Source organism: Neomonachus schauinslandi, chromosome 1 (assembly GCF_002201575.2).
Source record: "Neomonachus schauinslandi chromosome 1, ASM220157v2, whole genome shotgun sequence".
Taxonomy (NCBI): Eukaryota; Metazoa; Chordata; class Mammalia; order Carnivora; family Phocidae; genus Neomonachus; species Neomonachus schauinslandi.
This window is the reverse complement of record NC_058403.1, coordinates 82928868-83000956: the sequence shown is the minus strand read 5'-3', so window position 1 is coordinate 83000956 and position 72089 is coordinate 82928868. Positions and strand designations below refer to the sequence as shown.

At 42.0% G+C, this 72089-nt stretch overlaps 1 protein-coding gene and 1 long non-coding RNA gene across 3 annotated transcripts; both read left to right on the top strand.

Moving 5' to 3' along the window:
* Window positions 1–27174: 27174 nt before the first annotated feature.
* Window positions 27175–50487, top strand: LOC110582584. Of its 2 annotated transcripts, none has more exons than XR_002480455.1 (3): window positions 27175–27264; window positions 40356–40641; window positions 46950–47057. It is a non-coding gene; the product is annotated as an uncharacterized LOC110582584 (long non-coding RNA). The 2 variants fall into 2 exon arrangements; XR_002480456.1 differs by lacking the exons at window positions 27175–27264; window positions 46950–47057 and adding exons at window positions 31268–31280; window positions 50345–50487.
* A 2557-nt stretch (window positions 50488–53044) lies between these two features.
* On the top strand, window positions 53045–54020 carry SOX2 (SRY-box transcription factor 2). The gene is given in 2 exon segments (XM_021692555.1): window positions 53045–53818; window positions 53820–54020. Coding segments are annotated over 2 exon segments (969 nt in total). The 5' UTR covers window positions 53045–53050.
* Window positions 54021–72089: the final 18069 nt, after the last annotated feature.

Below are 72089 nucleotides of genomic sequence, written 5' to 3'. Positions count from 1 at the left end.
CATTAACATATATGAAATTTTGTTCCAGAAAATAAGCAGAATTCAGGATTGAACCTCAGAATTATATTCTTGCTCTAAAACTGTGGGAAACCAAAGTTTTAAAATCTTACCAGAATTTGTAATCTAATTAGGAAGTCAAAAACCTTTGCACACAAAAATACGGAGTCCATGTGTTAACCTGTAGGGTGGGGATTTCTATGCAGTAGTGGTTCAGGGCAAGGCATGCTCCGAAGGAGATTGAAACAGCCCCACAAGGCCTTCTGAAGGGAAGAGACAAGACTTGCTGGGGAGAGGAGGAGAACAAGTATCGGGGTGGCGGGGGGGAGGGGGGAGTTTGTGCTCATAATCAACAAAAGCTAGTGACATTAATTCAAGAAACATTTCGCCAAGCCCTGAGTCAGAAGGCTGTAGGATGAATAGGTAGAAATGACCCGTCCTCAAGGGCCTTCAGTTTAGTTCTGTGGTGGGAAAAGAAAGGCTACTGGTCTGGTTGGAATAGAAGCTTTGCTGAAGGGGTGATTTAGGGCAGGGGACCATATGTATGTGTGTCTGTGTGTGTGTTGGGGGAGGGACATACAGTTTGTAAGTTCTTGTGCACATAGATGGATAAAGACCAGTGAGAACTCTGAAGGCAAACTTGATCATTTCACAGTGTATCCTATGATCTGAGCAAACACACACGCGCACACACACAAACACATGTGCACAATCTCTGCACATGCATATTTAATGCCTACTGACCACAGAGTGCCCTAGGACACGACACAGGTGCCCTTGGATGAAAGATTCGCTATAGAATACTTCATTACACTGTGTCTGTATTTTAGCCAGAGCTGCCTTTCTAAGACTTTATTGCTAAAAATACAACCCACATGAGCACCCTCCTTTAGTGTGAACCAATAAGCTTGAAAAAAGATGGCTTTGGTTTGTGTATCATTTAGTTGAAGGATTTTTGTATGGAAAAAGTAGATGTGAAGGTCAAGCAGGCATCCTGGACCTTGACTTAAAGCAAAAAAAAAAAAAAGTGTGTTTTACTCAGAAAACCATTATATATTCATTATATTAAATGTATAATGTACCGAAAAATATGAGGAAAAAATCATCCATAGTGGACCACAGCTAACATTTAATGTAATTCCTTTTAATTGTGTATACTCAAGTGATTATTTCCTTAAAGCTGAGCATGCTGTTTATTAGCAGATACCTTCAGGTGCTCACTCGGACCACAAAGCCCAAGCGACTAGTTTAACTAACCAAGTTTTCTGGCCTGCTGACCTACGGTTTGAGTTTATGTTCAGGGTAATATAGATTTCAGGTTTTGAGCTACAAGGAATCTCAGGGATTAACTTCACTGCCCTTAGAACAGTGGTTCTCAAAGTGTGAACCTCAGACCAGAAGCTTCGGTTTCACCTGTGAGCTGGTTAGAAATACAAAATCATAGGCCCACTCCCACCTGCTGCATATGAATCTCTGAGGAAAGGGCCCAGGAATGGATGCTTTAACATGCTCTCCAGATCACTCCCATGTACATTCAAGTTTGAGAACCAGTGCTGGAAATACACAGCTAGCTAGTAGTAGTCACAAATCCTCAGCAAGACCTAGGGAAAACATGTTTGACGGTGCCTCATGTGACTCACACTCTGACCAGCACAGACTAGGTGCTGAAAACTGCTTGTTGACTGAAAGAACTGTCTCCTAAATTCTCCCAAATCTCTAACCCTTTTCCCATACTCTTTTGAACAGATACCGCCTAAATTTGCCCTTGAAGCAAACATTTCTTTTATTTCCCTGAAATTCCCTTTTTTCCCTACAAAAAAACTAAGTACCACAGAGTTTTCTTGTTAACTTTCCTTGAGCTAGGACCTTACTACCAAAGTGGGAGCAGCAGACCAGCAGCACGGGCATCAACTATCATCTTGTTAGAAATGTAAGAACGGCAGGCCCCACCCCAGACCTACCAGTAGCGTAACAAGATCCCCAGGTGATACATTTACACATTGACTTTTGAGAAGCAATATTCTAGGGAGCCAGTGGCTACTCTTAATACTGTTTAGGTGAGTTTTGTAATAAGTACATTTCAGTATTAACTCTGTATGACACTCATTTACTCATTCATTCAGCAAGTGTTTCTTAAGCACCTACTGTGTGCAGGATAGGTATGAAAATACAAAGATGAAGCCGTGGTCTCAGATTCCTTGAGGAAATCTCAATAGCTACAATACCAAGCAGGATATGTTAAGAGTTTGTTCAGTTTTCTGAGGTCTCCCTTCTTTTTTTTTTTTTAAGATTTGTTTATTATAGAGAGCACACACACATGAATGGGGTGCTGGGGAGAGGGGCAGAGGAAGAGGGAGAGGGAAAGAAACTCCGTGAGCGTGGAGCCTGACATGGGGCTCGACCCCACTACCCCAAGATCATGACCTGAGCCAAAATCAAGAGTCAGACGTTCAACCGACTAGACCACCCAGGTGCCCTACTGATATCCCGCCTCTGAAGACATTGCAGAATACAGTAGAAAGACCCCCCCTTTGAAAACAGAGGTCTCAGTTCAAATCCAGCCAGGTGATCTTGGGAACGTTACTGAGACTCCCTGAAGTTATTTTCCTCATCTACAAAAGAACATAATCCCTGTGTTTCAGGGTTGTTCAAAGGAGTGCATGTGCAGCTCCTACCACAATGTCTGGCACACAGTGAGCACTCAACAGTGGTATTATTGTTGCTGTTCTTGTTTCCAAGATTCCCTGTGACCTGTACCCTATCTCCCTTGACTCAGGAACACAGCAGGAGCTATTTGAATATGGCCACCTTGGGAGTGGCTGGATCTGGCTAACAAGATCAAGATCTTCATCATCATCCTGTAACACTTTCTTCATATTTCAGTCTTAATGGCACATGAAACCCGAAAATTATGTGCATTTCTGTTAAAGTCACTTATTGATCTACACAAAACAAGTAAGATAACATCAGGTTAATTTATGCTTATACAATAGTAGAGATCTGGTTATTTTGAAATAGTTTGAATCTGGGCTAAGTAAGTGAGTTTTCATTAGGATGATTGGTATCGTGCACACATGGTTTCCATTCCTCTCATCCCATCTAAAACAATTTGAACCTGAGCTCATCTCCTGTCTGGTAATGCTAGAAGCCATCAGGCCACAGAACTTGGAATAAATCTTTACTCTCCTCTCCTCCCTTCCTCCCCATCCTTTCCCCCCTCCTTCTTCTTCTCTCCCTCTCTTTTTCTCTCTCTCAAAGCTACTGTATTTTTCATTCACTTTCCTTAAGAACAAGGCTTGGCTTGATGTCTTACAGAAATTATAAAGCAGTCAAAATACTGGTTCAAATGGTGGTGGTCTAGTGCCTATCTCATCGTCCTTTAGAGGTCTCATAATCTGTACGGGAAAGATGATAGTATTTTTTAAATGTTAAAGACTAATAAAATAGTGTTGTACCTCTAAAGAAAATAAAACAAATCGGGGTGCCTCGGTGGCTCAGTTGGTTAAGCATCTGCCTTCGGCTCAGGTCATGATCCTGGAGTCCTGGGATTGAGCCCCACATTGGGTTCCCTGCTCAGTGGGGAATCTGCTTCTCCCTCTGCCCCTCCCCCCACTCATGTTCTCTTTCTTGCTCACACACTCTCTCTCTCAAATAAATAAATAAAACCTTAAGAAAAAGAAAGAAAGAAAAGAAAGCAAATGTCTCATGGCCCAAAAGATTCTAAGGAGCAAGAGGGAAAGAAAAAAATCTTGACAATTACTCTTAAATACCAAGGTCTTAAAACAGTGTCTCATCCTCCAATAGACAGACCACACAGAGGGAGCCCACATAATCAGAATTGGCATTAAGTTACCTTATCACTTCTAACTCTTTTAACAATTAAAAGGGGCATTTTAATAAGTATTAATTATATACAATTATAATAATCATTAATCCAAGATGGTCCTAGGAAACAGGGATGTATAGTCATCCCTATCTAAAGACAAGCAAGGATAAGATTTGGAGCAGAGGTAGTGGTAGGTAAGGAGATATGGACAAATGTTATTTTCCTGCGTTTAACAATGCGTTTAACAATGTTTGATGAGATAAGCATATTTATAAAATCTGTTCACTGGGTTACAGCTTGATAGGATTTTGACAAACTGCTTCAAAACCTATCTCATCTCACTAATTCGGCAAACTCAGCTATATGGAACATAGCCTGGAACTGAGTCTCTGAGTGGCAAAGCACATCCATTCATGTGCCTGAGAAGACACAAAAGAGAAGCCTCTTAAACCTTCCCTCAAAGCTGACTGAATCTTCCTTGAAATGCAACTCATTAACACATTTAGTTAACTAATGCTAGCCATAGTCCATAGAAATAAAAAGTTGTATATCAGAAAATATAATGGGCCTAGCACACCTCTAAGCAGCAGAGGACCTGATAGCCTCATTATGAAAGGATAGACAGAAGAATCACAAAGCATAGTGCCTGTGGCCTATAAACCTGTAGCTCCCGAAGATGCACTGTTCAATAACTGATGTTCATCATTATGATCTTAAGTCATCAAGAAGAAAGTTGTAATTTAAGTAGAGAAACAGTGTCATGACATAGAACATTGACAATGAAGTCAGAAAGACCAAGGGTACAGTCTTGACTCTGCCATTCACTAGCTTGGTGATCTTGGGTACATTATTTCATCCCTCTAAACATCACTAGCATTAGCACCATCTGCAAAATAGGAAGAATGCCTCCCTAAGGATGAAATAATGATGAATAGTAATCATGTTTTTAAAAGGTCCAGCACTGTGCCTGCCATGTGGGAGCTGCTTGATCAGTGGAAGTTATTCATAATAATAACAATAAGTTCTATATGTTCTATTTAAGAAAAATATCATCCTGAATGGCAGGAGGGTGCTGAGTCACTTTAGGGCAGCAGATGTCATGACTTGCTAGGCATAAAAATCAAATAGCTTGGCATGGTCACAGAGCAAGAAGAAGAGTATGAGTAATAGATCCTCATGGACTGGCAGACCAGAAAGTTGTTGGGGGCTGGATAGGGGATGATATCTCAGGGGCTGGGTTCAGGCAGTAATAGACTACCCCAGATAACAAGGTCCTCTTTCCAGAGTTGGGGCTTAGAATCCTGTGGCAGCCCATTTAACCAACATGCATAAAATTAATAAGAAATTAAAATAAGGGGTGCCTGGCTGGCTCAGTCAGTAGAGCATGAGATTCTTGATCTCAGGGTCATGAGTTTGAGCCCCATGTTGGGCATGGAGCCTATTTAAAAAAAAAATTAAAACAAAAGGTTCTTTTCATAAAAGATTAGGCTTGAAGTTCTCAGAGTAAAAAATGTTTATAAATGAATTGCACTGCCTTGAGAAGTAGTCAGTTTTCCATCAACAAAAGAGTATTCAAATATAATTTAAAAGCCTCTTGATATGGGCATTGTTGAATAGATTTAAGCGTTGACTGGAAAACTGAATTAAATCGCCTTATGATGTTCCTTTCTAAAACTAAAACAATATTTCACTTATGTGGAGTAATTTAGAGATTCATAAAAATGCTAGGTAAATGAGATGCTATTGTAAATAGTTTGTTTTTTTCTGAATATAAAGTGAATGTAAGTTAATTGAAGAAATTCGTAAGGTATCAAAAAATATATACAAGAGAAAATACATAATCATGATCTCCTCTTCCAGAGATAACCACCATAAACATTTTCTTTCAGTCTTTCTTCCATAGATTTTTTTTCCAAAGTTGAGAATATATTGCACATATAATTTTTATCCTACATTTTTTGCTATGTTATATCATAATCATTTTTGTGTCATCAAAAAATGTTTTAGGCAGGGGTGCTGAGTGGCTCAGTTGGTTGAGTGTCCAACTCTTGATTTTGGCTCAGGTCATGATCTCAGGGTCATGGCATTGAGCCCTGCGTGGGGCTCCATCCTTGGCGGGGAGTCTGCTTGAGATTTCCTCTCCCTCTCCCTCTGCCCCTCCCACCCCAAATAAATAAATAAATCTTTTTAAAAATGTTTTAGGCAGCATTTTAAGGTTGCAAAATATTACATCATCTCAATACATCACATTTGGGCTCCAAAATCATACACCTAGGTAGGAATCCTGCTTTGCCATTTACCAGCTGTGTGAATTTGAGCAATTTACTAACACCTCTGTGCCCGTTTCCTCATCTGTAAAATGTGAACGCTATTAGGGCACCTGGGTGGTTCATTTGGTTAAGTGTCTACCTTCAGCTCCAGTCATGATCTCAGGGTCCTGGGATCGAGCCCCACAGTGGGGGTGCGGGGGGGGGGGTCCCTGCTCAGCGGGGAGTCTGCTTCTCCCTCTCCCTCTCCCTCTGCCCCTCCCCCCTGCCCATGCTCTCTCTCTTGCTCTGTCTCTCTCAAATAAATAAATAAAATCTTTTTTTAATGTGAATACTATCTACCATGTAATGTAAATGTAGTAGTACTACCTACCATTGTTTTATCATAAGAAATAAATGAGTTAATACATGTGAAATACTTAAAAGTATGTCTGGTACATAGTTAAGTTTTCAATAAATCTTAAGTATTATTGTTGCTACCCATTTTCCTAATAAGAGCCATTTAGATGGCTTTCAGTATTTCACGATTATAAATAATTCTGTGATAAACATCTTTATAGTGAGTTTTTAAAGATCTGCTACAGTCTAAACTCTTCAGCCATTTTTTTTTAATTTGTATCAGCTGTTCACTTTAGCTAGAAAGCAATGGATGAACAGACTATTTACCTGGAACCACTGGCTTTGCCAATATATTTTTTTAAAAGAAACCAATACCTATTTCTATTGTTTTCTTTGTTATTTGTGATACAATACATAAAGTTACTGACACTTAGTACATTCACAGTGTTGTACAATTTACCAATATGTTTTCAGGCCACTTATCCCAAGATAGTCAAATATAATGCCCAGAGTGGAAGAAAGAAAAAGTAAATTTTATTACTCTTCAAATGTCTCTCATGAAAGAGGAAAAATAACTTCCTCATTCTCAAATTTCCTTAGGAAACCACTGGGTCCAGTCAGCAAATTATAACCATGTTAAATCTTTTCTGGAATGTACATACATACTTATTAACACTTCAGTCGCATTTATCTCTGGAGTCAGGAAGAGGACAGTCTAGAGGGGATGAACACCTAAGGAGTCCTGTTATAGTTCAGGCATTGTGGAAGATGGTTAATGTAAATTACCCTCTAGAATCCTTATAAAGATGACAAATTATAACTATCATCCTCCATAATACAGATGAGGAAACTGAGGTTTGGAGCTGTGAAGTAATTTAGTCTACATTTACACAGCTAAAAAGTAGCAGAAAGGGGAGCCTGGCTGGCTCAGTCAGTTAAAGTGTTGGACTCTTGGTTTTGGCTCAGGTCATGATCTCAGGGTCCTGGGATCCTGCGTCAGGCTCCACACTCAGCATGGAGTCTGCTTGAGAGTCTCTCTCCCTCTCCCTCTGCCCCTCCCCCCCCACTCTCTCTCTCTCTCTCTCTGTCTCTCAGTTAAATAAATAAAATCTTAAAAAAAAAAAAGTAGGGACGCCTGGGTGGCTCAGTTGGTTAAGTGTCTGCCTTCAGCTTGGGTCATGATCCCAGGATCCTGGGATTGAGTCCCACATTGGGCTCCCTGCTCAGCGGGGAGCCTGCTTTTCCCTCTGCCTGCTGCTCCCCCTGCTCATGCTTGCTCTCTCTCTCTCTGACAAATAAATAAATAAAAACTTAAAAAATAAAAAAAGTATCAGGGGCGCCTGGGTGGCTCAGTCAGTTAAGCGTCTGCCTTCGGCTCAGGTCATGGTCCCAGGGTCCTGGGATTGAGCCCCGCATCGGGCTCCCTGCTCAGCGGACAGCCTGCTTCTCCCTCTCCCACTCCCCCTGCTTGTGTTCCCTCTCTCATTGTGTCTCTCTCTGTCAAATAAATAAATAAGATCTTTAAAAAAAAAGTATCAGAGGGGCGCCTGGCTGCCTCAGTCAGTAGAGCATGTGACTCTTGATCTTGGGGTTGTAAGTTCAAGCCCTACATTGGGTGTAGAGATTACTTAAAAAAAAAAAAAAGGTAGCAGAGATGGGATTCAAACTCAGATAGATCTACCTGATTTCCCAAGTTCTATGCTCTTTCCATGACACCATACTGCTGTATTGATATAAGTATGTAATAATATCCTAAGAGAAAGAGATTCTCTGAAAGTTACAACAGATTCCAATAACCATCTTGGTAGAAAATGGCAAGTCTACAAACCAGGGAATCCAGTTTTTGCAGCTTTTCATAATGGTTGATACCGTTCTCCTAATATTTCATCCTCCTCTATTGCTGTCAGTTTATTGCCTGGATATCTCAACATCCCTGAAAGGGTTATTCTGAATGGATTAGGCACTAGCACTCTCTGTTTTATGCCAAAATACACACAGTCTTGTTGACCCAACAAGAAACTGCTTGTAAAGCAGCTTTACATAAACCGAAATCACAGATCTCAAAAGCTTTCTCCCTTCTTCTATCACAGTTATTTTTTTCATATTTGACAACAAACATACACAGACTATCAAGAAGACAAGGAAAAAAAATGTTTTTCATAGGAAGAGTCACTGGAATTCAATGATAGAAATTCACTATCAGTGCAAAGTGGAAAGTAGAGTCTTGTGCTCATAATCTCATTCTATCCAGAGCCTTGTTTTTTATTTCCTCGTGTTCTAGAGCTTTCCATGATGCTTAATGTCTCATTTGCAACACAGGAATAATTAAAAACCAGTGTCTCTGAAGCACATAAAATCATATTCAGAGGGCAATTTGATTTGAGAAGTGTTAGAGGGTCATCCGTGGAGGCAGGTATGGAGCCCCTAGTCCTGTGCTGAGCACCTTTGAAGTGAAGTGCTATTCCTGAATAGGAGTTGGCTGCCTTATGAACATGGTTCCCTCATCCACCCAGCTCTGAATGCATTCGTATATTGGGGCTGCTGAGCTCAGCTTCCGTGGACTCTAGTGCAGTTAAGCTGCAGGAATGTCCTGTAATTCACCATTCACTGAATGTATTACATATTAAATAGGTGGTCTATTCCTGACATCCTACTTCTCTGTTCCTAACATTTTTTATATAGTGGTCCCTTTCTGCTTCACCTGCTCTTACTTTTCTTGTACATCTCACTCCCATTCTACTCTCTGAGGTGGTATATGGTTTTCCTGAGATACTACTAACTTGCAAGGATAAAAGAAAACCAGCTAGTGAATTACTGTAAACTTTGGGGGGAAAAAAATTCCTTCCTGGATGACCACAATGGATAACCCTACTATTTAGTCTAAACAGAAATGATCAATTTTACCTTAACCTTCAACTTTGAAGTGAGGGCGGAGTTCCCACTCCTATATCATATTACATGCTTTTGGGGTCAGCAGGTGTCCACAGAGCACAATACTCTTTTTCAGAGTGACATTCATCTGCCCAGACAAAATTAACCCCATTAGCAGGAACAAGTTCACAAACAATAACTCTGCAGATTCACAATGAAAATCTAAAAATTTCCAGGGCATTTTAACCCCCAAATTGTAAAGAATTAAGTTTTTCTTTCCCTCCTCCCAACCCCCAGAGTGATAGTAAAGTTCTGTGGAATTTGAATGTTCCACAGGTTATAATAGTAAAAAGGCCATGGGATGTCACATCAGTCTGTCAGTAGATAAAAAGGAAGTATACACAAGAAAAAAAGTATCAAAGAGACATTTTATAGTTTATCAATATATGAATACTAGCAACTAATTATTGTAACCAAAAAAGCAAAGCCTCGGGGATGATTATCATACAGAAAGCCTCTATGGATTGCCTTGAATGATATTATGACAGGCTGGTGACTTCCAGATATTTGTGCTGGTAGGACACTCAATGCTTCTTAAATCACTTCACTAACATGGTTGCCTATTCCACTTATGGATTGTAGGATTCAGTTTTCTAGGGTGTGACTATAAAATATAAAAAATCTGCTTGTAGAATAGTTTGCATCAAGCAAATTGTTAAGAAAAAACAATTGAGACCTATCCTTTAGACAGTTTGGTAAATATCAAAATTATAAAACCATATACCTTTAAAATAACAATTCTACAGCTAGGAATTTATTCTAATGAAATACATGTGTACAGGATGACACATACACAACATTATTTGTGGCACCATTGTTGTAATAAATTGGAAAATATATTGGAAAATATTGGAAATGACTTAAATGCTCATTATTGAGGAATTGTTTAAATAAACTATAGTAGATCCATGCAACAGAATATGGAGCCATATAAAAACAAGAAGCTCTATGTAAATTGATATAGAAAGCTCTACAAGAGCTAAATTTAAATTAGCTGTTAAATTTTTTAAAAATATTTTATTTATTTATTTATTTGACAGAGAGAGAGCATAAGCAGGGGAAGTGGCAGAGCGAAGGAGAGGGAGAAGCAGGCTCCCCACTGAGCAGGACCCTGGGATCATGACCTAAGCTGAAGTCAGACACTCAACTGATTGAGCCACCCAGGTGCCCCTTAGCTGTTAAATTTTAAAAGCATAAATTATTTTTGGAAAACTACACAAGAAATTAATAATATCAACTGCAAGGACAGGAATGAGGTGGCCAGGGGTTAAGGATGAGAGAAGAAACTTTCTTTGTTTTGAATTTTGAACTATAGGAAACAATCTGGTCATTTAGCTCAGAATAACTGATGTGGACAAGGCCTCAAAAAGTAAAACATTGCAATTCATGTGTCTTTCAAAGTGTCATGCAACAGAAAAACTGCTGTAAATATTCCTCTTATAAATGCTCTCAGACTCCAAGATTTTAAAAAAAGTGAAAAAATAAATAAGCAAATTAACAATAAAAATGCCTTATATAGTTTATAATATATGTATATTCACAAACACGGTGCAAGGCAATTTAATTTTTTGCTGTCACATAGTTACAATTATACCATGTAGGCATCATTACTTATTTTATCAATTAGGAGAGCAATAATCATTCTTTATTCTCTTAAACACATTAGGAGTACCAACAAGGTACCAAATACCCGTTTGGATTCTGGAAATTCAGTGTCGAATAAGACAGACATGGTCTCTGACCTCCTGGGCAGTTCTGGTCCTTTAGCGATTAAGGACAGCAAAAGTTCCTTTTTTAGAATGATACATGAAACAGTCAATAGCTGCTTTCCCAGCTCAGTAAAACAGTAAACATTCAAATGTGAAATGAAAACAGCTGGAGCAGCTGGATACAATTTAACTTTACATGAAAAAAAAAATCCTCAGACTTATTCTCTGCACACACATGAGTAACTCCTGTTTAGTAGACTGAGTGTGTAAGGATAGCGTAGGACGAGACCCCGTCTTCCTCAGGTTTCCACCTCCTTCAGAGAAGTGCCAACTTTTCCTCAGCCCAAAAAGAGGAGGACCCAGGAGGAGTGCTTTTAACAAGGCTCCATCATTTATGGTTGGATTAAATGATCGTTTGCTGGATATAAGCTGTCTGTGCGATACGTGTTCTATTTATAGAGAGTCTAGGAATATGTTGCTTAAAACTCGTGAGAAAATGATTGCACAGTCCCTATTAAGATCATTAGCATACTTGCTCCTTTTATTTTAGTTTAGATATACAACCATAAATCTCTCCAAACTAGCAAAGCATACTTGAGTGAAAGGTGACGTAGGGGATGGTCTTCAAAAAATGCAGCAACAGTGGAGGGAGAACAGGGAAAATGTGGTGAGTAACTTCATCCTCCAGTGCCTCCTTGGCACACAGAGACATTATCCTTTAGAAATAAGATGCTGTCCCCCCCGAGACAACCAGAGTCAGGGGAGGAGAGTCGTCCCCAAATGAGGGAATGAATGGAAGGCATGGAGGGCAAATTGGTGTATGTTCCGTTCAAGCCTGAGTAAACCGCAGGAAGGAGACATCAGTGAGGCCACTGGCTGGGGGATGCCAGATGGCAAAGATGGAGAAACAGCAAAGTCACAAATAGGACATCAAGAACATGTCGAATAGCTCAACTGGTCTCATCACCGATCATTTGTTAAGTGGATTTCTGTCTTTGCTTCCGTGATTTTTGAAAACAATCCTTTTTTTTTTTTTTTAAGATTTTACTTATTTATTTGTCAGAGAGAGAGAGCACAAGCAGGGGGAGTGGCAGGCAGAGGGAGAAGCAGGCTCCCCACTGAGCAAGGAGCCTGATGCAGCTGGATCCCCGGACCCTGGGATCATGACCTGAGCCAAAGGCAGGGGCTTAACCGACTGAGCCACCCAGGCGTCCCTTTGAAAACAATTCTTATACATACGCATGCAGGTATGCACGAGTTTCACAAGCAATAAGCCTTTGGGAAAACAAAGTATAGTTTGCAAATGCAAGTTCCTCTGCTGAATGAGAGAGATCATTTTCTAAGTATTTTTTGAGAACCTTTAATTATACATAGGAAAGGAAACAGCCTCTATTATATCACTGCATTTCTTTTGGCTACCAGAATAGTGGCTATGATTTGAAGCAACTGTATGTCACTAACTTTATGCTCTAAAGAATTCCAATCTGCCTCATAGTTTGCAAGACCACACACTTTCAAATGTCTAGCACACACAATAGAAATAATTAGTGAGTGCTGTACCGCATGCGTTGCAACAGGGGAGGAGACGCATAAGTATATTAACATGAGATGAACTAGTGAGAGCAAACTTACTGTTGAAAATTCTAACATACCACAGAAATGGTTCAGTTGTCTGCCTATCACATATATATTAGACACCAAAATTTGTTATTTATCAAGACCATCTGGGCTTTTGTATATTTGAGGATTAAATCATCAAGATGCCAATGCAACTCTTACGGCAATAACCCATGAAGTGGTTTATGGGGAAATTAAGTCAAGAGAAATAACAAAACAGATCTTATATTTAATCATACTTCAAAAAGCTAATCTGACAAAATGGTAAATTTTCATGAATCTCATTCCTATATATTCCCCACCAAATTTTAGCTCTTTGGCCAAATAACTTCTAAGAACCAATAACAAGCTGCTTGTTTTTGATAAGTATAAGCAATCTGAAAGTAGGCCTGATGTAACACAGTGCCAAGTGTCAATAGCATCTTTGAAAATAATTTTTATAAACAGGAAAGGTGATACAGATTGTCTTTGAAATCGCTTTCCAACTCTATTACTTGGTGATTTTAAGGAGCTAATAATGATCGTAGGCCCATAAATACGTAACTACAAGTGAAATTCTTTGCATAAAGGAAAAGATCACTGAAGCTTTAGAATTACTAAGGGATTTAGGACCATCGTAAACCACAAGTTCCTAGTCTTCTAGTTATCATGTAAATTCCAGTAGTAGCAGCTGTTGGCCAATACAAAATCTTTTTAAATAAATACTTCTGAGTATCACCATCCATACTGTGGTTGCTAGAGCAGTTGATAGCAAATAAGGTTATGTTGCCTGGATTAAAAGAGGCCTTCAAAAAACTCTGAATTGATTAGCTATTCCTAAAATTCATCTTCTTGGTGTTCTGCACAATTCTCCACTGCTGCTTTCCCAGCAGCTACCTTCTCTTTCTTCTTTCATGTTCTTCATTCACCAAATATTTATAGAGCACCTAGTAGGCCCTGGGACCAGAGCAGCAAATAAGACAGGCGAAGAGTTCATAGTACACGTTTAATTACCCTTGGGCCTTCATTCATCACCTGCTGCTCCCACCATTCTTCATTCATCAAGGTCGCAAAAGTGATTTTCTCCTCTCTTTAATCCTAGATTAAGTTGACTCAACATAAAATCCCATTTCTTAAAGCGAAGCCTGTAAAATAATTTCAATGTCACGGCAAGTGTGACCTTTCAGTCTGTTAGCTTCTTCCTTAGCCCACCCATCCCAGGCCAAGGTCACTTTTCATGCTTTTTTAACTCCCTTTCAAATTCACCCCATGTTCTTTGTTGACAAATTGAATAGATTTATGCGTTAATATTTGTATATATAGTAGACCATATTTAATTGTTAATCTAAAGTGAATTTCTCCATGTCTTGATGAAGAGTTAAGTATTAGTAAATTGAATGTTTTGGGGCACTAATTCCCAAATTTTTGCTTTTTATGTGGATGTTTTAATATTGTATGAAATACAGTTCCTACATTTCTGGATTTAAAAACTAATAAAAACTCCAAAAACTTAGATTACAGAAAGTTGCCACCAAAAGGATGTTAAAAACAAACTATTATTGGGATGCCTGCGTGGATCAGCTGTTAAGCGTCTGCCTTTGGCTCAGGTCATGATCCCAGGGCCCTGGGATCGAGCCCCACGTTGGGCTCCCTGCTCAGCAGGAAGCCTACTTCTCCCTCTGCCTGCCGTTCCCCCTGCTCGTGCTCAGTCTCTCTCTCTCACAAATAAATAAAATCTTTAAATGAAAAAAAAACCTATTATCTATCACCACTGTTATGTAATAAAAGAATAAACATTTTTAACAATTAAAAGTAGGACATGACATAATCTTAGTGTAAAGGATAGTCCCATTTAAAACTGAACCAGTTAAGGGCGCCTGGGTGGCTCAGTCGTTAAGCGTCTGCCTTTGGCTCAGGTCATGATCCCAGGGTGCTGGGATCGAGTCCCACATCGGGCTCCCTGCTCGGCGGGAAGCCTGCTTCTCCCTCTCCCACTCCCCCTGCTTGTGTTCCTGCTCTCGCTGTCTCTCTCTCTGTCAAATAAATAAATAAAAATCTTAAAAAAAATAAACTGAACCAATTAAATGATGAAAAATGCACTGTGTTGCCTTAATATTTCTATTTTACCACAGATGTGTGAAAGATTAATCATGAATCACTACTAGGGAACCACTCACATAGATAATGCCAAGTTTAGACATACCAATTATTTCAGGAATTGCATCTGAAAGATACTTGTGAAAATTTTGCTGCCTTTATCTAAAATTTTAGATTAACTACATTATTAGGCTTCGCTGGCCAAAATAGCCCCAAATTCTTAAGACACGTCAAAAAATCCTACCTGTGCTTCTAGGTGAGATTTTACTAAAGCTATTTTAGAAATAAGGGAATCTATCCTAGTCTTAAAAAGTAACTTCCAAGAGCTTCCAGCACTTGTCAGGATAAAGCATTTGGGGATTTCTCAGCTGTATTGAAGAACTTTGAAGATCTGTTGCAGTTGTATCTCAGGCCTCAAGTTGGGTCCGTAGTGGAGTAAAAGATCTGTTACCTGTTCAACTGTTTGATTTGCATAGCATTCTCAAAAATGAATTCCAGATGTAGAAATCACAAGTTTCCGTAAACATTTTCATGCAGGCAGACAATATAACTTTTCTGTTAATAATGAAAAAAAAAACCTTTGACAGACTACTCCATAGCTGTGTTCTGGCTCCTCCCGTGTGTGAATGGGAGGCAGGCACTGCAAGGGAATTCTCATTCCAACCATATGTGAAAATAGAGCCGTGATGCCTCCACGTTTGAAATGATGCCATTCCCAGAAATCTCTATGCAATACAGTAAAGATAAAAATGGATATCCCCCCATTAGAACTATTTCTGATTTTTCTTCTAAACATAAAGTTTTATCTCCTACTTTTCCAAAAATAACATTTAACTTAAAATAAAAATGAAGTAATTTGATTTCATCGTTGGAATAAATTTAAGAGATATTGGTCTTAATTTTGTTAGTTATTAAAGTTAAGAGTCTTTAGGATAATAATTTTTTCTTAGAAAAATAAGGAATAATTTAATCACGGAGGTGTTATATCAAAAATGAATGCTTACAATTATGCCACTTATAAATATGCATTTTTTTCATCAATGCAAGCTTTTTAAAAAGTGGCAGAAAGGGCGCCTGGGTGGCTCAGTTGGTTAGGCGACTGCCTTCGGCTCAGGTCATGATCCTGGAGTCTCGGGATCGAGTCCCGCATCGGGCTCCCTGCTCAGTGGGGAGTCTGCTTCTCCTTCTGACCCTCCCCCCTCTCATGTGCTCTCTCTCTCTCATTCTCTCTCTCAAATAAATAAATAAAATCTTTAATAAAAAAAAGTGGCAGATGGATTATTTTGTATCAACATATATATATATGCCCATAAAGACATGTGATAGCGTAAAATGCTTCATCAAACTGAATTGCATCTTTGCTCTGTTTTCCAATTATTTGTCAGAAATTTGACACTATGTAAATGTATTCTGAACTTCTGTTGTTTATAGTAGGGGGAAAAAAAACCCAAAACATAGTAGGGGAGGAGCGCCTGACTGGCTCATTCCATAGAGTGTGTGACTCTTGAGTTCGGGGTTGTAGTTTCAATCCCCACGTTGGGTGTAGAGATTACTTAAAAATAAAATCTTTGAACAAACAAAAAACATAGTAGGGAAAAATTTATGGCAATTATAGTATACGACAAAAAGTTTATAATAATTTGTATTATGTATGACAATTCATGAGAGTTTACCTGAGAAAACAGGAGGCTTACTCTTATTCTAGATACATTCTTATTCTTGTTATATATTACATTATATTATATTACAGTGTATTGTATTACATTATAGTACAGTAAATATATATTTTGATTTACTGGATTCTAAGTTCTTATGGGATATTTCCTGACCAAATAATTGGTCAGACCTAGGAAAAGTATGCACATTCAGGAATTAGTGGATCAATTATAAAATCTCAAACTCTGGGACTTGTCCCCGAACTCAGCAATCCAGCTTCTATCTGCATGTATACAAAGTTTTAAATAAAATTTTCCATTTCCAGTCAGTTTATTTGGCATAATATAGACCCTGCTATATTGTTTGTGAAAGAAAATGGGCATAATTCAGAACCACCAGGATGCACGCAGACATCTGTCCATTCACACGAAGTACTTCTTCCTTCACACACGTTTTTATTCAGATCTAGGTAGTGGGACATGAGTGCGATCTCATGTTTACGAAAGTGAAAAGAACTAGGAAGGAAAGAAGGGTAGGAAAGAAGATTAATGTCTCCAGGTGGAAAGACAGTAGAACTAGAAGTGAATTGTATCTTTTGTGTGCACCATTACCAGAAAATCTACCTAATAGCAATACCATGTCATTACCCATTTGTTTCATTCATCCAATCAATATGCATTAGGTGACTGCTGAAAATAAGATACCATTAGGTACATAATTTCAATTTCACTTCAGCAGAAAACAGAAGGATTCCTTTTCTTCCCATTTTCTATCTAGTAGCCAGAGAGGAGAAATTTAGTACTTGCCAGGTGGTATAGAGAAATTTTTTTAATCCTTGAAAAACTGGGTAATATATTCAGATTTTTTCAAAATAAAATATATAAAGATAGATTTGCGGTGAAAAGTCTCCATCCCTATTCCTGTCTCTGATATGCCTCATTACCATTAACTCCTTCAACATTCAACCACTATTATTAGTTCCATACTAATGTTAGTTATTTCTAAACTTTTATAAATAAAACCCATACCAAAAAAAAAAAAACCACACAAAACAAAAACTTTGTTTAAATGTAATTTCACATAAATGCATGTGCAAGTCCATCTATAGGAAAAACTCCCCAGAAGAGGAATTGCTGGGGCAAAAGGTCATTTGCAATCTCGAGAGATACTTCTAAATTGTCCTCCACAGGGGATATAACAATTTATACTCTTATAAGCAGTGTACAATAATATCCTTTGCCCTATAGTCTTGCCAATATATTATCAAATTTAAAGATTTTGTTTATTTGATAAGTGGGAAATGGTATTTCATTGTAGCTGTAATTTGCACTTCTAAAGAGTAAAGTTGAGCATCTTTTCATGTTAAAGAGCCATTCATATTTCCTTTTCTGTGAAGTATCTTTTTATATGTCCCATCCACTATTCTCTTATATCCAGGAGTTCTTCATACATTAAGGAGGTTATTCCTTTGTTTGACATATGTCACAAATATTTGTCTCTTGACTTCATGAAATGATTTTTGTCATGCAGAGGTGCTTTTTTTTTTAAGGGGGGGCAATGTTTTTTATTGTATAATTTCTGAAATCATTGCTAGCAATACTTTCTCCACTGTAACACTCAAAGGTTAAAAATAAGTTCTGACGTGGAGATCTCTAAAACTGCCAATACAGTGGGACTAGGGAATATAACCCAAATCTCTCTCTCTATCATTCCTCCCTCCCGTCTTCCTCAGGCAACTTCTGGGGCCTCCTCCCAAGTACTGTTCTGCATCCCTGGGAGGAGAAGTCAAACTATGCTAATTCAGGAACCCTTCTTCAGATGTAAGGAATCTGAGAAAGGGTGTGTGAAATCGAGAATTCTCACAACACCTGCCACCCTTGCACATATCAAGACAACCACACAAAACCCTTCTAGCATTGTCATTCACCATTGGTGCATGGAAGAGCGCCAGTTTCATTTAAGAATGTCCTTGATGAATCAGTAGAAATTATTAGTTTTATTAAATCTCAACCCTCGAGTACAAGTCTTTTTAATATTCCATGTTAGCAAAAAGTGCATGAAGCACTTTTCCTGCCTACTGAATAGAGGACCACGGGTATGTCATCATACTTTGAGTCGCCATTGAGTTGCAGGCTGAACCATCAGCACCTTGTTTCACAAACACCATTTTTATTTGAAAGAACAATTGGCAAACAAACCATGGTTTATTCGGACATGAATATTTGGTATTTTCTCAAAAATAAGCAAAGGGAGGGGCGCCTGGGTGGCTCAGTCGTTAAGCGTCTGCCTTCGGCTCAGGTCATGATCCCAGGGTCCTGGGATCGAGCCCCGCATCGGGCTCCCTGCTCAGCGGGAAGCCTGCTTCTCCCCCTCCCGCTCCCCCTGCTTGTGTTCCCTCTCTCGCTGTGTCTCTCTCTGTTAAATAAATAAATAAATAAATCTTAAAAAAAATTTTCTTAAATAAGCAAAGGGAATCTGTAACCTCAAGGGCAAAAAAAAAAAAATGACAGTATCTTTGCCAATGATAAGATTTGTGTTTCAAGTGAAAATTAAAATTTTGGAAATCTTGTATCCACCACTGTGAGCTTCACAGCTTCCAAACGCTTAAGGACTTTTCTGATGACATCAGTGTTATAATTAATGAGTGTAATTTTTTTAATATTGCATAATGATATGCATCACTCAATGAACCAATATTTTCCAAGTGACCAGAACATGAAATTACAAAATCATACATGGGTAAAAGTTTCATCAAAGTACAAGACATGCCAATGGATTTTAATACAACAAACTACAAAAAGTTCATTGATAATAGTTTCAGATTTCACATTGAAAATAGCCTTTAAGAAACTACCACTTGTCGAGCTTTGGTGCAGTATCAAAGAAAAATATCCACGATTATCTGAAAAGGCTGTTATAATACTCCTCACTTTTCCAACTACATGTCTGTGTGAAGCTGGATTTTCTAGATATACTTCAATCAAAACAACATTTCACAAGAGATGAATGCAGAAGCAAATATGAGAATCCAGCTGTCTTCTATTAAGTCAGACATTAAAGAGATTTTTACACATGTAGAATGATGCCACTCTTCTCACTAAATGTTTGTGTTACAAAATATAATTATTTTTCATCTTTAAATATTATGTTAACATTTTATGGTTTTATGATTATTTTTAAATTATTAAATACCTGAAGTTTTTATTTCTAATATGGTAAGGAAAAAAAGTTCTTTGGAATCCTTAATAATTTTAAGAGTATAAAGGATTCCCGAAACCAAAATGTTTGAAAGCCAGTGAAATAGAGTTTGTCTCTCAGATCACTGAAACTTCAGATCAGTTATGAGGCCATGTAAACACCTGGATGTTAGGTAGACACATCACTATAATTTTACCTCCCTGGCTGTGATACCGTGAGTCTCTCTTAGGAAAGAATAGAAGTAGAGGAGACATAGTACAGAAGTGCATAGTACAAGAAAAAATGTTGCATTTTTTATTACAAGATGATACATGGCAAACATAGCCATTGTAGCAAAAGGTGGAAAGCCACCTAAACGTTGGTTTGTTGTTATTGTTGTTATTAGTTTTTGAACCTTAGGTGCACAGACAGCAGGTTGACTTAATTGTGGTCTCAGTTTCTCAGAATGTTGTTATCATTGGTCCATGCAAGATCCCCTTTCTTTGCTTTATTTCACTCTTTCTTTTTCATTCTCAGTTCCCTCCTCTGAACACTCACTTATTTTAAAGAGATTGATATGTATCTTTAAATGTGTGAAGCATTATAAAACAGGTATGGTGGTTTTGTGTAGAATTTATACGTTGTATTTAAATAAATAGTCTTTGTGCTATAATTCTCATTCCTATTTTTTCTTTCATGATTATGTTTTTTAAATTTCTCCATGACCAGTTAGTTCATTGGCTTCTTACTGCTGCATAGCATTTCATAGTATGCATCCACTCTGTTTTTATTTATTGATTAAATTTACTTATCGGACACCTCAGATGCATCTCTCTACCTCCATTAAGGATAGATACTATCACATCCAGAAACATGTCCCCACTCAAAGTTTTGCTAGTTCTCTGGAAAAATACCTTCCTGAGTGCGATTGTTATGCATATGATTGTTTTCCTGAATGACTGTACAATTTATGCCCCAACCTGCAGTGCAAAAAATCTCCACTATCCCACATCCTCTCCGATATTCAGTACTATCCATCTTCCAACTGCTGCCATTCAAATACTTGTAAAGTGATATTTCCTGGTGGCTTTACTTTGAAGTTTACCTCTTTATAATGAACTTTAGCAACTCTTTATATATGTTTTTATTCATTTAGACCTCTTCTGTGCACTACCTGTTTACCCTCTTATGAATTTTATGAATTATTCTCTTTGGTTTCCTACCTTTTTCTTGTTGACTTAAGGAGTTCTTGCATATTTGGGATATTATCCCTGGCTGGTTTTAAATACTGCAAATATCCTTTCCCAGACTGTTTGTTAACTTCATCTGCAGTACATTACATTAAAGAAAGTCCTTAATTTGGGGATAGCTTTTTTTTTTTTTGACTTACCATTGGTGCTTTTGAGATTTTGTTTAAAAAGCCTCTCCCTACCCCTTGGTCACAAGGACTTTATTTCACATTTTCTTCTATTTATAAATTTATCTCTTTCATTTAGGTCTTTAAGCTGTCTGGGGCCAACCTCTGTGTAAGTTGGAGGGCTATATTTTTCTCCATATAATGAGACAGTAATCCTAATACCTACTAAACAATTTGTCCTTTTTAAATTGTCTTGTGATACAAACCTTTATCATATAATAAGTCCTTACATATACTTAGATCTATTTCTGAGCTCTCAATTCTGCTTCATTGGTCTCTTTATATATTGCTGGGGCAACAGCATCATCATCATCCTTTACAGTATGTCTTAATATCTGATGACTGAGAGTGACCGCTATATAGTTGGATCATCTTTCTATGCACTTTTTTAGAAATGTGGGGGCCTTTAGCCATTATATAAATTTTAAATTTTGTTATGTTCCTCAAAAATCAGTAAGAATTTTGATTAGAAACTTATTTACTTTGCATGTATAGTTGGAGAGGACTGATAACTTTACTAGGTTAAATCATACCAACCATGAAAACAGTATCTCTCTCCTTTGGCTCAAATCTTATTTATGCCCTTTTCTATTTTTCTATTAAAGGAAAACAAAAACATAAACCTTTATACTTCTTAAAATATTGTATTTTTATTATGAGAATAATTTGTCTAAAAGAAGTGCTTTTTTAAGTTGATTTGTCTATTTCCATTACCCTTGCTCAGTTTTTGTTAGCACTCATAGTTATGTTTATTCAGTTGGATTTTCTATGTAGATAATCATATCATCTGCTAATAATGATTTTTATCTCTTCCAATCCTAATATGCCTTATGCCTTTATTTTATCTTGCAAGATAGATAAGGACCTCCAATGGTTATGTTTAAGTTGTAAACCTCCTTTTCTTGTTTTTTTTGTTTCAACGGAATTGCTTCTAATTCATTCCAGGGAATCTATCATAAGTTTTTCATAAATAGTTCAGGAAGTTCTTTGATGTTTCCAATATTCTGTAAATTGTATCATAAATAAGTATTAATATTTTATTCTGCAACTTTTATCACAAATAAGATGCTTCTTGTGTCCATGAAATCATCATAGGGTATTTCTTCTTTGGTCTGGTGTTAAAGTGAAAGACACTGATACATTTTTTTGATGTTGAACTATCCTTTCATTCTTGGGATAAATACTACTTGATCGGTATGTAATATTTTTTAATAAACTGTTGTGTTTGGTTAGCTAATATATTATTTAAAATTATTGCACCCATATCCACAAGTGACATAGGTTTATGCTTTACTTATTATCTTCCTTATCCTTTATCTTGATTTTATATCAAGATTATACAAGCTTTATAAAATTAGCTGGGCAACCGGACAGCTTCTCTTCTGTTCTTTTTTTTGTTTGTTTCATTTTCTGGAGCAATTTATATAAAATAAATACTATTTATCCCTTGAAAGTTTTGTAAAATCTCACTAGAAAATCATCTAAGCTAGGGGCTTTTTTGGGAGGCACGTTATTAATTATTTTTCTTTAATCATTATTTATACACTGAATTACTTTATAAATAAATTTGATATTATGTGAATTCATAAACCAGGCAGAAAGTTACACACACACCTTTAAGAAACCAGAGAGGTAATACACAATTATGTTTTTAAATTCACACAATACAGGGCGCCTGGGTGGCTCAGTAGGTTAAGTGTCTGCCTTCGGCTCAGGTCATGATCCCAGGGTTCTGGGATCAAGTCCCACGTCAGGCTCCCTGCTCTGCAGGGAGTCTCCTTCTCCCTCTGCCCCTCCTCCCACATGTTCTCTCAATACCTCTCTCTCTCTCTCAAATAAAATAAATAAAATCTTTAAAAGAAAAAATTCACACAATACAATTTGTGCCAAATATCTTCCATTTGCTCATCCAGACCCTTGCCCACCCTGCTGTGCCTCAGGAGGCTGCCCTGTCTAGCCGTATTCTTTGGACATCTAGCTCCTGATGGGGTTAGGCCAATCTGCAGCGAGAAATCCAAGAGTGGGAGCGCCTGGCTGGCTCAGTCAGTGGAGCATGTGACTCTTGATCTCAGGGTCATGAGTTTAAGCCCCACGTTGGGTGTGGAGATTACCTTAAAAAAAAAAAATCAAGAGTGGAAGATGGTGTAGCTGGGATATTTATTCCCCTCGTCTCTTTGCTAGAGGTCCCCTTAGGCTTGTTGCTTCCTTGACCAAAGTCATATCTTCTCTCAAGGTTGTCCTCCTTTTATTATTCTTTCCCTCTGAATTCCAGAAATTGCTCCCTCTTATCTATGTGGCCTAGGGACATTAACAACCCCAGCTGTTGCTAGTCCTGGGATACTACACTAGTCTTTGTGCTTTCCCAACACCTTTTCCACATGTTTGGAAATAGTCTCTTTATTAAACACTTCTTGATTACCCTAATTTGAAAGTGCCATCTGTTTCCTCCTGGGATCCTGACTGATATACCTTTACATACTTATATAGAGAAAATCTACCCGCCCCCACTCCTCTGGATTAACGATTACTAATAGTTTAGTGTATCTCCTTCTAAACACAGAACACACAAGTGAGATATATAACACCAAAAACATGCAGATAAAATGAAAATAATATTTTTTAAATGAGAACTTTTTTTGAAAAAGTGAACATTTCTGGTTACTAGTGACCTCACCTCATTTTTCAAACTCCACCTTTCTCAGTCCCTATAACCTTTCCCTTAATCTTTTTGATGCCTCTACCTCTATCTCCCCTTATGGGCTCATCTTGTTAAATTTAAGTAAGCAGGTTCTGTGCATAGCTCTCCTCTCTCACCACCCTCTCTCTCTCTCTTTTTGAGGCCTTATTCCCTTGTGAAGTTGCAATTATCAGTACAGTGCAAATGATACCAAAATCTCTGTCTCTAGCTCTGACCTCTCTCCCAAGTTCCTCCATTTCATGACTCACCGATGGCTGTCCCCAACCTGAACATACTAAGAGCAATTCAAATACAAAAAGTTAAAAACCAAATGCATGTCTTTCCCACTAACCCTGTTCCTCCATCTGATTTTCCTCTTTCTATCTAATACCACCAATCTCCTTATCTTCCCTGCTTAAAATTTTGGTGCCATACTCGATTCCCTTTGATTGCTTTCCATCTCACTCCTACTTAGGACAAATTTTAGCAGTTCCTATAGCTACAGTATTCATCTAGTATGCACTGCTTCTTTTAGTTACCAACAGCCAAAATCTAATAAGTGATACTCCTATCCTGGTGTCTCATTTCATCCTCCCAACTCAGCTCGCCCACATACCTCATCACCCAACAGATTGGTAGTCTAATCTTTGGGAAAAAAACACATCATTTCTATTTTCTGAATTTGAAGGTAACTGCCCAGGGGCGCCTGGGTGGCTCAGTTGGTTAAGCAACAGACCCTTGATCTTGGCTCAGGTCTTGATCTCAGGGTTGTGGATTCAAGCCCCACATTGGGTTCCATGCTGGGTGTGGAGCCTGCTTAAAAAAATAAAATAAAATAAAATAAAAAATAACTGCGCAGATTCCCTGAATTTAAGTCTAAACTTCATGGTTTGTATCCAAATGCCTCTACTATATGACCTTACCCTACTCAAGCCTTCATTCCAATACTTCTGTCATGCTCCAGTTATGGAGCCCGAGCATGTGTTATTTTCTCTGCTTATAAAGTCTTCCTCACATCTCTGCTACTTTAAATTCTTCAAGGTCCAGTTCAAACCCTACTTCCCTAATGTGCCTCCCTTGAGACATTAATCATAGTCAGCTTTACATTATATTTTATGTGTGCTGTCATCTTGTTCACCAGATTAAAAGTTCCCTGGGAGGCAGGGACTTTTTCTTACTCATTTTTGTTTCCCTCACAGCATCTATGCAACCCCTTTCACAAAACTGGTTGTCAATAAATACACATTGAATAAATTAATCAGTGAAAAGCAAATCAGAAAGAAAGAACCAAGTTTTCTTTCCCTTAGTGAAGATTTAGAAACCATTTGCTTTTTGGGTTTGTTTTTATAGGTTTTTTTTTTCTTTTTAAATGCATGCACACCTATATTCTGTAACAGTTTTTTTTAAATTTTAGGCTTATAAAAATGATTATAAATCCTGCAAACTACATACAGGAGATGTAGTCCAGTACAAGGTATGATGGATCACAGCATGACCCATAACTGTGCTATGATCTCTAATCAAAAGTGTTACTTTGGCACTTTCATTAGAGAAAGAGTAAAATACAAACTCTCATTCTATTGGGTCTTTACTGAGGTACTCCTTGTGGTTACTTCCTTTTTTTTTTTTTTTTAAGAGTTTATTTATTTATTTGACAGAGAGAGACACAGCGAGAGAGGGAACACAAGCAGGGGGAATGGGAGAGGGAGAAGCAGGCTTCCCGCTGAGCGGGGAGCCCAATGCGGGGCTTGATCCCAGGACCCTGGGATCATGACCTGAGCCGAAGGCAGACACTTAACGACTGAGCCACTCAGGTGCTCCCAGTTTTACATTTAATTCCCTCTTTTGTTTACTTTGTTGTTCTTTTTAATTTTTTTTAAGATTATTTATTTATTTATTTATTTGAGAGAGAAAGAGAGAGCATGAGAGGGGGGAGGGTCAGAGGGAGAAGCAGATTCCCCACCCAGCAGGGAGCCCGATGTGGGACTCGATCTGGGACTCGATCTGGGACTCCAGGATCATTCCCTGACCCGAAGGCAGACGTTTAACAACTGAGCCACCCAGGTGCCCCTGGTTACTTCCTTTTTAGCAACACTAATGTCTAAATCTGTTTGAGTGGAATTATCTTAATTGTATTTTTGTAGAAAATCATGCAAACAAAAAATAAATATGGTGCATCTGGCTGTTAGAAGTCAAATGTATTGAGTGACCAGCTTATCTTCAAGGCTAAACTATGAAGTATTGTAGTGTATAAAATAAAAACAACTTGTGGTTTCAAAAGGGGAGTGATGCAGGTGGCTGATTAGATCTGTTTACTACTTCGGTGTGAACGTTTTCCTTCCTTCATTTCTTCCTTCCATCCTTCCTTCTAAATGTAACCGATGTGCCCCATTATGGTAGGCACTGGGGCTATCGAGTAGGGTAACAACATGAACCTTTCTTTAAAGGAGAGACAGAATTACAAACAAATCATGGGAAGATAATTTAAATGTAAAGTTTGTGCCAGGCATAGCAGTAGCATAAAAATGATTGTTACAAATAGTTTTATCCTTGAGAGCCTTTGCTAATCTAGTTTTCTGTACCTTACTATAAAATATCACCCACCGGACAAAACCAGGAAAAAAAGAACATATTATAAGACTTCAGTATTTGAATAATTTATAATGGCTGCATTGCTTAAAAACCTCAATTCATTTTGGCAACATGACGAGATCACTGGTCTCAAAGTTGAAGAAAAAGCAGACAGCATTGAAGGGCCTGAAAAGAGCATACAATTGTTAAGTATTTAAAAGTGGGCACTCGTCGTTATTATTTTACATAGTCAGGAGGGAAATGCATGTTTACTTCAGTTTTGAACAGCATAGTTACCTACCTTAGATTTCTCATTTCTGCACCAAAAAGTCATTTTAATTTCAAGCAAAGCCACAAAGCATTATTTCTCAAAATACATATGTAGTTGATTGTTTATTTACTTGGCTTTCTCCTCACTAGACCATGAGCCTCTTCGACGACAAGGACTATTTCCTATTCATCTTTACATCTACTGCCTAAGCACAATTCCTGGCACAGAGCAGACAGTATTTGTTAGATGAAAAATGTAACTACAGTCCGTTAAAACTTTACCAGCTCTCAATATTCAAGCTTTCTAATGCTCACCATTTGCATCTTTTCTTAACCTTGTTCGACTAATAAAAACGAGGTGGGTGGGGAGAGGATTTTCAAACAGCCTAGTGTATAGTATATCCATGTTTCAACATAGCAAAGCCTCAAGACTCTAGGGAAGTTTAATTATCAAAAAAAAGAAAGAAAGAAAGAAAGAAACCTTTATTTATATTTCAACTCAGAATTGCACACTTCCTGAAAATGTTCCTCTTGTTGGAGGTCTGTGGACTGCCGTGAGCAAATAGAAACTGCAGACATGGCCCTAAACTCCACTTAAAATGACTGTATTTATTATTTTTATTTTTATCCTCATTCTTGCCATTGTTGCTGTGAATGGCTTGGAACATGCAAAATATGCTAAGCAAGAAACACAGCCCATACCTGAAGAGTTAGCAGTTGAAAGGCACAAAGAGGTACAATGGATTTAAAAGCCTCTTGAAGAACAGCCTTTTGCTGCAGAGATGCCAGGCCAGACAGTATGTGGCAGGAAAAGAGTTGGGGAAACTGCTTTAAAAACCTATTAACTAGGAATGTGAAAAAGCAGGGAACAATTGGGAAAGGAAGGAGGTGCTCACTGCTTAAAAGGCTTTTAAACGTGACCATATTTTTGTTGGCTTTTTGCCTGCAACCTAAAATGAGGATGGTGTACTGAACGGCTAGCTGGCTGTTGAAGGTGGAATGAATGGGAGCCAGGCTAGGAAGTCAAGGCTGAATTTTGAGATGTCACTCTGGCCTGCTGCATGCAGCTGTTGAGACAACTCTCAGCAATGATTAGTGAAGTCAACACAAAATTCAGTCAGCCTGCTCAATCACCCTTTCATTCTGGTGTTTTTCTTGATCCCATAAATATTTGCCTATGTGGTCTTTGCTGCAGCTATTAAGGAGTTAATAAATTAGCCAGCCAACAGGCAGGAATCAAGAAAAGCCACAGAACTTAGAATTGAACAGCTGACAGCAGATTCTGCAGGTGCAAGATGAGAATCAGCTCTGCATTTTCTCTGTAGCACAATTTTCTCTGTCTGGGCTGTGGCCTGATTTTCTGGTCCCTTCAGGACAAGCTGAGTTATAAGAGAAAATTCCAGAGGGTCTTGCTCTATGATCCTCTGAACTCTAACCTTCTTTAAAAGGGAAGCAATCTCCTTCTGTGTTTAGACCGATAATATTACATATTGGCGGTGGCCTTGTAAGATTTTAGTTTCATGTTAGGAAAGAAAAATACTCTAGATGCCATCCTACTTGAATAAGAAATGGCGGATTACACTGCACAGCACAATGAATCAGCCTCCTACAATTGGGTGTCAAGGGGCGAGCCCGCATACGTGTGTGTGTGTCTCTGTGTGTGTGTGTGAGTGTGTGTCTCAGGCAAGTGGATCACTACTTGCCTTGAATATGTAAGTACCACAGCAGATAGTAAGGTCCTAACAGAGTAGGGGAAAGAAGAGAAATGAAGTGCAGTAAAGTGTATATTTCCAATAAACTAGTTTATCACATTATTCTATCACTCCATTTGCTGATAATGGACATTCAAGACTAAACTCCACATTGTGGCAGTTCTCCCAAATCCTTTTGACTCATAGGGATAAAAATACTAATTATGTGATACTTGAAAGTGTTCACTATGATCTTGTGATGAACAAAATAGTCCAGTGTTTCTTCTCTAAAGGGCTTTGGGTTCCTGCAAGTGGGATAGTGACTGAGTTGATTGTTAACAGGAAAATTAATTAGATTTTTCTTTACATTGGTGACTGTGACCTACACATCCAAGCCCTTTTGACCAAACTCTTTTATGATATATATATTTGGAATAAGGATAGAAAAACTCAGATCCGAGACATTTTTTCTAGATAGACTCTGAGAAAGACAGATAAATGCCTTCAGTTATTGACAGTCAAAATGGAAGTTAGTGCCTACTATTAAATCTCATTTTGGATCTTTTTTTTCTCTAAGACCTGCTTTACATCCCTAAAATCCTATGCTTCCAATTTCTTTTTCTAAAATAGAAGATCCTATGATTTAGAACATAAAAGATTAGCTACCTTCAGAAACACTGGCCTTAAGAGAGCACTGCAAAAGTTTCCCCAATCCAGAAATATCTTTTCAGACTTTGGGGGCGGGGGGTCTATAATTCTACCATTAGAGATTTGAATATTTAGAGTAAGTCTTTGTCCCTTAATGACAAATTCACTTTCAAAACACAGTAACATTGGGTTGCCTGGGTGGCTCAGTCATTGGGCGTCTGCCTTCGGCTCAGGTCATGATCCCAGGGTCCTGGGATCGAGCCCCACATCGGGCTCCCCGCTCCAAGGGAAGCCTGCTTCTTCCTCTCCCACTCCCCCTGCTTGTGTTCCCTCTCTCACTGTGTCTCTCTCTGTCAAATAAATAAATAAAATCTTTTTAAAAAAATGTTTAAAGAAAAACAAAAACACGGTAACATTAAATAAACATAAAGATCCAAAAATATGTGTACAACAAATATAATGTTTAAGTATTTATGAGCCAAAGATTAGAAAGGAATATAGAAAATTTAAGTTATTTATTATGGTGTTAGAGTAGTAGTATTATAAATTACATTTTTCTTTTAAATTTCCCTTTCACGTGCTTGTAACAAACATCAATAAGGAAAACGAAATATCAGTTTTAAGGACTAATACAGCTTGACCACTGTATCTCTCTAGCTAGGAACTTAAAAAGTAAATACATACAATTTTAAAATAAAAAATATAAATACTCTCAGTGAGCACACACTAGATTTAGGAAGAAAAACATAACACTCAGCAAATATTCATTTACAAGTTAATGTATATTTATCATGAGGAAGGCACTTTGTTGGGCGATACAGGGGATACAAAATGACCAAGATGTGTGCCCCACCTCCCTTCAAAGAGCTTTTGGCATAGAGCTGGTAACTTTTATGAAAGAACACATTATTATTATCAGTCATTAGTACATTACGGTGAATCCATTTATTAGCCATTTGTTTCAGATTTTGAAAAGCAAAAAATGGAGCAATCCTGGGACACTACCTAGGGAACATCAGCCTGGATTAAGATACTTAATGAAGGAAGATGAGGGCAGTGGGCAAAGCGGGGAGAGGCCCGAGCACAATAGAGGGACGAAGATGAGAGCATGCTAACTGCAAACTGTGTCTCTTCCAGGGGGTTGATCAGAGCTAGCTCGGCCTTCTAGGAAATGATTTTCAACATAGGAAATGGACCCTAACAAAGTATTATTCCTATCAATCAAGGTGTGCAGGTAATCAAAGAGGGATATTTATACACAAATCTGCCTTTATATTCACAATATAAACTTTGAAATAGTATGTCTCTCCTTATAAATCACCACTGTAGTGAAGACTGTTAGTCTCATCACTTTTGAAGCTGATATTGCAGATATCCTTGTGCTATTATTCTGTTCCAAACATTTAAATCCAGATGGAAAAACTAATGCCCCTAAGGAGTCAAATTCATCATTAAAAATATTTTTCAAGGTGTTTGGGAAGTGGATTACTTTCTCTTTTTTTCCCCCCTTTTCTAGATGTCAAAATACATTGCTTTCCCCTCACTGGTAAGGAAATATGGCATTGAGAAATCTCAAATGAACCCACTTTAACAGACTTCAGAACCATAGTACTGAGCTATTATTTTTAAATGTTTCTCTTTCCAAGACCCATTTCTTAACAGCTGATCACTCTCATTAGGAAGTACTAACACTCACAGGCCCTAAATTGTTATTTGGTCCCTAATACTCCATTTGGTAATCAATATCCTCTGTTGCTCCTCCCTGTAGTCCCCACAGCCTTATTCTCTGTCACTGTCTATCACGTTTTTCTCTTTCTTTAGTCCCTTTCATTTTTAATCCTTCCTTTTGGGCCAACTTGTCTGCCTTTTATATCCATTTTATATCCATATTTACTTCCTCCTTCTCTTTCTCATCCAACTCTTTCTAAACCTTTAGATTATGAATACTGACATTTGTGACTCAATTTTTTTTTTTTTTTTTTTGCCATGGTGACCTCCCGGTAATAAAATCTCCCTTCTCCGCAAGATTGTCCTAAGAAAGTATAATTTTAAGCATCCACAACTATTGCCCAAATAGAGATTCACTTCATTTGATTCTTCATGTGCTAAATCAAATGTGTTCAAGAATATGATTTCCTGGGACACCTGGGTGGCTCAGTCAGTTAAGCATCTGCCTTTGGCTCAGGTTGTGGTCTCGGGGTCCTGGGTTCGAGTCCCACATCAGGCTCCTTGCTCGGGAGCCTGCTTCTCCCTCTGCCTGCCCACCTACCCCCTGCTTGTGCGCTCTCTCTCGCTCTCTCTCTCTCTGACAAGTAAAAAAAAATCTTTAAAAAAAAAAGAATATGATTTCCTACTCCTATTCTCATGCAGTATTTTTGTGTGCATCCCCTTTATTATACCTTTCTGTTGCAGTGTGGAACTTTAGCTTTCTGTGGTCTAGTCTAAACTGTATAAGGGACAGTGATAATGACCTTCTGACCCTACAGTTCTTCCTGGGTATGGGTAGAATTGATAGCAGTTTTTCAATTTCTCCCTTGTCTTTGCTTGAACATACTGGAATTACAACCTCTGACAAAGGTAACATCCCTTTTGTAGTGGAAACAAAAGGAGTGTGTAATGAATTGGTTAAGATTACATTGCATGTTTAGATGATGAAATCCAACTGGAGCTCAATTCCTTTATTTCCTCTAGCTGGGCCTGGTCTTTCAATAAGACATTATTGACTGGCATCTTCCTCAGAACAGGTGCTTTGGAATATAGTCTTGCTGCTTCGAGTTCTTTAAACTGAAAAACAACTATAGGATAGGTCAAGGGAATCAGATATGAGACAATAATGCCCAGTATCTTAGGATGAGCACTGTAGATGGTCCATAACCAGGTGGCACTAAAATAATGAAGGATCCTTGGGTTTATATGATGTGCTGACCCTTTTCAAATTAACTTTAGATGGCAGGATGTGAATTACAGTTTTATATGCCATTTCTCTGCAAATTTCTAGGACTGAGAAGAGCAAGGAGAGAAGAGGAAGACAAATTTTTATGATTCATTACTACAGACTTTGCGGTACTGACATTATAAAATGAATTTTTAATCTTTATGAATATGGAATCAGTTAATGCCACAATTGTGGGGTATTAATAAATTTTATATTTTTATCACAAAACATCATCTTTGGTTGCTCTGAATCGCAAATTATGGCCTCTTTCTACCTTTCCTCTTATTTTACTTGTACTTTTGCCTTTACTTAAAAAAAAAAAATCACTTAGAATTTTTGCTTAGTAAAATACCAATATTGGCTGCAGAAAATATTTAAAATGTGTGTTTTCAAAGAATTATCAGATTGTTTATTCATCTTTGAGAGAAAAATGATTCTATTCATCTCAATTGTTTTTGCCAAGGACTGTAACACTAATTTTACTCTTTCTAAAAATTAAAATAGCAAACAGTTTATATAAGGTGTTGATAATTACCTATATTATTGTACTGCTGTGACAGATGTTGGCAAAAAAGCCTAAAATGCCTACAGCTGTGCACTCCATGACATCTAGTTTATACTCAGACAGAAGGCTAACAGATGTTCTGAACTGTCACTTTGCCTAAATGTTTTTTTAAAGTCTAAGGACCTGCTTTATAATTCACCAGGGTCTGGTTTGGTTTCACAGAGGTCCTCAGAATTCCCATCTGTGACAATTACTGTTAAAGACATTGATAAATCAACCCTTGTGTTTTCCCTCTTCTTTAACAAACAGGCATCAGTTTATATATGGATTGTGCATTGTAAAAGCTGTTTTTTATATACATCCTAGTTGTGAAATTCTCTCCTTAAACATAGATAGAATTGGGTTGCCAGAAGTCACGAAGATTTGCTTTGAGCATATGGAAAGTGAGTTTATTTTGTGTAAATGGAAAGAGCAAAGAAAAATCATCCATTCTTTTCTTTTTGCTAAATTTTATTCACCTTGGAAGTAAATGTTAACAATTTCTAATGAGTTATATTTTTCTAGTGCATAAAAAGTGTTATTTTTATTTTAGCTATTTTTGTTTAGCCTTTTAATAACTCTGCTCGTAACAATAACTATTAATTGTGTGGTCTATTAGAATGATGGAAGAACAAAATAAATGGCATTCACATAGCATACAGCACATCTTTTCCTACTTGACACCCTAATACTTCCTCTTCCCAAACATACCTTCAGATCCTTCATACAGAATTACTGCCCCGTGCAAAGGCCATCAATGCCTTATTTGCTATTGCTCTTAATTTTAACAAGCTGGATTCCTGTAGTACACTTGCTTAATAGTTTAAACATTCTGTTAACAATCGGGTGTTTGGCCTATCCTGTTTCTCCTCCTTCTGTATAGAAATATAACTCCAAATAGTACATCTTTCTGGGTTTGTTTCTAAATTAGTCCCCACACTTAATTATGAGGATGAGAGGGATGCCTTATTCCTCTTTGTTATAGGCTAAGCTCTCAGTAATCCCAAACAAAAGAGCCAGTTCTGGAAGATATAGGATTTGCTAGCAGGATTATGGTCTCATAGATAATGATGTGCAGTCAGCAGAAGCGAAGCTTTATTTTAATTCAAATAAGCTAGTAAACAAACCACTGACAAGTCTGCTGGTGAGAGTAACTGGCTGCTCTTGCCACATTGGCAGCTAAATTACAGAAAATCTATTATACCCTGTTCACCATATGTTTAATTTAATACAAGATACAAATTAAACTATCCACAGTGCCTATTAAAATAACAATACTTTTTTTATATTTGAATGTCTTAAAAATAATTTCTACTGACCTTTTAAAGGGTGGTTTTGATATAGGTGATTATCTGGAGGGGAAAGGTAGTTACTAGAAGGCAAAAAATTTAATTGCCTTTCTGAGAAAATAAAAATATAAATGTTCCCTGGTTTGCAGTTGTTAATAAGGTTAATTAGCAGGCATGTGTTCCGTTATTACTATATTTCCCTCCCACCCTTTTGGTTGCTGAGGCTGGGGTTTTAAGAGTGATACTTAGTTTGACCTATATGAGTCTGTCCTCATGAAATCATTACCTTGCTCAAGCCAGCCTATGGGTAGCCTTAAACCTGATGCCAGCTGAGATGTAGCTTCAGAAAATTGAGTTTACACTCTTGGTCCAACTTGAGTATGGCACAGAAAAAGACCTAGACTTTTATAACCCCTGCCTCAAGTCAATCTCTTCATAGCCAAAAGATCCTAAGGAGAGCCAGAATTAAGAGGCTGCCATCCAGAGAAGGGAAAGAAGAAAAAGACAAGACCACATACTATTCACAACCAATTTCCTACTGTACCCACAATAGTCAGTAACCCAATGATGCTTGCTGGAGTCCATTTGGACTCTGTCCACCAGATTCTAAAGACTGGCCTGGGTTTTAGAATTATAGACTTAGATTTGAAACCCAGATCTACTATTTCCCAGCTGTGTAACCATAGATATTTAACCCAGCTGGATCTTCCCTTACTCTGTTAAAAAAAAAAAAATGCGGGGGAAGGAGGTAATAGTTCCAATCTTATAGGATTATTATGAGAATCAGATAAGAGAAAATATCTGATAAATAACAGATGCTCACTAACGGTTAGTTCCTTTCCTCTCTTTACCCTCAAGCAAATAGAATGTTGCTCTTTTCTTCAAGGGTGAAGGGAGAATGATAGGAGAAGGGCTTGGAAGGAGAGGTGTAAATAGAAATTCTGCCCAAAATCATTTTCCTGGGATCATTAACTCCCTTCCACAGTCAAAACCCTAAGTGCTATGCTCCTTTTCTCCCAAAATTCATCGCAATATTTACTCTAAGAATATACCATAGGCCACCCAGACCAACTGCCTATTCTTGGGCCTCTGAAATAGAGGAACAAAGAATAATCACCACACTTTGGGATACTTTTTCAAACTTTTATATACATGCAGCTTTTGCCCTGGGTCTGCAAGTGTGCTTATGGGGCTACCCTATGTGAATTTTGGTTCAAATATAAGCCTATCAAATCCAAAGGTGTACTGGTAGTTACAATATTGTATAAGGTGTACATTTGGAAAATATCCCCAGTTTAGGTTATTCTTGAAGTCCAGCAAATGACACTATTTTATCCAAAATGCAAGTTAATTTATCTTAGGTTGATGCAAGAAACAATTTCAGGAGTATGGTACTGGTAAAGATATGCCAGAGAGACAAAAGCAAAGATCCCATGGTCCCTTCCCCTTACTCCATTACCCTGTTACTCAGAGGCTGAGAGCCTAGAGACAAAAATTTCCATTTATTGAAACTCTGAATTATTGGTAAAGTAAGAAATTGGGGGGGAAAAAAGGTCACAAAATGCGTGGTATATTTTAAATATTTAACATTTTAAAATTAATATTGTTAACATAAACACAAAACATGTGATTGCTTGTATAACTTCATTTCACATATAACAAGAATTTTTATTTTTTTTTAATGTTATTCATTTTTTTTTCAGTAATCGCGACACCCAACGTGGGGCTAGAACCCATGACCCCCGAGATCAAGAGTCTCACGCTCTTCCCATTGAGCCAAGCACCCCTATAACGAGCAAATTTAAAAGACGTTATTGATGAATGCGCCCCATAGGCCTTTCTACTCGCTCCTCCAACATTCCTCTTAGCTATAAAAGCACACCTCTTTCTAGACCCCAGTGTCTGTCTTAGCATGAAACAAAGGCTGAGGGAACCTGAGAGAGTTCAGAAGTTTTCCCGCGGGGAGGAAGGAAGACCCTGCTGAGTATTTGGCCACTAGGAAAGCAGGCCACCTTGGAGCCCGCACTCCCACCTTTGCCACCTGGGTTTTCCAGGTCGGGCTGGCGGGCCTGGGGGCCGCCCTCCTCCGAAAGGGCGCGTCTGCGCCGCTGCCGGGTTGGCGCGAGCTTGGTTCCCGACTTTCCGTCCCCGGAGCCCCGAGGTGACCAATGTCCAGGCCTCGGGGAGATGCACGCCTCCCAGCGCTCCCAGGACTCTCCGGAGCTCGCGTTTCTACACGCGACGCACTAGAGAACAAACCACACTGGCCACGCTGTGCGCTCCCGCGAAGGAACAGCGATTGCCAACGTCACTTAGACATTTGAGCCTCGCGTCCGGGGGACCTTGCCCGCCCACCCGCCGGCCCGCGCCTCGGAGCAGCCCAGAGGCCCGCGAGGCCCGTGGGGAAGGGCGGCCTGGAAAGCCCGGGCCTGCAGGCGGCCCCGAGGACCCAGGCTTCCACTCACTCGGCCGGCGCCGCCCGTCCGTCGGTGAAGGGGCCTTAACCTTCCCTCTCCGGGCCGGGCCGGGTGATGCAGGCCTCGCGGGCCCGGAACAGAGTCGCGCGGAAACACTGGGCGGAGAGCGCGGGAAATGGGGCGGCGCGCGAGGGCCTGCGGGCCGATGGGGGCGCGGCTCCTCCCGGGCTCACGGGAACCCGCGGCGGCCCGCCGGCCGAGCCTCCGCTTACCAACGCGAGCGAAATAGGTCAAGGCTGACCCATCCCGCAGGGCCCAGAAAACCGAGAAAGTCCGCGGGGTCTGAGAAGGCTCCTTCGTTCCCCCTCAGCCCCAGGTGCCCCTCGGGTTTCCCTGACCACGGAAAGGACCGATGGGGGGTGGGGGTGGGGGGACAGAAGGGCGAGGCTCCGACTAGAAGCTTATTCCAGAGGCTTTGAAAAATAAGGCTTCCAGTCCTTGATACGCGCGCTCGCTCTCTTGGGTTAGAGCTTAGAATCTGCAGAGCTGGCATCAAACCACGTCCTTCCCCGGGTCGTGTCCGGCAGAGACGTCTGCCTGGCGGCGCTGCCCATTTTGTAGTGTGCATCAAGTGGCGGCGCAAGTGAATAATGGCATCGAGGTGGGCGAGTTGAGAGGAGCAACACGTTCCTAGTCCCGTGGTATATTTAATAGCACTCGCCGTTATAAGCCTGCACAGATGGGGGAAGCAGCCGCCCGCTCCGACCTGGCGCGGCCGCTCCTGTGGAGCCCCGCTGGCGGGTGCAGGGGAGAAACTGCTGGCCCGCCGTCCGCCCCGCGCCACCGGGCCCCGGGAGAGCCCGCGCCGGGAGGCCGAGACCGCAGAACCCGAGCCAGGCGGAGGGTCCGGGGCGGGGCGGGGGAGCCGTCCCGGTCCGACTGACTTCCACGTGCGAGAGGGTAGAGCGGCCAGTTAGTGGATGATTGATTGCTTGGGGAGAAGGAAGCTGTAGCTTGCACGGTAGCTGGTGGCTAACGCATGACACTATGCCATCTCTGTGAAAGTCGTGATGTGTATGGCCATTGGGTCGCTGGAACATCTAGACCCTGATCGTGCGTACAGGGTTTCCTTACAAGCAGCACTCGCCAATTTAAAACCAGGTCCCGGTTGCCCCTCTTGCTAATCCTCTCTGCCATTAGTTCGCATAAATCCTCTTTTTTATGTCCTTTCTACCTTTCCTTTCCCTTTCTCTTTTCCTTCCATCTTTCCTTCCTCCCGCCCTCCCGCCCTCCCTTCCATCCTTCCTCAATCTGAGTCGTTCGTGCTGAATGCCACTCACTCACCGGCATCCCAGTCTAGGAGTCTGGGGTAAAACCCCACATCTCCCCAGGACAGCTTCGGGCTTGTAGAATTGGAGAGCGCTGCTTTGGCCCCAAAGCACGTCTCAGTAGTAAAGTTTCCAATTCAGAGCCACCTATAAACGCCCATAACTCAGTTCACACGGACTCCCCAACCTCATTAGAAAGCCGTTTCCACAACTTAGAATCGTTTTGGTAGTGTGTGTTTGCTCTGAGAAAAGGAGCCGACCGGTCAGCTTAGTTTCTGGATACAGAAAGTTTATTTTAAAAGCAGTTTTCCATTTGCAGAGGCCTCGTTCTGGATTCCCTCACCTACCAAGACAGTTTGTCCCTTTGGCCCTTCACCTTAACACATTACTTTTTTTTTTTTTTTTTTAGTTCAAGGCTGAGGCTTCCCCCATGTCAGATAGAATGTCACTGCATTCCAGCATTTGAGACAACTTTAGGGAACTTGCCTACAAAACGATCTTCCTGATCCTTCACAAGAAAATGAGGTCATTTGAGAGATTTTAAACTTCCTTATGGCTGGGATTGAATGGATTTAACTGATAAAATGTGTGAGGTTTACTCACCTTTAGCCACCTTAGGCTACTCACTGATGCCTTCCTGTCTTACAGACTTAGATTCAGCTCCAAGCCCCTCCCTCAGTGGAAAGAGGACAGCAATTCCAATTCTTCTTTTAGTTCATTAAAAAAAAAGAAAGAAAGAAAGAAAAAAGAAACATAGCTTTATATCAGATTGGGGCATCTTTTATAAGTTTTGATGTTCAGAAAAAACTATGACAAGGGAAGCAGGAAGAGATCATTCCAGGTTATTTCAGTGGATTACTTTTTTAGTGCAAAGTTATGAACACTGGATTAAATATTTACATTTGCCCTCTCCCACTCCTTTAGTTGGAAGAAGTGTTTCTACTATTGACTTTCAGTTTTGCATAATGCTCCCTACCTTTCATTCCATGCCAGAAGTCACAGGTACACACTCCTTAGCCTGTTCTATTAAAGGTGGCTCTTGATTCACACTCTTCATTTCCCCTCCCCAACACACTGACTCTTACTTATACAAACACACTTTTCTTGATTTAGAGAGTGTTGGGGTGTGCATAACTTTTTTGGTATTGCCCTTTCATTCTTCTCAAACTCATATTAAGGTGTTTGCCCTGACATATAAAATGAATTATTGAGGAACAACCATGTGAACATTTGTTTAATTTTCTGCCCCCCTTTCTTTTGCGTTTGTTTTTCAAGTTTCATAGGGAAGGCTGTTAACAGGTGTCTAAGTAATAGTCCCCAAGAATCCCTTATTAGATGACTTCAAGACCAGATGTAAACCAATAACATTATTGTTTCCAGGAGGGAAAGTAGAAGCGAAGGTCGTTTTGTCAAGAGATTCATTTGAGCGTTTATCTTTCTTTTATTTTGACTGGCTTGTGGGAAGAAAAGGAAGACTAAATGGGGCGAAGGGCAGAGTAAGAGAACCCAATGAAAACTTGTTTTTATGATTAAAGCCATTTTCCCAGACTATTGTCTTGCTACAAGTGACAACACACAGAGCCCAAGTCATGAAAGTGGATTACTGTCACTCTGGGCTATTGGAGGCCTGGAGAGCCCTGACATTAATTCCTATAGAAAGGTAGACACACCTAGCCATCTCCCCCTGCAGTGCCCTCATTGCCTAAGGGTTTGAGGCTCTCTCAAAGTTGATACTGACCTCAGCTAGGTCTAGGTGGCAGGGCTTGCCCGCCTAGGAGAGGCAGAGGCTCCGAATGGAACCGGGGAGGAAGCAGGGTGGCTGTAAGAACAAGCCTGAGGGGATGGGGCGCTGTAACAGGCGGGCTGTGGCCACCAGTACCCTGGCAGGATAGCAGTCAATGAGTCAAAGCTAGCTAACAGTGAATGAAAGAGAGCCAAGAATGGGACCCTTTGGGTGCTAGAGACTAGCCTTTAGCTTGTTCCACTCCTCCCCCTGGGCTCCCATCCTAGGTTTTCAGGGTTGGAGATCTAGCCAGAGGAGAAGGCAAGCATGGTAAGAAAACATGCCTAGCCCCCCGTCCGACATGCACGCAGGGGTGGGAGCTTGCAGAGATCAGGAGAGATACCTCAAGTACTCAGTAATCTGTGTCTGACTCATGCAAGTTGTGCATGGTCAACAGGGGTGTGGGGAGGGGGTTGGGAGGAAAGCCTCATTTTCTTCAGTCGCTCCGTCTGGGGTTGTTGTGTCTCCTCTCCCCCAAGCCCATCTCACCCCACCCCAAATGGAATTGAAACTCCATTGCCTTTGCCTGCACTGAGCCTAAAAACTCAGGATTTGATAAGGTTACTGCACCATTGATACAATTGCAGATTTTTTTTAAAGCCTCCTCAAAGAGACAGATGTTTGGGCTGATTAAAAATTGAGGAGGAAACCTGCAGCTGCACCAAGGAATAATCTATTGGACAAATATTTTAATAAAAAAATATGAAGAGATCAGCCCGACCTTGCAAGGTCTTCTGCTTTAAAAAAATCTTTATCAAACCCCTATTCTATGGCTTCAATAAACAGAACCCATTACCTCACGGCATCTTTTGTTGGCCCCATACAAGAGAGAACAAAATGGTTATTCAGGGGAACGCTTTCGATTTTTATTGTGGGTAGCCTGCACAAAGAGCCGTGTTATTGTATTTAAAAGAACCATCTGTAGCAGAAACAATGGCATCAAATTATCTTTGAATACCCACTGAAAAAACATAAAGCTTTTTTTTTTTATTCTTCTTCTGTACGGTGGGGGGATAGAGCAGTGTTAGGATAACTGACTTTTTTGTTGTTCTCTGGGTGCATTCTTCTCGCTCCCCCTCTCTCCCCCTCACCCTCTCACTCCTCTCTCTCTCCCTCTCCCTCTCTCTCTCTCTCTTTTAAAAAATCAGCCATTTGGGGTTTTAAGCCATAAACGATTTTTCTTGTTGCAGGGGATTGCAGTGGCAAAGCTAGGCTAGGTCTTGGAGGCTGGTGCAAGGCGAAGCGGGTGAAGGCAGGAGGCTGATGGAGAGACTGGGGGGAAGAAAAGCCGAAATGGATTCACGGTGCCTTGGATGGAGGACGAGAGGGGAATTGCAAGCTCCTTCAACTCGTTCTGTCCGGTGAGAAGTGATCAAGCTTGGGCTGACAAGAGGCTCAGGAAGCCCTCACGTTCTTTCGCTTTTTTACCTGCCAATCAAACTGCTACAAGACAACACCCTGATCTGGCATGGACATGTAAGTAGCTTGCAACCCAACTTTGACATTCACTGCTAGCTCACTCCTCTCCGCCCACCCCCCCCACTCCCTTTCTTCCCCTCTCATTCTATTTTTTTTTTTTCTTTTGACCTTTAAGAGATCTGGTAATACACCCTGTGTGGCAGGCATTTAACACAGGCAGGTTTAAGTCTGAAAGCGTTAACTTTTGGAATTAAATGCTAATTTTGATTTCTTTAATAAATGCAGAAATGAAGACATTATTTTATTCTCTTCTGAACAGTTTTAGTGCTGAACATAATCAGTTGCCTTGCAAGGGTGTATGTGTTCCTTTTTGAAAATGAAGAAATCCGTGAGCCCCCAGAGAGAAATGCAGAAATGAACATTTCAGGCTTCCATCTTAAAAATGTCAAATTCTAGCAGCTCATCCCTACAAAAAAAATCCTTCTCCAGACCAGGGTTACATAGAATGGAAAGAGTGATTTGAGCCCAAAGGTACATATCATTAAGGGGTTGCTACTATTTCATCTGGCGTCTTACTATTGTGGGGGGGGGGGGGGGGGGGGGGGGGGGTGTGAAAAAAGAGAAGGAAAGGGACATGGCAATACCTCATTCTTTATAGAGATTGACACTGAGGGGGCTAGAGATACAAGAGGACAGGATAAGCAGGAAATATTACCTGAGAGAAGGAATCACAGAGCATGGCGGAGCTGGAAGCTAGGAGGGCTTCTGTGGGAAGTTGTGCGAGAGGTGATGGGACTTGCTCTCTGGCGCCCTCTAATGGCAATCTGAACCAATGTTTTACTTTCTTAATTCAGTACTGGGAAAAGCAGCTGGGTTTTTGTTGGTGGTGGTGGTGGTTTTTCTCTGCAGGCTTAGAAACTAGAGACTATTAGTGGAGTAAATTGACTGTTTTCATCCCAGAAACTTATGTATATGCTTTAAAATTATCAATGTTTTCTCCTCAAACGTCTCCTCTCCCAAAATTTTGTTAGACTAATAGAGGAGGAGAGGCTATTGGCAGATTGACCTATGGAGGGTGGCCCATGCCCAATTGTAATTCGGAGAAAGGGATTCCTTTCCTACCTGAACAGCATTCTGACTCTTCTAATATACTGAAGAGGTCTTGGGGGCTGGTGGGGGGGATGATTTGGAAATTGCAGATTCTGACACAAGCTCATTAGAATACAATTTAAAGGGGCCTCTTAGGAACCTCTGTTATTGTGATATGTGGTGGTCAGGGGGCTTTCCTTCCCGCCTCCTTTTTCTTTTTTCTTTTTCTTCTTTCTTTCGTTCTTTTTTTTTTTTTTTAATTTGGTAGATAAAGGTTAATCTTGGGCTGAATGATAGAGCTATGATTGACAAGAGAAAAGGTGTTGAGGGCAGGTCGTGCTGTCTTATTTACAGCCCACTGCTTGCTGTAGAGTCTTTGTTAGGACTGGAAAGCTAATTTAGTGCTGATCAAAAGCACCACAGAGTTAAAGAACTGGTAATGACTGCTAATTTCATTTCAGCCTCATGCATCCCCAACTGCTGTAATTAAAGACACGCTATTTAAATACAGGTGAAGGTTTTTTTTTTTTTTAAGTTAGGGTGGGGGGTGGGTGGATTACAATATTATTTAGATTTCATCTTATACATGGGTGTTATGTAGTCCAACATCAGATTTTTTTTAGAGCCGCTTCTTGTCATTTATACCTGCAGCATCGGCAGTTGTGAAATATGTCAATCACACAAAAGCCACTGTTTCAGGGAAAAAAGGGGGAGGATGCAGAACAGTAAATGTTTAGGGGGGGATTTAAATATTTGGGTCTCTTATTTTTCCCCTTCAAATTAATAGCAGGGCCTTCGAAATAGCTAAAGTATTTGAAACTTAGGGCAGGGTTAACAGGCCAAAGGGATCAGTGTCAGCTTTTTAAGTACTTCTAAAAAGATCATGTGAACAGATGGAAAAATATATTTTTAATTAAATAATTTCCCCCACACTGTAGCTGCAGTGTTGGCTCAGAAACCGTGTAATTCCTCAACCAATAGGAGTTTCTTTATAAGAACATCAAAGGATAAAAAGCTCTACATTTTCGTAGTTGGTTAAAATTGATAACCCTCCCCCCCACACACACACACCCAAAAAAAGAATTTAGCCTTTAATCTCTTTTTATCCACGAAGACTAAAGCTCTGTACTCGACCCCGCGAGCGGCTCTCGCCTTCCGGGGCTGGAACCCGGCTCAGATGTGAAGCGGCGCTGAGCCGCGGCGCAGGTTCGTGACCAGCGCCCCCTGTTGGACACAGTAGGAGATGCACAGCGCCAGTCCTGGAAATCGCGAGAACCTTGCTCTGGGGTTAGATAAAACTCTTTATTACCCTCCAAAAAGGAGATGAGGCGAGGAAACAAGTTTTTATATCCTTGAAAGGTAATATAATTTAATTCAATAAAAAATAAAAAGGAGATGATACAATTTTAATTCAATAAAAAATAAAGACTAACCTATTCCTTCTCCTCACATCCCAGTCACCCCCTACCCCCTTTTGGGTTTGGGACTCTTTTTAGATTCTGAGATAGTAAAACAGGTAGAGAAGCATGATTAAAAGAGAGAGAGAGAGAGAACTTTCTTCGGTAGCAGTGGAAAACCAAGCAAATTACTTCTCCCATTCTGTCCACGTTAAAAAATAAAATAAAACAAAACAGAAGATGCTGCTGCTTGCTGTTTTAACGTTGTCAGCAGCATCTTGAATGCCCTCCGAGGTCCTTCAAGAATTGTAACTGAGTCCCTGAGTAAACGAAATAACTTGCTCATTTTTTGTTTATTTTCAGAGTGTAATTAAGAGGCCAGTCTCTGCTTTGAATGTTTCCCATCCCCCAAACCAATCTTGATCAAACTTTTCCTTTCCGGGATGGCGGTTAAAGTCCAGATATTTTTTAAGAAACAGGTGCCTGACACCTTTCTTCTTTTATCTCAGCATCTCAGCCATAGGATTTCAGGGAAGGTGTGCCAATGGTAGAGTATTTTCTTTTGAAATTCAGCATTTTCAATGACCAGGAATCCAAATTATCCTAGGAGAAGAGGAGTATTTTTACACTTCCAAAAGTACCTGTCTACATAAGAAAGAAGTTTGGCTTTTTCTTTGGTGAGCAAGTAAGGGTAAAAGTACACTTTGAACTCTTTCAGAAAGATAAACTATAAAAATGACAGATCCTCTGAATGTAAAATGATGGGAAAATATGGGTTTGTTTAGGTGTTTAAAATCAAATTGAAACAATTCCAGTGTTAAATGAACACATGACCTCAACAAGGTGTTTTATGATTTTGATCTTCAGGGATGTACTCACAATTTTAACTTGTAGATAAAAACCTTAAGAAGTTAAGAGGTTGCTTTTTAAAAATTTCCCTATGAAGGAAACCAGATTAATTTTCATAACAGAATTACTTTTTAAAATATTTAATACTGTGGCTACGCAAGTTTAAGTTGATCTTACGTTTATTCCTCCCACCTGCCCAAATCAGCGGGTCCGAGATTGTGTTTTCAGGGGAATTGGTGTTCAGTGCGATGAGAGATGTCTTCTCCATCTGATTCCAGAATCGAATCTCGGCTTGTGTTTCTCAATAAATGACTTTGGATACCGTGGCAGGAAAAGAATCAAGGCTTTGATCAGTTTTTACCCGGAATCCTATCGAAATGACGGGCAAGCGGGATTCCCTGCTACAGGCAACCCCACCCTTTGCTTTACCAAAAAGCAAAACAAAACAAAATTTAAAAACCCCAAAATAAACAAAAAAACCGAGTCCCCGTTACCGAAGTATTAAGTCCGGGCCAGTTTTGGAACCAGCGCCAACAAACGGTGCGTGACAGCCGCGGTCCAAGGCTGCCGGTGGCGTGGGGAGGCCAAAGCCAGCAGAATCTTGGAGGCGACCCGCGAAAGGGGATACATGCCTGCTATTCGGAAGTGATGTCGAATTTGCAATACCAGTGCCCCGGAGATGTCGACCCCGTTCCGCCACCGGGGGTCCCAACCTGGGGGGTGGGGGCGGAGCCGCACCTGGCTGCAGGCGGGCTGTGTGTCCCCAACTTCCCAGGCCCAGGGAGAAAGCGCAACCCCTAGTTTATGAAAGAGAACTAAAGAAGTGGGTGGCCTAGGCCTGGGAATGCCACCCAGCTTTCCCAGCGCAGTGTCATTTCTGTGGTTTCAGGCGGCCTCAGCCCCTGCCGGAATCCCACGCCCCACTGCTGGCCAGCGGGAAGGCAGCCCTTCCATCTTTGGGGACTGGGGAGGGGGCAGCGAGTGACTGACTCCTTAGAAGCAGGCAAAACCACCCGGCTGGCAACGGGCCGTGTTTTTCTGCAGCAGCAAAGAGCCCTTTAGGGGTGGAGCGGGCATTTGGGGTCTCTTGTCTCAGCGTCCAAATGTGCCTCTTGGCTGAGCGCCCTGCTTTACAAGTAGTCAATCTTGCCCCATTCAGAGGGCAATCCTGGAGGATGGGCCGTGCTAGCTTGGGCCCACTGAGTCTGTGCCAAGTTCCCTCTCCCCTCTCCCCTCCATACCTCAAGCCCTTCCTGATGAACCCAAGCCTCACTATGAAAGTCGAGGTATGTGGCTTGGAGTTTGGTAACTATTTGGGGGTGGAGAAGATGATTGATGACTGATTGATTATTAAGACCAAGGTTCAAGGATGAGCCCTCATTTATTAAATGTCCTCTTTTGCTTTGTTTTTAAGCTTTGAAGAGCCTTTATCGTTCCCTTGACCCAACCCTGAGACAGACAAGGCGCCAGGGAGAAAGCCCAGCCTGGCTTGAGGGAGCTGAGATATAGACAGATACTCATCTCTCTACCACTCAACAGGCCGATAAGCTCTGGCAGAATCTGGGTCCTAATCCAGGGCCCAGCTGCTATGTGGGTTGCTGAAGGGTGTTGACACCACAAGTACAACTTGACACCACTGAGCCCACGGTGCTTGTCAATAATCTGTGAATTAGGTGCAGAGATTGTCACTGTAGATCATAACAGTTTCTGAAGGACTCATTACAGCCTATCGTTCAATGATCTTCAAATTAAGGAGGGGGGGTGGGGCGGGAGGGAAAAGGAATGGGGAGAGCCTACAAAAAGGGAAGAAGGTTGGGAGGGGAGATAAAAGTCAGAGCCCCAGCTCTGAAGGAGCCTTTAAAGATTATCAGGCTAGCCATCTGAGAATTCCACTGGGATGGGTTTGGAAGCCCAATTCCACCTGAGCCAGGGCTGGAAAGGGGCACTGGAGGGTGAGCAGAAGTGGGCCCCTGGGAAGGCGGACTTCTCAGACATTTCTTTTGAGGCCAGAAGAGCTTTTGGGAGAGGGCTCCAGATATCAGTGGGAGGCCTTGAGGATGCCAGGCCACCCAGGATGGGCGTACACTTTGCTTTAGAGCACTTTCCAGGGCTAGCCATAGCCGCAGCTCTGAGAAAAAGTGGGCAGTAGTTTTGTTTAGGGCTGATGGTGACTGTAGGTGATTTTTTTAAAAATGCTTTGCTTTCAGCTTCTTTTCATACAAACAGGTGAAAGACTTTCTTCCTTTTCCTTTGATAGTATTCTTGTCCCTCACACATGTAAAGCTGATCAAATTTCTTTCCCCAACTTGCTTTTTGAGGTGCCAAACACCTCTGCCTTCTGAGGTAGTTGAGCGTTGTCACTTTTTGAGTTTGTGTTATGTCTGGTTGTACTTCTGGAAAGGGAACTTGAAGTAACACAGAAGCAGTGTGCACCATGAGATCTCCAGAAGAAAGAAGATGAAATCCCACTTCAGCAGTTTGGAAGGAGCCAGACTAAGGGAGAGATGTTCTCCCCCGTTGGTGGATTGCCGGTGCAGTGAGTGATCAGCCTGGCATGCACGGGGGTGTCATTCATGAGCCACTAAATATGCTCTAGCGAAATCTTAAGGAAGCTTTAGGTTTGTTTTTCCCACAAAAGTTGTGGTCACAACTAAAGGAAATAATCACAGTTTGGAGAATTTAAAACAATCGTCTTTTTCCTAAAATCAAGGTAACAGTCCTAGTCACTGGAAAATTCAGGTTCTAAGGAAACCCTGTTCCTTTGGTCTGATTAGTTGCATAAGATAGTGTGGTCAATCAGGGAGATATGTATTTAGACTCCCAAGCAATGATTTAGAGGTGTGAAAGGGCCATGGGTTTGTTGGCCCACTTGCAGTTCCTGGTGCTCTGTTTGCCTGGTTTTGTTTTCGTTTTTCATTCCTTTCTTCTGAGTATTAAAATCAAAATCATAGTCTCATTTCTTTTCAGGGTAACTGAAAACCACTGGTAGGAGGCTCTTTCAATTTTCAGTTTGTCTTTTTTTTTTTTAAGGGAATTTCTATTTAAAATAATTAGATCATTTAATGGGCACACTGCATTTTTCCCTGGACAACAGCTGCAGTGCAGAGACAGATCTTATGTTAAAACTGCTTGATAGTTCAGAAATGGAAATGAAATTGTGAAATGTGAATCCTTTTTTCCAGGAAATATTTGAGCTGGAATATATGAAGGAGGTACATATATTTGTAATACTAGAAGCAATATGATGATTGTTATATATAGCCCTGAAGACATACACAAGTGATTATATATTATTTTTGTTGCTATAATTTGAAGTAAGGGGGAAATATATTAGGTTTTCTTTATATCATTGAATTCTTTTTAAAATGTATTTATTTCATCAGTGGGAATCAGATGAAAGAGAGTGAGTATAAAAAGGAGCTGAATTCAGAGCAGCTCTGCATTCCTTAGGTTTCAAGGGTCCTTACAGCTCTTGAGTGAAATTATTTGGTGAAATTGGGTCTGGACTGAAATAGCATTTGTTATCCCCTTGTTCATTTGTTATGTGTAATACCACTTCTGGAAATTAAAGGCAAGGTGCTGAAGGGACAGACAAGAAGAAAAAAATATAATTAAGCAATTTTAAATTGCCAATCTACCATGCATCCATATGCATATCTATGTCTTACTAAATAAAAAGGGATAGAGATATATGCTTGCTCTTTGTGTCATCTAGAAACATTTATTATAGTTCCTGTCAATAATCTTTCACACTTCCAAAATCTGACAAGTTTGGCAATAGGAAGAAAATGGAGGAAATGTAGACGAAAGACTTTCTATCATTTTGAAAATTGCTTTATAAAGATTGCAATATCCCCTCTAGGATCTTGTGAGGGATCCTTCACAGTCTAAAGCAAGTGAAGTTTGATAACAGCACAATTCTATTCTAATTTTTGCTCTTACTTTCAATATCCTAACTTTTTCCAGCTTCATATAATTTTGGAAAATATGTGATGCTTTTGTAAGGAAAAGAAATTCTTGAATGCCTTTCTTTACCTTCATTTATCTGTGTTTGTTTCATGTATCTTGAAGAATCAGGTGTTAATCATTCTAGAAGTCTTGTGGCATGCTCCAATTTGGAGTGATTGAGGAACTTTTTTTGCAATTTAGGGGGAAGAAGGAAACTTTTTTTTTTTAATTGGCTTATACCAGTCTCCTTACTCTATAGTTCTCAGTTTTCTTGTGTTAGGGGATAAATATCAATAAAATTTCATCTTACCAGATTGCACCAGCTTTGTCCTACACGTTGGAATTTTATTTTTGGCTTTTAAAATCAGAAACTTTTCTTGGGTTGCCGTACTTCTTCTCTTTAGTTTATGTGCCTCTTACCACATCACTGATATGGTCTCTTTTACCGCAGTATGGTCACTGCTGTGGGCGCTTTCAGTGGAGAAGGCTGGAAGGTTAGGATCCGGAGGAAACATAACAAAAAAGGGAGAAAAAAAAACCCCTTCATTTGGCCAAATCTGGCTCTTAATATATTTAACCACTTCCAGAATTAGAAAGCCTTTCTGTACGTTTTCTTCTGTTTTTCTCTTTTTTTCCTTACGTAATGAAATTAAAACTTTTGGAGCCCACAGTTGACATTTTTCAGAAAATTGAGTTATCAAGGCAGTAATTATTTCACGGGGAGATAAAACTCTCATAGCCCTAACTGTCAAATAGGGCCCTTTTCAGATTTTAATTACAAAATAAAATTAGTCTGCTCTTCCTCGGAATGGTTTGTGAGTGGTTAAACAGAGCTTTCCCCCCAATACTGGTGGTCGTCAAACTCTGCTAATTAGCAATGCTGAGAAATTCCAGTTAACAAGGACATTCTCCAAGACTCTGCAGGTTCCCTGCCGTTTGCCTTCATTTCCATAAGAAGATTAAGAGAGGAGGGGAACACACTCAAATGCAGATGCAGAAAAGAAGCGTTTTTTAACAAGCATCATAATAGTAAGATGCTTGGCTAGTTCTCACCTAATTACTGCAAGTTAAACCTCTATTTGCCACTAAGAAGAAAAAATAAGTCTACAGTCCCCTATCTCCACAAAATTGTTAGTTGGCTTCAGATATAATACTTGGGGAGGGATGAGGGGAGTTTAGGAGAGAAATACCAGTGCAAAAGATAAAACTGAGCTACACTTAATCAGTTAAGGGTTTTTGGCTAGGGCCTATATAATAGAGCAAAATTAAATCAGAATATCCTAGGAGTTAAGCATTTTTGTTCCTAATTTCTAATCTTGCTCTAAAAGGATGCAGCTTTTTGCTGCCCATGAAAGGGAAATGTTATACTTCCTTTAGATTAAGCACTTTAAATTTTCATACATTGTGCCAATGGCAACATTTTTAAATTCTTGAAGGATGAAGCACCCTCTTCCAAGTCTTATTTTGATTCCCTAGTAGTCAATGGTGCATTGTTATTAGTACTGTAGCCATCTGTTATAAACCTAAAACTGTGCTGCTTCTATCATCTATTGTGATTATTAAAGTTATTATTATATTTGGGGCCAGTGATAGTGCCGGATTGAAATAGAGTGGCCGGTGATCTGATTTTTTTTAATGCATATGTTCTAAAAAATCTAATGAGAAAATTGTTTCTGCTATCACCATCTTCTTTAATCTTATTTTCATAGCACATTATTATGCATAAATGCCAGCCACAGTTAGTTTATTGCCTTGATAAGTACAGCAGGCTTAATTAAAATAAAGCTGTAAATAAATGCAACCAATGATAACACAATTGTAATGTATTTCCATAGCTTATTTATATGATAAAAGCAATTAACAAAAGACCTAGCCAGCCCCTTTAACCTCTTAAATGCATTATTATAGAGTTCGGGCACAAACAGGCATCTGAGAATGTATAAAAGCTTTTATATATTATCCCAAGGAAAAATTTGTGCCTCTTCCTACTACCCCTTGAGAGAGAGGGAGATTAAAAAATTTGCTACTGTAACCATTCGTTATTAAAATATTTATTTTAATACATATACTCCACCATTATCCACATCAACCCCTTGGGTTATTTTTCTTCAGACTTAATTATCCATAAGCTTTTTTAAAGTTTTCGGAATAATGCTACTAAGCACAGACCAATGCATACACAATCATGAAGTGAATGCTTGGTCTGCCCTTCGTGGCATCTGGACAATCACAATTCATTCATATGTTGAATCTCATAATTTGTACCTATTTTTTCCCATAGTTTAACCTCCTACTTATCTGGAGGTTATATGTACATTTCTAAGTTAAGCAAATTAAATCTGATTCTTATGATTTGGTTCCATGGCTTATATGATATGTTAACTTTTCTTTTGTTTAGATTATGTGTAATTAGTTGGATCTTCCTCCCATTCCCCTCATTTTTTTTTCCTTTAATTATTTCCAAACACCTTTTAAAGGTAAAAGCAAAACTGTAGTCATGGAAAAGCGAATCTACCAGTAGGGGGCGCACCAGCTACATCCCTGAAACCAGACGCGCTGAAAAGCCAGCCTGTGGCTGCCGTGTTGTCTTCTGAGCCTCTAACCTTTTCTCCTTCCTCATGTCCATGTCTGTTTTTAGCTTAATAAACAGAAGACATTATTTTGTTTTGAAGAGTGCCATATATTTATCCGTTTCGAGGAGGGCAGTCTCACTCTTCCCGGGTTCCCGAGAACTAAAACAAACCATAACTTGGAGAAAAAGAAGAAACTGATGGGGGAGGGGCGGCTGATTGGAAATAATAATTTATAAAGAAAAGGATTGTTTTTCTCAACTTTTCTGGCTTTGCAGTGAGCATACTTATTTTGAGTTGGACAGGAACAGAAAAGCCTGGGAGGGCAGGGATTGGAGAAGTTGGAGGGGGGTGGTGATGGTTATGGGAAGAAGGTTAGTAAGGAACAAAACAATGCAAAGTTTTGTAAAGATAATAAATGGAACGTGGCCGACAGATACTATTCAGTACATTTTCTTAGGGTGAGTAAGGGTAGATAGATCAGGGGAGGAGGGGGCGGAGAGAGTGTTACAGAAGAAAGAAAATAAGTAACCCTGATGGTTTAAGCCCTTTATAAAAAAGAAATGGCATCAGGTTTTTTTTTTCCCCCACCCCCCACCCCCACCCTTTGTAGTCAAGTGCATTTTAGCCACAAAGATCCCAACAAGAGAGTGGAAGGAAACTTAGACGGGGCTTTGTTTGACTCCGTGTAGCGACAACAAGAGAAACAAAACTACCTATTTGTAACGGACGTGCTGCCATTGCTCTCCGCATTGAGCGCCTACCTATTGAAATCTTTACGTCAGGACAATGGGAGAGCGGCTAAAATTACCCTCTTGGGTCCTGGGCGGGCAGGATTCCTGAGCCCCTACCCCCGCCTCCATCCCATCCTCCTCCAGCCTCGGCCTTGCTGGGCTCCCCCCATAACCAGTCCTGGCCGTCTTCTTCCTGCCTGCACCGCCTGCACCTGTGCCTGGGGAGCACCACACCCGCCTCCCAGGCCTGGCGCCCCCTCCGAGCGCTGCCCCAGACCCGGGCGGCGCGGGCAGAGCGGCCACCACAGTACAAGTCACAAGGGGAATGGCAGGGCTGGTTCTGCTCGAGTCCTGGGAACTCTGCGTGGGAGGGAGTTTGTGAGTGCGGCCCAAATGCCACCTCCATACTGTGCCGTGGGATGCCAGGAAGTTGACGTTACGCTGCTCGGTAGCCTGCGCTTCTGAGCTGCTTCTGTGGATCTTTTTCTTCCCCCAGCCTCCTTTTGAAACCGGCCCAACTGAAATCCTGCTTTGGGGGAGGCTCAGGGGGAGAATGGGGAGAGAGGACGAGAGTGGCGGCATCCTCTCTCCATCGACTGAATGGAGAAAGATGGTGGGCGACGTGGCTGGGGGTAAGGGGACAAGCTATGGTGTCCCGGCCCGAGCTGAGCTGGGCAGGGAAGAGCCGGCTCGCCGCAGCTTCCCCAGGCCCGGCCTCCCCTTAAGTGTAGAGTCGGCCGCATAGTCCAAGCAGGATTTATGCTTAAAACAGAGCAAACTGCGTGGCAGCAAGGAGGGTTTTGAGGACAGAGCTTTCGCTCCTAACTTCTTGTTGGGACTGTGTGAGAAAGGGGTGAGCCAGTGCCGGCACCTGTGGAGGAAGAGGGGCGAGGGGAAGAGCGACGTTAAGGAGAAGCACCGGAGAGGCTGGAGTTGGGGAGAAGCGTGCGGAGGAGCGAGAGAACAATGACACACCAACTCCTGCACCGCCTGCTTCCTGAAATACTAGTAGGACAGTCGCCCTGAACCACCCAACTCTGCCCTGCCCCACCCCACCACCTTAGCGGCTTCTCGCGCCCCTTCCTCAACTCAGCGGCCCGCACCAAAAAGTAAATCAATACTAAGTTTGAAGAAGAAAAAAAATCGTAGTCTTAGTGCTGTTTACCCACTTCCTTCGAAAAGGCGTGTGGGGTGACCTGTTGCTGCGAGAGGGGATACAAAGGTTTCTCAGTGGCTGGCAGGCTGGCTGTGGGAGCCGCCTCCCCCTCCCTCCTTCCTTCCCCCTCCTCCCCTTGCCTCCCCCGCGCGGCCTGCGGCGCGGCAGGCCCCGCCCCCTTTCATGCAAAACCCGGCGGCGAGGCTGGGCTCGAGTGGAGGAGCCGCTGCGCGCTGATTGGTCGCTGGAAACCCATTTATTCCCTGACAGCCCCCATCACATGGATGGTTGTCTATTAACTTGTTCAAAAAAGTATCAGGAGTTGTCAAGGCAGAGAAGAGAGTGTTTGCAAAAGGGGGAAAGTAGTTTGCTGCCTCTTTAAGACTAGGACTGAGAGAAAGAAGAGGAGAGAGAAAGAAAGGGAGAGAAGTTTGAGCCCCAGGCTTAAGCCTTTCCAAAAAATAATAATAACAATCATCGGCGGCGGCAGGATCGGCCAGAAGAGGAGGGAAGCGCTTTTTTTGATCCTGATTCCAGTTTGCTTCTCTCTCTCTTTTCTTCCCCCAAATTATTCTTCGCCTGATTTTTCTCGCGGAGCCCTGCGCTCCCGACACCCCCGCCCGCCTCCCCTCCTCCTCTCCCCCCGCCCGCGGGCCCCCCAAAGTCCCGGCCGGGCCGAGGGTCGGCGGCCGCCGGCGGGCCGGGCCCGCGTACAGCGCCCGCATGTACAACATGATGGAGACGGAGCTGAAGCCGCCGGGCCCGCAGCAAACTTCGGGGGGCGGCGGCGGCGGCGGCGGCGGCGGCAACTCCACCGCGGCGGCGGCGGGCGGCAACCAGAAGAACAGCCCGGACCGCGTCAAGCGCCCCATGAACGCCTTCATGGTGTGGTCCCGCGGACAGCGGCGCAAGATGGCCCAGGAGAACCCCAAGATGCACAACTCGGAGATCAGCAAGCGCCTGGGCGCCGAGTGGAAACTTTTGTCGGAGACGGAGAAGCGGCCGTTCATCGACGAGGCCAAGCGGCTGCGAGCGCTGCACATGAAGGAGCACCCGGATTATAAATACCGGCCCCGGCGGAAAACCAAGACGCTCATGAAGAAGGATAAGTACACGCTGCCCGGCGGGCTGCTGGCCCCGGGCGGCAACAGCATGGCGAGCGGGGTCGGGGTGGGCGCCGGTCTCGGCGCGGGCGTGAACCAGCGCATGGACAGCTACGCGCACATGAACGGCTGGAGCAACGGCAGCTACAGCATGATGCAGGACCAGCTGGGCTACCCGCAGCACCCGGGCCTCAACGCACACGGCGCCGCGCAGATGCAGCCCATGCACCGCTACGACGTGAGCGCACTGCAGTACAACTCCATGACCAGCTCGCAGACCTACATGAACGGCTCGCCCACCTACAGCATGTCCTACTCGCAGCAGGGCACCCCTGGCATGGCGCTTGGCTCCATGGGCTCGGTGGTCAAGTCCGAGGCCAGCTCCAGCCCCCCCCGTGGTTACCTCTTCCTCCCACTCCAGGGCGCCCTGCCAGGCCGGGGACCTCCGGGACATGATCAGCATGTACCTCCCCGGCGCCGAGGTGCCGGAGCCCGCCGCCCCCAGCAGACTTCACATGTCCCAGCACTACCAGAGCGGCCCGGTGCCCGGCACGGCCATTAACGGCACACTGCCCCTCTCGCACATGTGAGGGCCGGACAGTGAACTAGAGGGGGGGGGGGGGAGAGAAATTTTCAAAGAAAAGCGAGGGAAATGGGAGGAGAGTAAGAAACAGCATGGAGAAAAACCCGGTACGCTCAAAAAAAAAAAAAAAAAAGTCATCACCCGCAGCAAATGACAGCTGCGAAAGAGAACACCAATCCCATCCACACTCAAGCAAAAACCGCGATGCCGACGAGAAAACTTTTATGAGAGATCCTGGACTTCTTTTTGGGGGACTATTTTTGTACAGAGAAAACCAGGGGGGTGGGGTGGGGAGGGCGAGGGAATGGACCTTGTATAGATCTGGAGGAAAGAAAACTACGCAAAACTTTTTAAAAGTTCTAGTGATACGGTAGGAGCTTTGCAGAAAGTTTGCAAAAGTCTTTACCAATAATATTTAGAGCTAGTCTCCAAGCGACGAAAAAAATGTTTTAATATTTGCAAGCAACTTTTGTACAGTATTTATCGAGATAAACATGGCAATCAAAATGTCCATTGTTTATAAGCTGAGAATTTGCCAATATTTTTCAAGGAGAGGCTTCTTGCTGAATTTTGATTCTGCAGCTGAAATTTAGGACAGTTGCAAACGTGGAAAGAAGAAAATTACTCAGATTTGGACATTTTAATTGTTTAAAAAAATTGTACAAAAGGAAAAATTAGAGTACTGGCAAAACCATCTCCGTGGTCTTCTTTAAAGGGGCAAAAGTTTTAGATTGTACTAAATTTTTTTTTAACTTACTGTTAAAAGCAAAAATGGCCATACAGGTTGACATCGTGGTAATTTATAATAGCTTTTGTTGCCCAACTTTCCATTTTGTTCAGATAAAAAAAAACCCAACAACATAAATTACTGTGTTTGAAATATTTTCTTATGGTTTGTAATATTTCTGTAAATTTATTGTGATATTTTAAGGTTCCCCCCCCCCTTTATTTTCCGTAGTTGTATTTTAAAGATTCGGCTCTGTATTATTTGAATCAGTCTGCCGAGAATCCATGTATATATTTGAACTAATACCATCCTTATAACAGGTACATTTTCAACTTAAGTTTTTACTCCATTATGCACAGTTTGAGATAAATAAATTTTTGAAATATGGACACTGAAATTATGCTTGAGTCTTTCATTTATTTGGATAACACTGATATATACATAACTCCTCGGGGTATATACTGTGCTCAGCCAAGAAAGCAAAATACCTAAAACCTTGATATTTTAGTCCAATAGCATGTGCTAATGTTAATTGCAACAAATAAATGTCTGAATGATTAATTGAATAAGTACTCTCAAAAAATCGAAATGCTTGTATCATTTCTAAAGAAGAAACTAGAGGCATATATTGTAAATCCACCCCCTCCTTTTCTAAGCAGCATGAATAAGCATGATGGGGACTTATACTTAAAACTGATTTATGCCACTTGTTGCCAGGAAGAAGGAGTCAATTCTGAAAATTTTCATGTAGCTCAGCAGATGGGGTATTGAGCCAAATCAGAACCAGGTTGGCTGGTTTTGTTTTCGTTTTCCTCAATGCACAATGGCCCTTTGGAAACCTGGTTATAGGGGAAAATGATGCTTCTTGTATCGGAATAATTGCAAACTAGACATGCAAAGTGCTCATCTGCTGGGTGGGTGTTTGGATTACTTCAGTCCTGCTATTGTTTGAGAGGAAACAAGTGGTTTGCTTTCTTTGTTCCTTGGCTTCATAAACTTTCTCTTCTACATTTTCCTGTTTAGGGGCGAGGGAAAGCAAAGAGCGTCTTACGAACCACCCCCCTGACTTATCACGGCTATTTTTTATTATTATTATTTATTTTCTTTTTTCCTCTCTCTCCCTCCACGTATTCCATTTCTTAAATTGGCAGCGCGGGTCCAAGCCTGTAGTCCCAAATCGGATATCTCTGCAGCTGATAACGAGCAAAAGAGAAGCCAGGCAACAGCCATATTAAAGAAGAAAACAATCAACTCTGAGGTAGATATTTTACTTTGTCCGGTCTAATCACATTTGGAGATGATTATGCTTTTGATCTGTTAACCATGTTTTACTACAGTGGTAGAGAAGTAGGGGGAGGGGAAAGGGGTGGGGAAACAAGATTGGATTTGTTGTTTTCTTTTGCCCTAGGAAAGGTAAAGAAAGACTATAGTAGTCCTCAGTGGGAGCGGAAAAGTTGGGGAATCGCCATGGTCTTTGAATTAGCGATGTTTCTACATCACAACCGACCCGCGCTTTGGCGCAGCCGGAGAATCTGTAAGACCGACTCAGGGACTTTTCTTCCTTATTTACTGCTTACCTCGCTCAACTTCCCCGACCAAAGGGGACCAGGAACCACGAGTCAGGCATTTTTAAGAGCGTGGGTTGCTACCCACAATTTCAAGGGCTTGTTGTGTCAACTTGCTACAACTTTGGAGAAGTTGGAATCCGGCAGCGCCTTCCACCCTTGAGTAAAATACCGGCTGCAGCCACTAAGTTAGCTCAACCCGTTGGTTTGCACTTTCTCGTTTTCCAAGAAAGTATTTCTCTCTCGTGGTGTTGCTAATGTTAGTTCTGGGCTCAGCTGGAGATATCCTCATATTTTCTGTATTTTTATTTCATGTGATTTGCTTTATTTTTGGTGTGTATTGGTTTTCAATTTCTTTTTAAAAAATTCATTTTAGGGTAAATGACAATTATTATTCCAGTTCCCAATTCTAAGCGAGGCATTTCCCCCCCTAATTAATGCAGAGACTCTAAAAGAATTTCCCCCGGCCTGGCCAGCCATTGTAATGCATATACGGATTATTCACGTGGTAATGAGCACATTCGCCAGTTCTTGCTCACACATACGAATAAAAGAAACTTTGAATAAAGATCCAAATGATCTTGCTGGGGGGTGGGGAGGATATTCCCGGAATTTGAGCCAATCAACTATATGGAGCGTATATATTTGAAAAAAATAGAGCTATATTAGAAATATGTATAGGGCTTAGAGTAATTGCACTGCATTAGGCTCCCTTAAAAAACAAAACAAAACAAAAGAGCCCACAGGATCAGACTAAAAAAAGCAACAACTTTTTGGCAAAATGCTCAAGTTCAAATATTTTGCAAGAGGGAAGAGAGCAATTTTAGGAAGTTGAACTAGTTTTGAGTGATTGTCACTGTCTGCCTAAAACAAGAGAACTCCCATTTTCCCTCCTATCCCTCCATATCTCCTACCTAAATGAAAGCCAAATTATTTTGCTCGCAAATATAAATTCTTTTGATAAACTGCATTTGAGGAAAATGTCATATATTTTATTGTTTATTTGATTGGGCTAAATGATTCCCCAAGATGTGTAGTTTCATGACTAGATTAATATTGAACATACAATATTTTAATTATAATATGATTTCCAAGAAGGGGGTAAACCCATAAACTTGCCCAGAGATGGTTATCTCTCAGTGCTGAAGTTAGTTGTTGAAATGTTCAGTTCCTTCCTTGGGATATTATTCTGTTCACAAAAACCACTCAATTTCCAGTCAAAGGAGTGAATTTAATGTTTTGTTAACCTTATACATGGAATGGAAATGTGTAGAAGGATGAGATTATAGTTTGTTCCCTCTGCAATTTTTTCTTTCCCCGCACCCCCGCCCCCTACTTTAAATAAAAGAGCGTTAAAATATTTTGCTGAGCTGTAGTAGATTAGCAAGGTTTCTTGCCAATGCTGGGAAGCTGGTATTACAGACGGTCCCAGGGGAAAATGGCTCACATTAACCACTAAATGAATATTTGACAAGGGCTCATTCGGAGGTATTATTACTATAAACGTGTCCCTACTGGACTTTTCCAGGGTCAAAGAGCAACGCTTCAATTAATTATTTAGTCTGCTAGTAGATTTGGTTGTAATAGCTGTACTTATTTCTAGAACCGACACATTCTTACAGTAGGAAATCTCAGGAGAATCTTCTCCATCAGCCATGCCTTGGATTGAAATACACACAGAGCCCTGGCATTCTAAATCTGACTTTTTCATAAAACCTTTTCCTGGGCTGAGAGTTGGGGGGATAGTTTCTTTTTCTATTTCATTTACTGGCTTTGTTTTAAAAGAAAAAAAAAAAATAAGAAGTTACCTTAGATTCTCCATCATGTCTGGAAAGGTCTTTTAGGGCCTTGCAGTTTGGGGAGAGAGGGGAGGGGATTTATTTATAACCTTTGCCTTTTCTAAGTGGAGATGTCACAGGATTTCAGAGACTCAGGCAGGTTCTGAATTTAGAAGGACACACATTTGCTGTTTGCCAATAAAATTCGGGTTTTAAAATGGAAGTCTCCATAGGCTGAGTACTCTGAGTTCTAGTAGTCTCAGAGTAAATTGGGGTACAAGATAGTCCCTCCTTCCCTCCCCACCTACTGGTTTGAACATTTCCAGGTGTAGTGGGGTGAGGGGGGGACGGGCAAGTGTTCCATTTGTGCTCTGTCATAAGTTCCTCTGGGGCCCTGGGTAAAATGGTAAGGGAATGATTTTGAGAGTAAGATTCCTTGACAATAATATAAGGTGAATGAATAAGAGATAAGCTGCAAGGGGTGGGGGGACGGGATGCAGTAATTACAAACCCAATTCATTCAGCTTTTCAGAACTTTTGTTGTGGGAGCTCCATTGACGGGTTTTGAGCCGCCAGTTTTCTCACATTAAAAAGAACTGATCAGCGCCTCAGGGGGACAAGAAATACCGCTTAACTGCATAGTGATGGGTCTTCATTTAGAACCCTTACAAGAAGAAATTTAAACAGTGCCTTTGTGTGCACAGGTTTACTTTTCAACTGCTAACAGTTTATAGCTAACTGCTTTGAGATTGAAGTTTGACTGTGGTTTGATCGCCTGCTTGTTGGCGCTGCTTATTTATTTATTTATTTATTGTAATGAAAAGAGCTTTTTATATCCTCCCCCCTTTATTTCTTGCTCTTGGAGAATTTTGCAAAACAGGTTCTCATATTTTGCTTTATGGAAGGAGTTTCTTTCGCCTTGAGCCTTAGCAGAGACTTGAATTAACACTTCTCCAACACTTTGCACCTCCCCCCTCCCATTATTGCCTTAAAATAATTTGCATCTCACTCTATTATTATTATTATTATTTTTAATGCTGCCTTTTCTTGCTTTCAGAGCAAAAACTGCTTTGGACAGCTACAAGTGAGGTTGAGGATGAGGGTTGATTTATTTCTTTTCTTTGCGCCTTTTTTTTTTTTTTTTTTTACTAGAGTTGGAAGATGGTTGGGTGGATTTCTTTAGGGACCTCGTCTATGAGGTGGATCCCTTAAAGACAAGAGAAGGGGAAGAAACACTTGAACTTTACTGTGAAAATGTGGATAAAATCCAAAGGGACACAGCCTCTGGAGTTCTAGAGTAAGCAGCTGTGGAAGGAGCTTTCCAAAGACAGAGAAATTGCCCAAACCAGAGAATTTGTTTGGTGTCTCTCATAGTTATTTTCTATTAAAAAACTTCCCTGAAAACCTGCTTCTGATATCACCCAGGGAGACTTGTAACTGCTGTTCCTTCTCACAGTGCTGTCCAGTTTTACAATTCTTGTTTTCAGTTTTTATGTTTTGCTTCTGTAGCCTTCAGGAAATAATGGTCTTGACTTTCTTATTCTAACTGTGAGACTTCTCTGGGAGGATGGCTTGCTAAGACAAGGCTAAGATTTCCCATGGCAGAGAGCTCTCTTTCTGTATGCAGGTCTAGATGGATTTTATTTTATATGTTGGTGTGTAATGGTTCTATTTCCGATTCCCTGAGTGGTGTACTCAGTTTCTCTTCAAAAGCAAGTAGAACGTCCTCTCATTTCAGGATGCAAAGATATTTGCTGCTTCTGGGCTTTTGGACTTGAGATGCTTGCTCTACTTTGCAAAGAAGTGTCAGGTGATTTAAAAGCTTCAAGGAGTCGTTCGTTACATTACCCTCGTCTGCCTGCGTGCACAGAATGTAGTGTGCACTGTTAGGAAAGATTTCGGCACTTTGAACTATCATTTGCCTTCCTCCCTTGGGTTTCGGTGCGGGGCGCGACGCAGGGCCGGGAGCGCGCGGGCCTCCCCCCCGCCTGCCCTGGGGAGCCCGCCGCAGCCCGCGCCGGAGCCGCGCGGACCTGACGTCACCGTGGCCCTAGCCAAGGCCCCCATGGTGCTCCCTGGGAAGGTGCTGCGTAGGGCTCGAGTTTTCTCCGCCCGGACCCTGCCAAAACGGCCCGATTTCCTCTCTCAGCCCTGGACGGTCCCGTGTCGCGCCAGTCTGGAATGCCTCCCGAGGTGTTTCAGGCCCTTGCTTCTCCAGAGTTCTCTACGTCCTGCACCCCAGCCCTAGCCCTCTCCATGTTGACCTCGTGACCCCAAAGATGGTTCTAGGCCCCAGACTTCCCCAGTCAGAGACTGTTCGACTCAAGTCCTGCTTTCCTCTGGCCTCTCACCCCAGGCCTTTACTTTTAAAAGGTTGTTTGTCCTTGTTTGGTGCCAAGGCTCAGCATTAGTAATCGAGCTCTCAGTACTTTCCGAAGCCAGGGGCAGTGGATCGGCGTGGCTGTGGGGAAGCTACAGGAGCGATTTGGGCTTCCCGGAATATTGGGCCCCTCTAGGATCAGAGTAGGTAGGAATGGATGATGCATCCATCTTCCATTTGTAAAATAGGGATAATACTTCTTTACCTGGCAGAAGATGAGTACAAAGCCACTGACACAAAATAGGATTCATTGATAGCTATTACTTTTCTTACTGTCCAGCGGAATTAGGTGGTAGGGAAGGCAAGAGATTCCCATTTTGGACTCTAGAGATAATACAGAAATTCGGGTCCCCTTTCTGGCCTTAGGAGGTGAAATTAGCATTGTTCAGACCACCCTGCTTCCTTTGCCAGTTCTCTTCCTGGCTTAGGGTTCGCCTAGGAAGTTATCAGGCAAACTTGCCATCCCCGGGCATCTTCTTAAAGGGAGGGAGACCGGCATTCTGGGCAGGAGCCGCCCCCACCCTCAGAAGGCAGAAAAATAATTACTGTATTAAAAGGAGCGGTGAATTCTTCCCAAGGGTTCTTATCGCTGGCGGCCAGGCCAGAAGCGGGACTGCGCCCCCACCCCCACCTCGTGACGTCAGGGTCTGCAGGGCCTCAGGGATGAAATGATTCGTTTGAGTGTTCCAGAAAGGGCAATCCGTACACTGCAGGGCGAGGCCAGTGGAGCCGGTCACCGTTCCCACTACCCAGCCCCAGCTTTTGAGGCTCTGTCCCCCAGAGCATAAGCAAACACACGACTAGCCAATTTTAAAAGCACGTAGACAGTCACACACGCAATACCCATCACCACACCACCCGAGCTCGCAGGCAAACCCTTCTATGTGTGTGTGCCTGTGTAATTTGATTTGCTAGCTAGAGTTTGTTGTGAGGTCTGAATGAGTTGGGGTTTTTTGTTGTTTTGTTTTATGCTTCTTTATGCAGATCACACCAAAAGCCTTTACAGAGTACACTGTAGCTTTATTCTATTTGGCCCTACATAAGTTTCAGCAGTGGGTTAAGAATTGGACTTCCAAGAGTTTTCTGGTTCTATACGGAGCCATAGTTAGGACAGTTGCTTCTGGCTTGCCATTGCTATGCCATTTCCATTTTCTCTGTCTCCTGCCGCTCCTAATGATTCGTGTAGCATTTTATAGTCATTTTAGAAGCGAGAAAGTATTGCTGAGAGAACTCCTTGGAAGAGTTATTTAAAATGTAGACAAGGGGGAAGACATTTGGTCTGCGGACTCTGTGAAATGGATAGAATTATTCGTTGGTTGAAAGCACCTCAGCATTTCCAGAAGACATACTTCCCAAGTTTTCTTTGCAAATCAACTTAATTCATTGAATGCCTGTCCAATGGGAGGGGTGCTGGAAACTAGACCTTGTTTTGATATTGGTCCAGGATCTAACAGACTAATGATTTGCTGAGAATTGGCCAATATTTCACATGCAGTCAATTCAGTATCAACTCACATCCAGGTCGATTTGACTATCACACTTAACAGTTCAAATCTGGGTTATTGCATAACATTACAGTTTAATCAGTCTGAAATACTAAGTGGCAAGCCTGTCTTCTCCTGCTCAAAGTCTTTTTCCCTTTCTTTGTTTCCCCCTTCTTCCCACCTCCAGGGAAAATATCTTAAAATCAAGTTTTCCTTGTGAGAGTTTGTTTACCCCAACTTCTGTTAAACTAGACGAACACTCTCTCATCAGCTTTCTAAACACTCTCTCATCAGCTTTGTGAAATGGTGCAAAAACATCTTGGAATCTAAGATGGCAAAATAAACCTGAGCATATGGGGGGAAGACTTCATTGTTAGGAAATAGATTTAAATGTTTAGCTCACACTTCAGCCTTGATGCCTCCCTTACTACCCTCTCCTGCTTCTCTCACTGCCTGCCCCTGGCTCTTGGGTACCCCACCTCTATTAGCAAGCTGCTTCACCGGCATAAATTATGAATGCATTTCAAGCCGGCCCTTTTGATAAGATAAATCAGGGCTTTTCTCTTTTGCATGTTTCTGCTTCCATTCCTATTGAAACTTCCTGCGCCATGCTGCAGTGTCTTTCTACAAACTTACTATCCTCATATAAACTATGGAGGTATGTTTTTAATAGGAAAAATCAGGTAATCTTTTTTCAAGAAGCTTTACAAGTTAAGGATACAAAATATTTCATGGTTAGTTGTGTGAGCTTCCAAATTAGCTGCATATAAAGTATTTTAAGATTTTTTTTTTTTTTTTTTTTTTTTTTGGCTGTCACTGGCTGGCAATACTCATTTTGTGTGTGTGTGTTGGTTTGAAAAGCAGGAAGAAATGTAATGAATTGAGTGCTGTCAGAGATGTCTTCTGTTTGAACAATCTGCGATGGGCTGAATGGCAGGGACTCCCTCATCCAGTGCAGGTGCAGTAGAGCTGGGGAAGGGGGGAGGGGGGCTCCCTCTGTTCAGTCAAAAAGCACCATTCTCCACAATAGACCACACACTGACAGCCAGCGTGACATCAACTCACACTTTCATACTTTTCCCCCCATCCATAGTTCTGAGTTCACAAAGTGGCCATACAGTAGCCTTGGTTAGGTTCCTTTAATGAACATTTTGTGGCTCCTATGACCAACATTGAAATCTGCTCAGCCCTGGAAGGAACAAATAGATTTTTAATCGTGAGTTCCAAATCAAAATGTAAAGCTATAGATATTTAAAGTTAGCTGGTCTCACCACTCTCTACCAAGGCCAATGCCTTCAACAGCCCCCAGATGATCTGAAAACTCTGAGGTAAAAGTTCTTCTGAGACCGACTTTTAGGTTCCAAGACGATGTTTGCTGATGTCCCAAAAGAGACCAAACAAGAAAAGAGAGAAGGCACGGATTTCGTGTATTTATTTAAATTTAAAAGGACCTCTAGTATTTTATTATGCTGCGTGAGAGGGTTAATCCTGCAAATGAACGGACATTAATCTTGTGGAGTGGAGTCTGTCCCCTTTTGAATTGGTTTTACTGGGGAGAGGGGTGGGAGATAGAGCACGGAGTTAGGAAAGGCAGCAACTGTTTCAAAACTCTGGACAAAGATGCGACCACCCTTTGGCTCTCCCACTGCTGCAAGGGCTGGACCTTCCGAAGATTTCATTTCACATTTGTTTAAACTCGGGCCTTGGTGCCTCGAGTTTTGAGTGGAATTGTCCAAGGAGGAAACGCTACTAGAGAAACTATTCTAGTCAATCCCTTCTTCCCGCTACCCCCACCGGGTTCCTATTCCTCTGCGCCCCCACCCCTTCGCCACCTCACAGTCTGGGATCCGAACACTTAGTAGAAAGAGGGAGGGGCGAGGAAAGGGCTGTGCTGCTAGGACTGTTCCCCCAGCACCGCCGCAGCGCGGGGCGAGATCCCAACCGCCCTGCCCCTGCCTGATTTCCCTCTGTGCCGGGACTGAAGCATCGCGCCGAGGAAAATTGATCCCTGTTTGCTTATATATATATATATATATATATATATATATATATATATATATATATATATATACACACATTAAAAAACAAACAAACAAAAAACATGTAGCGGGACAAATTTTTCATCGTGGCAACAAAAAATCAACTTTCTAGCCCTCGGAGCAAAACCTTTTTTATCATTCGCCTAAACATTGTTCAGTAGGTGGGGGTGGGAATAGGCAGACCTCCCAGGGCAGCGGGCACGGCATTCCCCCCCAACTCCCCCACCTCGCGCGTGGAGGCAGAGAGTCCGGGGTCCGGCGGGGCGCAGGGCAGGGGGATTTGGTGTACAGGGCGAATAAAGGCCAAGTTCTTTAAAACCTCAAATAACACAAGGAGAGATGGGTCTTACCATCTCTGTGGAGTCCTTCGCTTGTGACTGCAAGGAGTTGTCGGGTGGCCTGCGTTAAGTATGCCTGCGGCGCCTACTAAAGTCTGGGCCTAGAAGAGAGGCATCTCCCTCCCTTCGACACACTGCCCTCCGCTACTTGATAGCTGCCGCGTCTTCTGGCAGGTTACACACCCACAATTAATCTTTCTTATTAAAGCCTCCATTCTGTACCCAAGGGGCGACTCAAACCTATTTAGATTTCCTTGGTTGGCTGCACAAATTTAAGTGGGCAAAGAGTTATAAACCTAATAACAGAGGGCGAGAGAGAGTGATTTGAGTAAAGAAGACGCAAGATTCACTAGGGGTGTAAGGACGCTGCGGGCCTTGCCCGCCCCAGGCACCTGCCTCGGGGTGCACGCCAGGCTCTGGGAAGGGCAGCGAACCTCCCGCACACACACCTACACCCCTACCCTTTCGCTCACAGGTACACTTGCATTGCGATTGCCTCTTCCGGAATTCTTATAAACCCCTCCCAGAAAGGCGGCATTCTCAGAGCATCCCAAACCGGGGAACTTCCAGAGAACCGGGGAAGGTTTGCACTGTTCGGGATTAATTGAGAATAATTAACACTGGAGACCGTTAATCACCACTTTGCTGCTCTCTCCCGCCTTTCGGGTCTGCGGCGACTGTCTCTCTCGCTCGGGCTGCCGGCGCGGGTGGGTTCGCTGGTGAAAGTGAAGACGTCGCGGTAGCTGTCACCCAGTTCGGCTGTACTTTTTTAAACGCTCGCATATTGTTTGATTACTAATTCGAGTTAATATGATCTTTATGGCAACATAACAGTGGATAATTGGCCTTTTTTCCTGAACAACAATGTAAATCACAATCGCTTTATTATTTAATAACGTCAAACGCTTCGTTGGATTGGCCCCGACCGAGAAGACCTTTTCTTTCTAGACAGTGTTGTGGAGGAAGAACAATGAAGATCTAATTGTGGAGATTTCATAAGTTGGCTCCCGTAAATGAACAGCTTAGATATGGAAGTTCCAGCAGATGTGGGCACTATTCGCCGTAGAAACTCTACCCCCCAACCCCCATACACACAGCCCAAACACTCTATTGGAGGTTTTTTGTGGCGGTGGTGGTCCTCAGATCCTAGCAACCACCTAAATCTTCCAGTAGCAATTAGAGCTTTTTATCGGGCTTGCACTTCAGCCCTTTATATTGCCGATTTAGCATTAAGGCATTGAGTCCACACACCAAATTAGCGCAGCTCCCAAAGAGCCACAACCACTAATGCTCCCCTTCGGTCACTTTGGTTGTTGGACATCGAGAGTACCTGCCTGGGGCTTTTTAAAAAGTCTTATTTTGTTTTGATTTGATTTTTAAAACGGATTCACCAGTGCAGTGTCTTGGAATATATTTGTTTCAGGCAGAGTTTTGCAAGGGACACGAGCCGTTGTTTTGCAAATGCCTGGAAGAGCAGACGAAACCTACAGACCCCTCAAATGCAGACCGGCAACGCTTGGAAGGAATGGGTCCCCGCTGCTCGAATGAAAGATTAATCACATTTGCCCCCAAAGCCTCAATTCTAACGGTTCTCTATCACAGCTTTTGCCGTCGCTAGAGGACCGCTGCCTCTGGGGTCTTAAGACTTCGGAGTCTTTAGCAAATGGAGAACCCCCCACCATTTGGAATTAGGGTCAAGGAGAGAGACTCGGAGTCTACAGCAGGTTTTGTTTTTGCGTTTGCCCGCCTCTCCATTTTATTCAACTTCCAGTGCCTGTCGGGAGGCAGAACAATTCGCTCCCCGCCCCCCCCCGTCCCTGCCTCGCTTCTAAGATAAACAGGAGGTGCGAAATGCTTCGCCTGCACACGCGCCCTCGGGGCCCCTCTCCCCTCACCCCCCGCGCACCGTGCAGCTGTCCTCGGCCCAGACCTGGGTGGAGACATCCCCCTTCTCTCTTCCCACCCGCATTTTTTAAAAGCATCATATGGACGGTTATAGAGTCATGTCCACATTTTCGGCCACCTTCCAATTTCTTTCCGGTTCACTCTCCCCCCTTTCTGAGAACCTAAAAAGTGACAAGGGGAAGAGTCGAGGAATTGAGAGAAGGCAGTGGATTTTCAAAACTTATCCTCACCCCCATCCCCCGCCCCGTTAAAAGTGTATTTTACCACAAGGAGTGCATTAGGAAACTTTCCCTAACAGGAGTTGGGCGCAGTGTTATTCTTCTCCAGGGGCCCGATGGCCTCCCCGCCCCCGCTGGACAATGCGCGCTTTGAGGCTCGGTGGCCTGCAGGCAGCGGGAGACGAGGGGACTGGGCGGCCTTCCTCCAAGGAGCCCGCAGCTGGGGGAGCGCTGGGCAGGGAGCAGGGCTGGGGAGGCGGGCCATGCAGGAAGAAAAACCATAAAAGTACAATTTTCCTCCCTCCAGCCCTCCACAGAGACAAGCTTTGAGGACTTGGAGGCAGGGTGGCTGGGAGGGGGAGGTGAGAGGTTTTGCGTCTTGTTTCTTTATGTCCCGCTCCCCCATCCAAACATTTTATTTGGACACAAAATTACGCATCCTAGATTTTCTAACCCCCTCGCTCTCACTCTTGGGCACTTGGTCTCTGGTTAATGATATCTCAACCCGGGTCTTTAACGCTCAGATAGACCCCGGTGCTCACCCATGGCTCCAGCCGGTCTACTCACGCCCTACCCTTCCCTGCACTCGGGGTGCCGCGCCACGGGAAAAGCTCCCTGCCGGGCAGTCTGGGACACTACTTTCTAGTTTGGGCTTTTTAACCCAGAGAACACCACCATCCTCCCCTCCAGGCACCTTTTAGAAGAGAACCTCTGAGATCAGCAGAGGCCCTCAGAGGGTTACCATATTGGTGGAAGCGTTCGTCTGATGTTTTTAAAACGTTTACCAAACAGGGCGTCAGGGCCACGTGCTGTGCCTTCGAAACGCCGCGGCGGGCCCTGGCTTTCAGAGGCGCGGAAGCCGGCGCTGGCGAGGAGGGGAAGCTGAAGCTACTGACGGGCGTTAGGGGCCCGCGCTGCGCCGCAGGTCTGGCCGCAGCGCTGAGAGAAGCGAATTATCTGGAGCGTGTTTGATCTGGGGCTGCGTAGTCAGCTTCTGCTTTATTTGTTTGTTTGGAATCTCATATTTAGCAAGCTGGGACGGTGGCAGCAAGGGAGAAAGGAAGGGATGGAGGAGGGGGCTACGCGGTAACCACACCCCTTCCTAATGAGTTAATTTCCATATTCGCGCCTCCCGCATCTAGCGCCCTCTTTTTTCCGGACGTTACCGTGCTGTTGCGTCTTGCGCAGCGCAGACGCCTCTACTCTGGGTTGAAATGAAAAAGCTCGCGGTGGGAGCAAAAAATTGGTCTATTGATACATTCACTCCGAGTGTTGATCTTGGCATCACCGGCGGCCGGTTATTCCCCCTCTCCGCCCCCCAAGTGGGGAGCACACGGATTGCCGAGGGCTTGCAGACACCCAGGCAGGCAGCAGACAGAAACCGACATTCCTCCCGTTCCCCCGCCTCCAGCTGTCCGACCCCTACGTCCCTTTCTTTTTACCCAACTCCAGACGTTTTTTTTTCTCTGTCTCTCAAAGTTAGGGCAGTGAGGGCCGGTCGGCATTGAAAGGGGGCATGTAATCCCAAACGAATGAACCAAAAGTGAAAGTTTCAAACTAGATCTCGGTCCTGGTCGAGAAAAACGTGATCCTGCACTCGAGGGAGTGTGCTGGCCCCAGGGTGTGTATGTAAGGGAGAGGAGAGAAACTGAGGTCGTGAGATGGTGACTGGAGTCTGAGGCGGCTCAAAGTTGTGGCAAGCCAGTGAAGAAGTTTTGGAAGAGCCCTGAGCAGAAAACTCGAGGCGGGTTTCAGCTGCTTCTGACCTGGATTCCTATACATTCTTGTGGTGATTCTGCTCAGGAAATTGGAGAAACAGACTTTTACAATTGCTCACCTCCCCCCATCGCCACCATGCCACCCTCCTGACTTTGCCGCGCTCACTAGGGTGTGGGCTCGGGCTCGAGCTCCAAAATAGCTTGCTTGTCAATTGCGAGCTGTAGCAATATCAAAGTGAACTGTCCCAAGTAACTCTTGTCTAGATGCTGGGAAGAAGCTTAAGCAGCTCGCTTTAATGATGATTTGTAGCTCGGCGAGGGGCACGGACAGCAAACACCCCGCAGGTGTGTGCCATAACACCATCATCCGGACTTGAATGTAGATTACTCTGGCGATCGTTTGATCGGCCCTTTGAAACCCTTTACAATTGCCTGTGACGAACGGCCAGTCTCAGTTTTTCTCTGAATAATGCCTTGAGGGTAAGTCCTCCGGGCTTTTAAAGAGCTCTAGTATTTTTTTTTTTTTTTAAGAAGAAAAAGAAAAACGTTCGATTTTAGTTTAGCCATCGTCAACTTTTAGTCGCTAACAGGCATCACTCAAGCCATTCAATACTTAATGACCGTTACTTTTGCTGTCTTCCCAGAAGCCATAGATATATATCATATGTATGATATATACACGCATATATACATTGAGTTAATAGAAAGGAGAACGAAGATATTAATTTTGTTTTCTTTAGTTCCAAACTGCCCTGCCTGTTTATAAATGTTTGTGTGGGTGTTTATTATAAACATGCATTATTACTATTAATGCCATTGTTAATCTTGTCTTAATGCCTTCTCTGTTCTCTCTGAGTTACATCTGTTCGGACAAGTGGGAGTTTAACTTAAACATTAAGACTTTCCAAAGTAAAACTCCAGAGTTTACCCCCCCCAACACCTCCGCACCAACCCCCATCACCAAAATGAAAAAGGTGGTGCTGTTCAACCTTTAATATTTACTTAGAATGCTTACATAGGGGGAGGAAAAGGAACTTTTGTCTGAAACGTGCAACAAGCGGCACTTTGATTTCATAAAATAAATGTCAACAATTGCAAGAGCTTATCAAACTAGGGTAGGGGGTGGAGGGTGGGAGTGCAGTTGAATTAAAGACCCATTCCTGCCACTTCAGACTACAAAGGGTTACACATAAATAAGTGCCACATTTGCCTATTGCAAAAGTTCTCTCCGTGTTTTCTAAGTCACAACAGGGGAGGGGGAGAGCTGTCGTTTATTATCCAGCTCCAGGCAGGAGCAGACCCCAGTACCAAGAGGCTCTTAGCTTTGGCCGGCAGGAGAGGGGTAGCCTTTCAACAGCAGCCCCCTTTGTTCTCCCGATCTCTTTCCCAATTTCAAGCTTCACTTGCACGTCCCAAGTTTGTGTGTTAATGACGCTATTACCATCTGGCTCGCCCTACTTTCCAAAAGATATAAATCTCCTAGCTCCATTGCTCGCATTATCATTTAAGTGCCACCATAGCCAGAAGAAAAAGATGCTTTCAAGACTGCAGATTCTCTTGCACTGACTACCCCTGGCATGACTATTCCACTATATTTAGAGACTATACATTGGGTGCGGAAGAGCTCCTTGAGAGACTTGATTTCCCAAGAGCTGTCCCTCCAAGCCAAGGAAGACATGCTTCTGGGTGAAAGGAAGGCTTCAAAATGAATTTCCCCTTAAAATATTTTTGTCTTGTTGGCAACAGGCAGATAGTATGTTCCAATATACTTCTGTGCGGTTGTGCCTTCCTTTCTCACTCTCCGGTTGGTAAAAGTTACGGTGCAACGCCCAGACATTCAAGATGTGCCATTCTTCAAACCCTATTTTGAGTGGGGGAATAGGTTGGTCTCTCTGTAGGATGGGGGCAGGGGTGAAAGGAGATAAAAAGAGCCCCGTGTGGCAACTTTTGGGAACTGGGCCAACTGCATCCTCCTCTTAAACTCTCACTTTTGTAATGCCTGCATAGATGTGTAGATATTGTGGGATTACATACTTCTACCTGTAGATCTGGATCCACCTCTTCTTTCCTAGATAATCGGGATTTGCGTGTTTTGCTCACAAAAGCTGAGAAACCACAACAAAAAGAGTTGGGCTGGCTTATGCACGGCTCCACAATGACTTCATTTATCTGGCCAGGTCCATGTGAATAGAGCACAGCCGAGTCTGCCTCTAAACGCGTGGGCTCTTGGTCAGGCCCCTAGCTGATCTGAACAGCTAATTTCCCTGTGAGGGCTTCTGGCTACGGCCCTAGACTGCCAGGTCCGGCGGCGGCCGGCCGGGGTTGGGGGGGGGGAGCATATCTCTTTCCTTGTGAGGCTGTCTCTCTTCTTCCCAGTGCTGTCTTCACAAAGGCAAATTCCACTAAGATAAGCCAACCCTACAGGTTGGAAGAAGAATCCGAAAGGTGAACTTCCCAGGTTCCTAAGAAAAGCTCTTAAAATCAGCAGGATTTGAGATTTCAAAAATAATCTTGTTGGACTAAGAAAGCATCTTTAATGAAATACATTCTTTTCAAGGGAATGAAAGAAAATCACTTGTTATATATTCCCAATACTTTGAACTGAGCCCAGAGATGCCTAAAACAGTGATTAATTTATATCACACTGGTGGAGCTGTTTGCACGCAAAAGCTGCTTTTTTTCCCCCCTTTCAGTTCGCTTTCCTGCTTCCCCCCACAAACTCAAAAAAGATCTTGTTTAGAAATTTGTATCCCTACTTTTTCCTTTTGAAAATATTATCGAGTTGATATGAACAAATTGCAGAGGATATACCATTTAAGTAAGATGCACTTTTAATCACTGATCATTAAAATGGTTATGTTAAATATACTCAATTACATGCATGACTTAACTCTAACAGTACTTTCTATTCTCCCAGCTGCTCACGTATTCCTTAACGATAGTCTGCGGTAGAAACTTGATTATGCTGAATTCATACATTTCGATGGATTTCATCAGCCTAATTAATGCCTCAGTGTGGTCCTGGGGTCTTGAATGAACCCTTTACTATATTTGAGGTTAGAGGCAGTGTTGGAATGTAGAAGGTTTTTCTTTCTTAGTTACTCCTGAGGTAGTTCGGGAGTCCACTAAGCAGGGTAGGTAGCAGTTGTTAAACAGAAGGACTATGCAAAACAAGGAAACCCATCCCAATGGCAGAAAAAAAAAAATAAGGCTAATTCCTCCTTCTTATTTCCACATAAATATTTTTGGATTCAATAGGCAATCTCCAAATATGTAGGAAAGAGGAAATTACCACCCCTCTGTTGTACCTTAAAACTACACTGGAAAGGGAACGTTGAAAATAGATTTATAACTGGTGGCTACATAAACTTCCTTTAACTCATCAAGGCTGTCCCTGCTCCCTCCCTTCTTGCTGCTCCATAACTTTTAGGCCTCATTTCTCCTCCATTTCAACTTTCATCTTTCCCAAGGAAACACTTAAGGCCAGGATTCCTGAGAAACTCCAGTCACCCCCCATGTGGGTGACTGCCAGTCTTTTCAGGTGTAAATTAACATTTGAATACATCTCAACCCTGCTGACCCTTACCACCACCACCACCATCCGGGCCTCAGCATAGTGGCAGCTCATCTGCACCCCCACAACTGGCCAGGCGGGCAGACTGAGGTCAAATTTCCCAAACCCCACCCCCAACAAAAGAACCAAAAAGTGTATTGCCTACAAGTGAAATCCTGATATCTGTCTATGTCCAATGAGACACCTGTGGAAGAATATCATTTAAGACATACTTTCTCCGTCAAAGAAGGGTACCGAAAGAGGGGGGGAAAAAGAGAGAGAGAGAGAGAGGTATCTTGGTTCTTTAAGAAATGTCCCAACGGGGGCAGGTGAAACTTGAAACTTCCATCCTAGTCTGAGTTCCCAAGGAC